This window comes from Gossypium hirsutum, chromosome A05 (assembly GCF_007990345.1).
Source record: "Gossypium hirsutum isolate 1008001.06 chromosome A05, Gossypium_hirsutum_v2.1, whole genome shotgun sequence".
Taxonomy (NCBI): domain Eukaryota; kingdom Viridiplantae; phylum Streptophyta; class Magnoliopsida; order Malvales; family Malvaceae; genus Gossypium; species Gossypium hirsutum.
In genome coordinates this window covers 42,252,113-42,324,201 of record NC_053428.1, presented here as the reverse complement: position 1 = coordinate 42,324,201, position 72,089 = coordinate 42,252,113, and the positions used below count along the sequence as shown (strand labels likewise).

At 33.4% G+C, this 72,089-nt stretch overlaps 1 non-coding gene and 1 pseudogene across 1 annotated transcript; one reads left to right on the top strand and one right to left on the bottom strand.

Annotated features, from left to right (window-relative positions):
- Nucleotides 1-23,288: 23,288 nt before the first annotated feature.
- LOC107955773 (uncharacterized) lies at nt 23,289-70,825 on the bottom strand (annotated as a pseudogene).
- On the top strand, nt 26,761-26,867 carry LOC121229999 (small nucleolar RNA R71). Its single transcript, XR_005927951.1, has one exon. It is a non-coding gene; the product is annotated as a small nucleolar RNA R71 (small nucleolar RNA).
- Nucleotides 70,826-72,089: the final 1,264 nt, after the last annotated feature.

Genomic DNA, 72,089 nt, shown 5'->3' with positions numbered 1-72,089 from the left:
ATATTTCAGTTTAGGCCCGATTTATCTCTGGGGAAATTGAAGCAGTGTTCCAATTTTTAAATTACCATTAAGATGGTATCTATCAATATCGTTCAATTCACATACTTTACGAATTTCATTGTGCAACAATAGCAACCTCACGTATATATATGATAGTAATATTTCATGCATTTAAATGATGCATAAACATGATATCTCAACATTTCATACCATTCAATCAAACATTCTAATATCACATAATATAATTATGCATAAAAATCTCAATTACACATTCATACAGTCAAACTAGTAATTCTGTCAACACAACAATTTTTTAAGGCTCGAAATGCACCTGGTTCGGCCACTCATAGAAGTAAAATTTTGGCTATTAAGTCAAACCAATCAGCAAGATAATTTATAAAATATAACATGAGATTTATCATTATCAAACAAATTTTACAAGTTTAGGACCCACACCTTATTTTTTGCTTTCTCGCAACACCTTAGTGAATCTTCCAATTTTCACCTTAGTAAATCTTCCAATTTTCCTTAATAAACCTTTATACGATCCTAAACCAAAATTCAGTATAAATTCAATCAATTTACCATTTAACCAACTCTAAATTACCCAATTATGGGTTCAAACCAATTTTCAAATTAATAACTATTTTATGAATTCAAATTAGTTCGATTCCTTAACATGAAATTTGGGCTGAATTTTAAAATAGTTTGAGACCTCATTAAACTCTGGAAAAATACCTTTAAAAACATTTAAAATCTCCCAAATTTTAGATCTGGAAATTTTGGTTTTTAAATTGACAAGATTAACCAAGAAAATGAGGAGAAGAAAAATCTTACCCAAGCTAGTTGAGAGAAACGACAATGACACCTTCTTGGCAATGTTTGGGATCGATTTTGGAGTCCAATATTTCAGATTTTTGGCTGATTTATTTGGGGGAAAATTGAAGCAATATAATAAAGGAGATGGTACACAATCTTGATGCAAAAAAAAGAAAAAAAAGAGAAGAAGATGGTAAAAGGGGAGGTGTAGGCAACAGCAACAATGGAGGAAAAAGGGAAACAAAAAAAAATAAAGATGAAGAGAGGGAGAGGGGTTATTGTAACACCCCTAACCTGTATCCATCGCCGAAACAAGGTTATGGAGCATTACCAAAGATTACAGGTCAAATAAATAGACATTTCATATACTATAACATTCATGTTAGAAATTAATCAAAATCAAACATATTGCCCCTTATATGAGCCCTCGAGGCCCAAAATACGTGTTAAAAATAAGTCGGGACACATAGCTGTGTGGCCAGGCCGTATGGGCATTCGAAATAGGGACACATGGCTGTGTCCAGCCCGTGTCCTACCTGTGTAACTCTCTCACTTGGGTCACACGGCCAAGCCACACGGCCGTGTGCTAGGTTGTGTGTGCATACTGAGTTGTGCAATTTAAATGATACCGGGGACACACAGTTGAGATACACACCTGTGTCTCTACCCATGTGGATGAAAATAGGTGATTTTCTAAGACACATTTCTCACCCAAATTGATACTAACGTAGCCTCAACAATTTACACATCAATAAGCCATAAAAAGGCATTCAACACAAGCTAAAATAAAGCATTATACGTGTAATACTAGTATATACAATAAATATACTCATAAGTACGTCTAATGGCAACTTAAAAATAAGTCCACCAATATCCAAACTTACGTATTTAATTTACCTAACTAAGTTACAAAAGTTCATTATAATTCAATTACATACATACATATAACACTCCTACTCATATCACAATATACCTCATTGTCATACCAATATGTAAGTTGGTTTTAGACAAAATATCTATCATAATATTTTCACAAGCCAAGCCTTGACTAATCCATACATTTTCATAAGTAAGTTCGGCGGGATAAGTAAAAATCTTACTGAACTAACTATAATAAATCAAATAATAAAAATCATTCACGATAACTCCCTATCAATCACAACTTTAATTGATGAATACATCCGTTTTCAAGTTGTTACCAAAAAAAAACATGTTTTTCAATTTCAATAAATAAATCACCTTACCAAATCTTTCCCATTCGAAGAACGACTTACGGATAAGAGTACATCGGTAACAGAAACTCATAAGAGTTGCGTCTTCCAAATACAATGTTGGAACGCCGGTGCCTCCAAGGCGCAGCGGAAAAATAAAATAATTAAAAACATTCCGGCGACCCAAACCATGGATCCATGTGTAAGGAATGAATCGGGGTGATAAAAGGTTTCAAAATTACTAAAACTTCAATCTGAGTAGACAGCGACGCCTAGGCAACGGGAATCCTGAACCACTATCGAACCAAGCCGCAACCTTTCTGATGTCGACCTCTACGTAGTCCACCCAGTTGACAATGAACGGTAGAAAAATCTTAGAAACTATTTCTGTGATTTTTATGCTTGACGGCTACTAGACCTTTTAGCATAGTTTCGGGCTTATTTATATATTATCTCTTTAGGGTTTTTTACCCTTGCCATATATAACACCATTTTATTAGGTATATCTTTTTTAATGAATATTAATTCCTTAAAATTAATCTGAACATAATAGTCATCATTAAAATAAATAAAATAATGTTTAACTAGAAATTATAATTACATTAATTATAATAAAGATTTCGGTAAACTATATTTATTTAAACTTATATACGAACCAAATTCATATACTAATGAAATTATGTTCTGATTGTGTGTACAACATCCTTGTACGTATAGTATGTTCAACAATTTGATTGCCCAATTAAATTAATTCTATAATTAATTTAATTCATCTGACAATCAGAATACAATACCAACTACGTTTTACTCCGTTCATTTCAACCATAGAGTGTTACCCTATATGTTCTTGTAACGTTAGCAGTAATATTAGAACGATTCTAATGTTACAAACAATGAGTGGCATCTAGCAATGCATCATTGCTACCTAAGTTACGAGAAGTCATTATTCGACATAACCTTTTGTGATTAACCTTTCATGCATTAATCCTTGAGTCCTATATCTTTGGAATGGACACAAGTCATGGAATAGTCACACTTGCATAGTCCATCCCATGTTTCTTAATACCTTAAGTGAACTATGATACACAAATAAGTATGACATCTCATATCAACTTATTTGAGCATGGCCATGCATTTCTAGTCTCACTCAATCAAGTGGCCTAAGATATTACTCCCATTATGTAGGAGGGACTTATCCTATATTGATCAACCATATCCCTCTACATAGATTGTGGTATATCCAACATTAGTCTTTATAGAACAACCAGTTACGATGTTCGTTTGACTATATCAAAATATACAACTCACGATGTTGGGATAATGATGATCTCAAGTATGAGGATCATATAGATATTAATCACTATGAGTAATGTTGTGACAATTACATAATAATCCAAGAAACATACTCATAACAAGTCAGTCCAATATGTTGTTCTCTAACACACATATTCCTGCATTGATTTTGACACTCCATATCAATGGCAACTCTTTATCATCAATCAACTACATGTTAGTCTTAATGCATTATTGTTGTCCTATCCAAAAATAATACTTGACTAAGGATCTTTTAAGAATAATCATATTATTCTCAGGACATTATTATGAAATAGTTTATTTATGTACACAGAAAAGAAACTAAAATAATAATGGCAACGCCTTATATCAATAAACATGATAAATCAAGTATGTTATTACAACCATCTCGTGATTGATCTTTGGGCATACTCTTACAATCTCCCACTGGCACTAAGACCAATCACTCATATATCTAATACCAAGTGACTTAGTGTGACGATCATGCTTGTGCTGTGTCAGAGGCTTGGTCAAGGGATCAGCAATGTTATCATCTGTAGGTACTCTGCATATCTCTACATCCCCTCGATTGATAATCTCTCGAATAAGATGGTAGCGCCTAAATATATGTTTAGATCGATGGTGAGATCTGGGTTCTTTAGCTTGTGCAATAGCTCCATTGTTATCACATCGAAGTTCTATAGCATCTGATATGCTAGGCACAACCCCTAGTTCAGTAATGAACTTCTTGATCCAAACAGCTTCTTTCGCTGCCTCACTAGCTACAATATACTCGGCCTCTGTTGTAGAATCGGCTACTGTACTTTGCTTTGAACTCTTCCAGCTCACAGCACCACCATTAAGGCAAAACACAAAACCTGATTGCGATCGAGAATCATCCTTGTCGGTCTGGAAGCTGGCATCAGTGTAACCTTTTACACTTAACTCTTCCTCACCTCCATATATTAGGAACGTATCCTTAGTTCTTCTCAAGTACTTAAGGATATTCTTGACTGTGGTCCAGTGACCTTCACCGGGATCCACTTGGTACTTGCTTGTCATACTTAAGGCATATGAGACATCTGGACTGGTACATAACATGGCATACATGATAGATCCAATAGCAGAAGCATATGGAATTTTACTCATGCGTTCTCTCTCTTGTGGAGTTGAAGGACACATCTCCTTCGAGAGTGAGATACCATGTCTCATAGGTAGGAATCCTCTCTTAAATTCTTTCATATTGAACCTTTTCAATACTTTATCTATATATGTACCTTGACTTAGACCTAGTAGTCGTCTTGATCTATCTCTCTAGATCTTGACTCCTAAGATGTAAGTGGCTTCGCCCAAGTCCTTCATAGAAAAACAACTTCCTAACCAAGTCTTAATAGACTATAAGGTAGGTATATCATTGCCCATGATAAGTATGTCATCCACATACAGTACCAAGAATGTGATCGTGCTCCCACTAACTTTCTTGTAAACACATGGCTCATCTTCATTTTTGATAAAACCAAACTCTTTGATTGCATCGTTAAAACAAAGATTCCAACTTCGAGAAGCTTGCTTTAATCCATAAATGGATCTTTGTAACTTACATATCTTTCCAGCATCCTTTGGATTGACAAAACCTTCAGGTTGTGTCATGTACACATCCTCTTCAAGTTTCCCGTTAAGGAAAGCTGTTTTGACATCCATCTGCCAAATTTCATAATCATGAAATGCAGCTATGGCGAGCAAGATCCTGATGGATTTAAACATAGCTACAGGAGAAAAAGTTTCATCATAGTCAACACCATGAAATTGACGAAAACCTTTAGCGACTAATCGCCCCTTGTATGTTTGTACATTACCATCCATGTCCATTTTCTTTTTGAAAACCCACTTGCACCCTATAGGTTTAACCCCTTCGGGTGGGTCAACCAAATTCCATACATGGAATCCATCTCAGATCTCCTGGCCTCGAGCCATTTCTCAGAGTCTGGGCCCACCACCGCTTCTTGATAAGTCCTAGGCTCATCTTGATCTATAAGATGAATGTCACCATGCATTGTAATGAGAAATCCATATCTCTCAGGTGCATAGCGTTCTCTTAAATATCTACACGGTGGTTGTGTTTCTACAGGAGTTACTTGTTCCACAATTTATTGTGGAATTTGCTGTTGTTCATCTCTAGTTCAGTGGTATCTTGTGATTCTCGAATTTCTTCAAGTTCAATCTTTCTCCCACTTCCTTTTCTAGAAATAAATTCTCTCTCTAGGAAGACACCAGTCCGAGCAACAAACACTTTATTCTCAGTGAGATTAAAGAAATAATATCCTTTGGTTTCTTTCGGATACCCCACAAAGATACACCTTTCAGATTTGGGTTCAAGTGTAGTAGACGTCTGATGTTTAACATAAGCTTCGCAACCCTAAATTTTCATAAAAGACATACTGGGATGTTTCCCAGTCCATATCTCATATGGCGTCTTTTGAACTTATTTAGATGGAACACGATTTAGTGTGAAAATAGCTGTTTTAAGTGCATGTCCCCAAAAAGAAGTCGGTAGATCAGCATGACTCATCATGGATCGAACCATGTCTAATAGAGTTCGATTTCTTCTCTCAGAAACTCCATTCCATTGATGAGTACCAAGAGGAGTAAGTTGTGAGACAATCCCACATTCCTTCAAAAGATCATCAAACTCTAGGCTCAAATACTCTCCACCTTGATCAGATCGAAGTGTCTTAATAGTTTTGCCTAGTTGATTTTGTACTTCATTTTTGAATTCCTTGAACTTTTCAAGGGCCTCAGACTTATGGCGCATGAGATAAACATACCCATATCTACTGAAATCATCAGTGAAAGTAATGAAGTAGTGAAATCCACCTCTGGCTTGTGTATTTATTGGTCGACATACATCTGAATGTATTAAGCCCAATAAATCACTAGCTTGTTCACTTTTACCAGTAAAAGGAGATTTATTCATTTTTCCTAATAAGCAAGATTCACATACTTCAAATTGTTCAAAAACAAATGAATCCAAAAGACCATCTTTATGGAGTTTGGATATGCGTTTCTCACTTATGTGGCCCAAACGACAATGCCAAAGATAAGTTTGATTTGAGTCATTTATTTTAGATCTTTTAGTATTTATATTGTAAATGGGATTCATTTTATCTAAAATATAGAGGCCATTAATCAATTGTGCCGAACCATAGAAAACATTATTGATATAAAAGGAACAACAATTATTCTTTTTTTTTTATCTCAAAACCAATTTTGTCTAAACAAGAAATTGAAATAATGCTTTTAGTCAAACTGGGCACAAAATAACAATCCTCTAAAATTAAACCAAGTCCACTAGGCAAAGATAAAGTATATGTTCCCACAGCTAATGCAGCAACTCTTGCTCCATTTCCAACTCGCAGGTACACATCTCCTCTAGCCAAAGTCGTACTCCTTTGTAGTCCCTGTACAGAAGTACAAATATGAGAACCACAACCAGTATCTAATACCCAAGAAGTAGTAATTGATAAATTAATATCAATAACATAAATACCTGAAGCAGACGTTCCACTTGCTTTGGCCTTCTCGATTTCCTCAAGATAGATAGGGCAGTTCCGCTTCCAATTTCCAGTCACACCATAATGAAAACAGTTTCCTTCCTTAGATACCCCACCTTTAGGTTTCAGTGCAGCCTTTCTTTTTCCAAGATTGGGCTTACCTTTTCCCTTAGGCTTTGTCGGGACTTTGGTCTTTCCCTTGCCCTTATTGTTATGGACCATCATTATAGGCTTGGGTCCAACCTTTTTCATGTTTCCTTCAGCAGTTCGTAACATGCTAAGCAATTGTGGCAGAGTCTTGTCAATTTCATTCATATTGAAATTGAGGACAAACTGGCTGTAGCTATCCGGCAACGATTGCAGAATAACATCAGTGGCCAACTCTTGGCCCAATGGAAACCCAAGCTTAGACAGGCTTTCAATATAACCAATCATCTTAAGGACATGAGGTTCTACTGGGCTTCCTTCAGCCAGCTTACATTGGAATAGGGCCTTAGAGATATCGAACCTCTCTTGCCTTGCTTGCCCTTGATATAATTCTTTCAAGTGCTCGATCATATCATAAGCAACCATATCTTCATGTTGCTTTTGAAGCTCAAGATTCATAGTGGCAAGCATAAGACATCCAACGTCTACCATATCATCGAGATGCTTCTTGTAACCATCTTTATCAGCCCTCGAGGCATTAGCAGGTGGTTCATCAGGAAGTGATTTTTCAATGACATATAATTTCCGTTCTTGTTTAAGGACAATCCTCAAGTCACGGAACCAGTCAAGAAACTTCAAACCATTCAATTTGTCCTTCTCAAGGACCGGTCACAATGAGAGTGTATTAGTGTTTGCAGCCATAATATATCTACAATAATAAAATATGCGTGTGAATAAATTTACTATGTTTATATCAATCATTAAAAGGACTTTATTATATGATGTTTCCCACTATTCTATTTCAAAATTAATAACCCTCATATATTAATTTCGGAAAGACTTTCTTGAAAGTATTTCTAGTGGGTCAAGGATCCATATTTCACCTCATCTTAAGTCAGCTTTGGCTTTACTCTCAAGATTATGGTTATTTAGGTAAGCAACACTTGCTAATTACATCATTTGTAACTCCTACAATTTGGTGAACAACTCTTGTTCTAATCATCTTATGATTTATCCAAATTACTTGCCTCTAGGTTTCTAATCCTATTAGAGTAACCTAGTTAGGTCATTAACCAATTTTTAACCAGCGAATATCACTTGTTTATTCTTCGTGTTTAACCAAGATAAATACTAGTACTTCGCTTTGGCAAAACCTACATAGTATTGATCGAGGCCTTAACGAGGGCATAAATTGGAAGGCCATGTTGACTTAATATTTTAATAGAGGGATTTTATTAGAGAGTTACATCTCACCAATTATGGTCTACTTTAGTCCATTTAATCTTTTAATTGATCTCATCAATTAATGGGGTTTATTATTACCAAATTTGCATGCTTTAGACATCCATAGCATCTCATACATGAGTAAGTAAATCAATAAATAAATGCAATAGTTATAGCCCATAAACTATGGTGGTTCAACCCAAGCCAATGGGAGAACCAAAAGGGAACCTAAAGTGTAAGTCGTTTCACAAGCTGTCGATCCACACTAGTCAGCCCATCTTCCTTCTCGTCTAGTCCACAGCAACTTTTACAAATTACAAAATTCAGAAACTCGTTTTACATACGAGGGAGTAAGATGAGAAGAGAAATACAAAAGAATAGTAGTAAGGCACGACACGCAGGCCATATTTATAAAATTACAACCTTTTATCAAATGGGTCATCGGGCTATAACTATGCATTTCAAACATCGTGTATTTCAAAAATAGCATATATCATTCAACGTTTTTGTCAAGTGAAATATTAAAATATCCTTTCAACCTTTTTTATGGCTCATTAAGTTTTATTTATTACAAAACATACTGGAAGATGATGGGGATCTGAGGCGGTCGAAGGGAGCGGGCCGAAGGGGGTACGGGGGCGGAGCCCCCGCGGTAGAACCGCATACCCTAGTCGAATGAAACCTCACGATTTGATAACTTTTATCAACAGAATCGTGTTTTTAGGATTTTAATCCTTGAGGTTTCATATCGGAACAACCCTTTGTTCCACTGGCCAGTAAACTCTTACTGGAAATTGTAAAATCATCGCTACATCATAATAGATTTATTAAGGTTTACAGCAATAACATAAAACCGAATAGGCCATAACACCATGATTAACATCTAATCACTTATTGAAGGGAACAGTTATCAGATTTTGCTTAAACGATTTAAACAGAAAAACATAATAAAATTAAAACATGCATACATACAATTGCATCACCCAAGTATTTAAACCCGAGTCCGTATCACACAAGTGGCTCTGATACCACTGTTGGAACGCCGGTGCCTCCAAGGCGCAGCAGAAAAATAAAATAATTAAAAAATTTCGACGATCCAAACCATGGATCCATGTGTAAGGAGCGAATCGGGGTGATAAAAGGTTTCAAAATTACCAAAACTTCAATCTGAGTAGACAGCGACACCTAGGCAACGGGAATCCTGAACCACTATCGAACCAAGCCGCAACTTTTCCAATGTCGGCCTCTACGTAGTCCACCTAGTTGACAATGAACGATAGAAAAATCTCAGAAACTATTTCAGTGATTTTTATGCTTGACGGCTGCTAGACCCTTTAGCATAGTTTCGGGCTTATTTATATATTATCTCTTTAGGGTTTTTTACCCTTGCCATATATAACACCCTTTTATTTGGTATATCTTTTTTAATGAATATTAATTCATTAAAATTAATCTGAATATAATAGTCATCATTAAAATAAATATAATAATGTTTAACCGAAAATTATAATTACATTAATTATAACAAAAATTTCGGTAAACTACATTTATTTAAACTTATATACGAACCAAATTCATATACTAATGAAATTATGTTCTGATTATGTGTACAACATCCTTGTATGTTTAGTATGTTCAACAATTTGATTTCCCAATTAAATTAATTCTATAATTAATTTAATTCATCTGACAATCAGAATACAATACCAACTATGTTTTACTCTATTCATTACAACCATAGGGTGTGACCCTATGGGTTCTTGTAACGTTAGCAGTAATATTAGAGCGATTCTAATGTTACAAGCAATGAGTGGCATCTAGCAATGCATCATTGCTACCGAAGTTACGAGAAGTCATGATTCGACATAACCTTTTGTGATTAACCATTCATGCATTAATCCTTAAGTCCTATATCTTTGGAATGGACACAAGTCATGGAATAGTCACACTTGCATAGTCCATCCCATGTTTCTTGATACCTTAAGTGAACTATGATACACAAATAAGTATGACATCTCATATCAACTTATTTGAGCATGGCCATGCATTTCTAGTCTCACTCAATCGAGTGGCCTAAGATATTACTCCCATTATGTAGGAGGGACTTATCCTATATTGATCAACCATATCCCTCTACATAGATTGTGGTATATCCAACATTAGTTTTTATAGAACAACCAGTTACGATGTTCATTTGACTATATCAAAACATACAACTTACAATGTTGGGATAATGATGATCTCAAGTATGTGGATCATATAGATATTAATCACTATGAGTAATGTTGTGACAATTATATAATAATCCAAGAAACATACTCATAGCAGGTCAGTCCAATATGTTGTTCTCTAACACACATATTCATGCATTGATTTTGACACTCCATATCAATGACAACTCTTTATCACTAATCAACTACATGTTAGTCTTAATGCATTATTGTTGTCCTAGCCAACAATAATACTTGACTAAGGATCTTTTAAGAATAATCATATTATTCTCAGGACATTATTATAAAATAGTTTATTTATGTACACAGAAAAGAAACTGAAATAATAATGGCAACGCCTTATATCAATAAACATGATAAATCAAGTATGTTATTACAACTATCTCGTGATTGATCTTTGGGCATACTCTTACATACACCACCAGAAGCTTCAAAGTTGAATAGAAGCTGGTAAGAGCTGAACAAAAACTCATAAGAGTTGAACTGAAGCTGGTAAGAGTTGAACAGAAACTCGTAAGAGCTAAACAAAAACTCATAAGAGTTGAACAGAAGTTCGTAAGAGCTAAAGAGAAACTTAGAAGAGTTGAACAAAAGCTCGTAAGAGCTGAACACACAAGAGTTTGAAACAAATGCTGAACCTTGGTTTACTTGGGTAATTTTCCGATATCTTCCTCCAATATTGTCATACGCCAAATCAAGAATGTACTCAAATCCTGCGTTCCATTCAAACCAAATATCCAACTTAATATTATAATTCCAACAATGACTCATTTACAAACAATAGAATAAATGCACAATATCGTTCATCAAATTTGTACAAATATAAAATTTTTACCGTACAAACTTACCTGGGCTGAATTGTAGTAATTGTAGAAGTTCAGGGACTATTATGTTATTTTTCCTTTTTCACGAGTTTCTACGAGATCTTGATCTCAAATATAAAATTACTCATTCATTAGCATATATTTCACTTATAATTCATTTCACAATTAATACCCTTTTATTTTTTAAATTTACACAATTACCCCAAACTTTTACAATTTTTGCAATTTAATCCTTTAATTAGTTAATCTATCAAATTAACTCATTTTCCACAATCAATAATTTATTGAAATATTCTAGGCCATTATACAACCCTTAATAAACCAATAATTTACTATCAAACCCTAATATTTTAACCTTTTCACAATTTAATCTAAAATCAATATTGAACCAAAATCACTTTATAAAATTATCATACAACAAAATCAAAGCTCTAACTCTATGTTATTCATCAAATCTAATATTTATCAATGAGAACTTTAAAAAGTTTTAATAAAATCAAAAACAAAGTTATGGTTTAGTTGGACCTAATTGTAACAATCTCAAAAACATAAAAATTATAAGAATTGGGTAAGAATTGAACTCACATAAAGAAAAAATAGGTAAAACCAGCTTAAAGAGCTCTCCCTATGTCTTTTTGATCCAAAATTGAAGAAGAATTGCATATCTTCAATTTCAATTTATTTGTTTTAATTTCAATAATATTACAAATATTCCATTAACTAGCTTTATTTTATTATTTTTTTCTCCTTATGCCGTCTCATCTTTTAATTTAGGCATAATTATTTCTTAATTCCTCCCTCTTTTATTAATTAAGCCATTTAGTCACTTAATTTTTATAATTAGCAAGTTTTGCAGCTTTTTCAATTTAATCATTTTCAATTAATTAACTATCGAAACGTTAAAAATTTTCAACGAAACTTTAATACTACCTTAATGACACTCAATAAATATTTATTAAAATCTTTACGACTCAGTTTATAGAAACAAGGTCCCGATACCTCACTTTCTAAAACCATTTGACCTAATTAATCATTATAAAACACAAATTACCATTTCGAAAACTTTTTTTTAAAACCATATTTAACTATTAAATATTAAATAATAATATTTACGAACTTAATTCCTGGATTTGGTGGCTAGGAACCACTAATTTCGACACCACTGAAAATTGAGCCTTAGGAAATTTCGTCCTCGAAATTGTTAGCTGAAAATAGATTTGGATATTGGGATCTCATTGATTCTTCTATTTCCCAGGTATCTTTTTTTGAACCATGCCAATGCCACAAGACTTTACTAATGGTACTCGTTTATTCCTCAATTCTTTGACTTCCCGAGCTAAAACTTTCACTGGTTCCTCCGAATACGTCAAATTTGGTTGTAACACAATTGCACTATGAGGAATCACATGTGAAGGATCAGATCTGTATCGTCTCAGCATCGATACATGGAACACATTATGGATTTTCTCAAGTTCAGGAAGCAAAGCTAATCTATAAGCTATAAGGCCAATACTTTCAACAGTTTCACACGGTCCAATAAATCTCGGACTCAACTTTCCCTTCCTGCCAAACAGTAACACTTTCTTCCACGGAGAGACTTTTAAGAATACCCAATCACCAACAACAAATTCTATATCTTTTCTTTTCATATCTGCATTTGATTTCTAAAGATCAGATATAGTTTTCAAACTGTCTCAAATAATCCGAACTTTATCCTTAGTTTCTCGGATCAAATCAACTCCTACCATTTTGGATTCACTCAGCTCAGACAAATATAATAGTGTTTTACATTTTCTCCTATACAGAGCTTCAAATGGTGCCATTTTTATACTAGATTGATAATTGTTATTGTATGCAAATTTAGCTAACGGTATATACTTTTCCCAGCTACCTTCAAATTCAAGTATACAACATCTCAACATATCTTTTAAAATCTGAATCACTCGTTCTGATTACCCATCAGTTTGAGGATAAAATGTTGTGCTGGAATTAAGCTTAGTGCCAAGAGCCTCATGAAGTTTACTTCAAAATCTTGATGTAAACCTCAAATCTCAATCCAAAATAATGGATGTCAGAACTTCGTGTAATCTCACAATCTCATATATATATAATTTCGCTAATCTCTTCAAAGTAAAGTCTGTTCTGACTGGAATAAAATGTGTCAATTTAGTCAATCTGCCAACAATCACCCAAATCAAATCTTTCTTTCTTGAAGTTACAGGTAAGACAGATACAAAATCCACTATGACTCGCTCCCATTTCCATTCAGAAATCATAATATGTTATAGTAAACCTGTTGGTAATTGATGTTCTGCTTTCACGTGCTGACAAATCAAACATTTAGCTACAAACTCAAAAATTTCTCGTTTGAGACCCGACCACTAATACATCGGTTTCAAATCACAATACATCTTCATGTTGCCCGAATGAATAGTGTACGCGCTACTGTGAGCTTTAGAAGGAATATCATTTTTCAAATCTAAATTATTCAAAACACAGATTCTATGACGATAACATAATGTACCACTATCATCAACACTATACTCTGAATCCAAATTATTCTGAACCGTCTACCGTTTCAACATCAACTTCGGATCATCATCTTGCAATTCCCGAATTCATTATAGAAACAGAGGTTTTATTCTTAACTCTACTAATATAGAACCATCTTCATTAAGAGTTAAATGAGTGTTCAACGCTTGAAGTGCAAACAATGATGACTTTCAACTAAGTGTATCCGCAACTACATCAGCCTTTCCAAGATGGTATTCAATAACCAGATCATAATCTTTCAATAATTCTAACAACTACCTTTGTCTCAAATTCAATTCTTTTTGAGTCATCAAATACTTTAAACTTTTGTGATCTATAAATATGTTTTAAACTTTTGTGATCTGTAAATACGTGACATTTCTTGCCGTATAAATAGTGTCTCCAAATCATCAAAGTAAATACAATCGTGGCCAACTCGAGATCATGTGTAGGATAATTCTTTTTATGCGACTTTAATTGCCGAAAAGCATACGCTACTACTTTTCCTAACTGCATCAGTACACAACCCAAACCATTGAAAGATGCATCACTATAAATAGCATACGCTACTCCAGATTCAGGCTAAGTCAAAACTAGGGCTTCCGTCAACATTCTCTTCAGCTGATCAAAACTTTGTTGGCACTTATTGGACCAAAAAAACTCAACATTTTTCTGTAATAATCTGGTCATCGGTGCAACAATAATTGAAAAGTTTCTAACAAAACGTCGACAGTAACCTGCTAAACCCAGAAAACTTCACACTTTTGAAATATTTTTCAGAGTTTTCCAATTTACCATAGTAGAAACTTTACTCGAATGAATCTAATCCTATTAGCTGATACTATGTGACCCAAAAATCCAACCTCTCAAAGCTAAAATTTACATTTACTAAATTTTGCGTACAACTACTTTTCTCTCAAAGTCTATAGTATGATCCTCAAATTTTGTGCATGCTCGAATTCTGTCTTTGAATAGATTAGTATATTCGAATTCTGTCTTTGAATAGATTAGTATATTCGAATTCTGTCTTTGAATAGATTAGTATATTGTCAATAAACACAACAACGAATCTATCCAAATGAGGTTGACAAATCTGATTCATTAAATCTATAAAAGTAGTAGGGGCATTAGTCAAACCAAATACCATTACCAAAAACTCATACTGATCGTAACGAGTTCTGAAAGCAATCTTTAGCACATCACAATCTTTAACCTTCAATTGGTAATACCCAGATCTGAGGTCTATCTTCGAGAATAATGTGGCACATTTTAATTGATCAAACAAATCATCGATACGTGGAAAAAGGTATTTATTTTTAATTGTAACTCTGTTCAACTGTCTATAGTCTATGCAGAATCTCAAAGAACTATCTTTCCTTTTCACAAAAAAACAAGTGCACCCTAGGGAGACATGCTCGGTCTAATAAACCCTCAATCTAATAACTCTTGCAATTGTGCTTTCAATTCTTTTAGTTCAGTTGGTGCCATATGGTACAGTAATATTGATATAGGTGCAGTTTTAGGAATCAAACCAATCACAAACTCAACTTCACGATCAGAAGGTAAACCCAGCAACTTTTCAAGAAATACATCAACGAACTCATTAACAATTGGTAACTGATCTAGTTTTGATTCTGAATCTCTAGTATCAAACATATATGCTAGAAATGCTTCATTACCTTTTCATATCAATCTCTGAGCAGAAAAAGCCAAAATAATTCTAACAATATCTTTCAGATTCTCAAACTCTTAGATTATCAATGTAACAGCCCAGTTTAGACCCTAATTGAAATAGTGGCTTTAGAACCATAAATCTGAGTTAGAAAAACATTTTAATATTATTTTTCGTGTTTACAATATGTGATTAAGCATGTGTGAAAGTTTCGTATGAAAATTCAATCATTTGTGTGCTTAATTTGCAAAAGGGACTGAATCGTAGAAAATGTAAAATTATCCTTCTATTTGAATAATGGCTGAATTGATGTGTCTTTATCATTAAGAGGTCCTTATATAGTAATTTGACCATGACATGCATTAAATGACTTAGATGGACATTAGATAATAGTTTATTAATGTTATAATGCAAGGGTAAAATGCTAAACTAGTTAATAATATAGATTAAATAAAACAAAAGCATAACATTGATTCATTATTGATGGTCGCTAAACTAACTAAAAATTCGACATAGGCAAGCGCACCTATCGAACAATAGTATAGTTATGGTGAGACCGGAAATATCATATCACAAGGACTAAAAGTACTAGTAAGTACTATCTTTTTACTATATAGCCTAAGAATTAAAAGGATGTTTTTAACCTAAAATTAACTATCTAATTAACTAAAAACACGATAGAGATAAAGGTTGGAAAATACTTTTGGAAAATTGATGGAGAATACAATAATACCCAAGGAAGAATCCACCTAGACTTCACTTATTACTTTTGAATTAGACGATTTATTCACTTGATTTAATCCGTAGAAATCTCTAACTTATGTTAATATCTCTTTTGATACTAAAAATAACTGACCTTAGGTTGATTAATCGAAATTTCTTTCTAATTAAAACCCCTATTGTCGCATTAACTCATTCTATGGACTCTCTTATTAGATTTGACTCTAATCCGGTAGATTTTTGTCATCCTATCTCTAGGATTGCATGCAACTCCGCTTAATTATGAAAGATCTATTCTTAAACAGGGACTTTTGCTCCACTAAATAAGCACATCAAAACCTGAGTTAATATCCTGGAATATTAAATCAAGGATTAAAACTCATAACTAAGAATAAGAAAAGTATTTATCATATATTTCAAGTAATAATAAAATTTGTCTTAGGTTTCATCTCCCGTAGGTATTTAGGGAGTTTAGTTCATAATGACAGGGGAAAAGATCTTAAAATTAGGAAAATAACAAAACATAAGAAATCCAAAAACTTCGGTAGAAATTGAATGGAGATATTCAGGCTTGAAGTAATTCCTGCTTCCGAGCTGATTCCAATGGCTGTCTTCGAGTATTTTTTACTTTCTGCTCTCCGTATCCCCTTTGATCCTCTTCTAGGGTGTTTTTATAGACTTTGGAATGCCCTAAATAGCCCAAAATTAGCCTTTTCCAAATAGAATTAGACTTGGGCTCGACAGGGACACGGCCGTGTGCCACGCCCGTGTGAAGGTGCTCAGGCCGTGTGCAATTATGACGTGGTTTAATGTCGACACGGCCATGACAAACTGGCATGTGGCCAGCCCGTGTGTAACACATGGGCATGTGGATTACCCGTGTGGAAGTTCCTAGGCCGTGTGAACCACTGATTTTAGCCTATTTTGTCTGTTTTTTAGCCCGTTTCTTGCACTTTTCACTATCCTATGCTTTCCTGAGTATAAAACATGAAATTAATGAATTAGGAGCATCGAATTCAATAAAACCAAAGATAAATTATTCATAATTATGCCAAGCATGGGATAAAAATATGTATATATTATGGTTTATCAAATATCCCCACACTTAAGCATTTGCTTGTCCTCAAGCAAAATCCTCAACGCACAGTTAAATAAATTCTTCTCAATTTATAATTCTCATCAAGAATGTTTCGAGGTAACCCACAAGTAATCACACATTGAGAATTCAACTAAAAGAACATTAAATTTTCAAATAATCCAAGTTGAGCATTTTAATCATAAGATCATAGGTATCCCCCTTTATCTAGGTAATTACCTTTAATTCTAAGTCGACAAGGGTTTACATCCTCACTAAAGATTCACTCAAATCATTCAAGGTGTTTAAGGTTCAATAATTAAGCACTCAATAGTCAAACATGAAAAGTTATTACCATAGGCTTGCATGAAAATCAAATTCCACCACTTATAAATGAGATGATACACAATCAAAAGGTCTTTAACAGGGTTGTAATGGGGCTTGGGTTAAAGGTGTAGATAAAGGTTGAAAAGAGGGTTCATATCGAGATTAATTTAATAGATTAACAGTCTTAGAGACATAAATTATAAACAACTGCCAGAATTAAAACTATCCAAAACTAATGAGGTGAACTTTTTTCTCAATATAATAACTTTAACTTATCCAAACTTTCTATAACAATATGTAATTATATGAATAAATATTCAATTTTTTTTATGATTAAGAAAAGAAATGAGAAGTACATAATAAGAAATAATTCAGTAACTGAAATGACGAACAAAGCTAGGTAATTAATCAAATCAAATCTCGATAAAAAGGGAGTTAATACAAAGGGAGAAATTCTTAACGAATCAAAAAGGGTTAAGTTGTAGGTTATCATTCACGGGAAAATCAAGAAACAATGTTAATGCTCAAAGGGGTTCATTAAGGGTCAATTATGTGGGTAGACTTTTTGTGGGATAAGTGGGTTAAAACCTAAGTGCCCTTATCATCTCAGTATATCACATCAAAGGTGTGGTCTTGATATGCACAATCGAAGCAAGTTCTAGAATAGCAAATCAATGTTGACACACTCATAACCAATAAAATAAGTGAGCAAGGAAAATATATGCTCTAAAAGGCTCAAAATCTAAAAAAAATTATGGGCATTTGATGTCTATCCTGTAAACTTAGAACTTCAAGATAATACCTCAATTCAGGGAGACAACCTAGCAATTTTAATTCTCAAAAGTCAACTTATCATGCTTAATTTTCTACTGTCTCAAAGTTAGACAATCAATGCACAATTACCTATGTTTTAATCTAAAACATATCAATAAAAATCATAAGTTAATCAAAATTCATTTTAATAGTAATATAAGAAAATTATTTGAGAAAAATATATAATTCAGGGATTTTCTGATAATCATAATATCATAACCCGCCCACACTTAAGATGTACAGTGTCCTCAATGTACAAAGATAGATAATAACAATATAAGCATAATATCAAAAAAGAGGGGAAGAAGCGAAACTACCCTGAATTTGGATGTATTCCCTGGAATAGTGGGAGTGGATTTGTAGACATTGTGAATGAAATGCATGTGGAACTAAGCAGAGGTGAAGGTGTTGGTAGATGTTGGGTTCCACAATCACAGCGCCAAGCGAAAAGGTTATCGTGGTGGTTGTTGTCATGGCGGTTATGGTCGTGGTCGAGCAAGACATGGCACTCGTGGATTATCTAACCACATAGGATTGTTTGTATATTCTTGAGTAGCACCAATCAACTGACCTTTTTGAAACTACAATATCACCAGTAATGTTTTAGGGAGTTATATCGATGGGGTTGTTATGGTTACTCATAATGAAACAGCCAGAACATTAATGGGTTCAAATTATACTAATGAAAGTCTTTTTAGAACATGAAATGTGTAAATAAAAATAAAATTAAAATTAAAAGTAAAAATAAAAATAAAAACAAAAGGGAAAGGGAAAGCAAATGAAAATAAATGGACTCAAAAGTCATCATCTGTAGCTAGATCGTGAGGTGGTGGTGCTAGAGGCGAAATGTGCAAATGCTGGCAAATCTGCTGTAGAGTCGCCTTTATGCTATCGAATCGTAGAGTGCAATATTGCTCAAAGCGATTCAGGTGGTTAGAAATTTCTGTCAATGAAGTAGCTGCATGAACTAGTCTGTGACTCGGCGGTGGCTGAGAAGGTGGGTCCTCATAGAATGAATGGATATTGTCAGGAATATCCTTGGGGTCATCCTCATCGGTGGCTCATGCTAGTTGTTACTGAGGAGGATCGAACCCGTGACAACGCTCTATCATCCTCATGTGGAGCATACTTGAGATGCGCTTTAGGGACATCAGGACGATGAATGTGAGTGATGAGGACTGCGCCGATGTGTTTAGGAGCCCAAAGTGTCGAGCTAGACGAGTCATGTAAGGGCCGATGCTGATAACTCCTTTTCAGTGTGGATCAGTTTGATGGCGAAAAATGAGGGCGATGAAGTATGCGAGATCAAAAACATGCCCTTACCTCATGCTCCATAAGAAGTATGCGTCGTGAGTGTTAACGACGCCAGTGCTCTCTCGTCGCCCTGTTAAGGTGTGGGCTAAAATGGCGTGGAGATATCGTAATGCTGTAGATAGAGCTGATGCCTTAGAGCAGCTGGGGTCATAGATGCATGTAGTAGGCATGAGGGCTGCCCAACATGAGGAAAGTGCATAATGGATGTGACGGTGGAGATGAGGAAAATTGTCAGCCTCTATAAAGTCTTTTGTATAAAGTCCTAAGGCAACTCCGAATTCTAGGACACTCAATTGCCGCACTAGACTGCTAAGATAGAATTGGACTGTGCCAAGGTCGTCGTACTCCGCCATAACCGTCTGCAGTTGAAATCTCAAACAAAGTTCCAAAGTGAAATCTAGGTACGTTGGCTCAATAATGTCGAAGAAGCGATCCCAATGAGTGGTAACGAGGAGGGCCCAAACTGAGTCAGCTAAGAGAACCTGCTCTAATACGGCCCAATTGACGGAACGACCCACACCAAGGGGTCAGGCACGTAGAATTTGAAACAACTCCTCCTGAGGTCCTGATGGAAATTGGAGGAAAGGATGGCGTATCTCAGTGGTTGCGGTTGAGGATATTGGTCCTTTCTATTTTTTAGAAGAGGGAATGACAGTTTTATTGCCTCTTGTGTTTGTCATAATGTTCTACGAAAGTAATCACATAATTTGAATCAACATAATAGCCGACCGAAAAAGAAATAATCATCTAAGTGCAGCTAAATCAGGCAGACGTAGTAAGTAGAATCGTAATACCTAGTAGAAAACTAAATAATTGAGTACTAAATAAATATATATAAAAATAAATGAGCAAGCAAAATACAAATTAAATCAGAAAAACAAATGTCCCTAAAATATATGTAGCAAATTGCGAATGTCCAAAATTAACTTAAGTATAAAATCAAGTAAAACTGTAACTGAGTAAGAACCACAATATCAGTAAAGGAATAGTAATAATAATAATAATATATCAATCGAATAGGAATAAGATAGAATAGTAATAAAGAAATAGGAGTAATAATAGTAATAATAAAAATAATAGTAATAATAAAATGATTAAAATAATGTAAAAGAGTGAGAGGTACAAGAGAAGAAACCGATAGTGGTGGTCGGTGGTAGGACACGGAGGCATGTGGTGGTGCTTGGTAGTCTGAGGGGAAGGAGAAAGCGGAAGAAGAAAGGAGGAAAGAAACGGAGAGGGAGAAGGAGGAAACAAAAAGAGTAAGGGAAAAGAAAAGGGACAGAAAAATGGAAAAGGAGAAGGGGGCTGATTGAAAAAGATGGGGGAGTATTGAAGAGTGAATAGTAGGTTTAAACAGTATTTAGGGTTAGGGTTTTTAATTAAGAAGAAAAAAAGGGGGACATGGTCATGTAGGCCCAGTTTTGGACCACTACGCCGTGGTCCACGTACGTGTGGTGTGCTCCTAGCCCATGTTTTTCGTGAAATTTTAAGTCAGTATCGCACACAGCCTTTTAGACACACCCATGTCCCATGCCGCACGACCGCGTCACACGGCTGTGTGCTCATTTCTTCTCTTCTCCCACGCCCATGTTAGGTCCTACACACCCGTGTCTTGATTTGTACTGATGGTCTGATGATTTAAGTCAGTGTCGCACACGACCTGTGGACACGCCCGTGTGTCTAGGGCTGTGTGGCACGGCCATGAGCTGATTCGTTCACTTCTCCCATGCCTGTGTGTGTTCCAACACGTCCATGTTATGTAATCAGGATTGCCCACGGCTTTTGGGCATGGCCGTGGCATAAGCCCGTGTGCCATTCTGACTTGTTGAAAGTTTCAGTGTTTGTGCAAGTTCCCACACGGTCTCAGGCACGCCCATGTTCACGACCGTGTGACTTACACTGCCACCTCGCACAGCCGTGGTGATTTAACGCATGCTGTGCTTCTGCTAATTTTTGGGGAATTAAAATAACAGTTTCAACACGGCCTGGGACACACCTATGTCCCTTAGCTGTGTGATGCACACGGTCGTATCGCACGATCGTGGCTATTTATCATAGCCCGTGTGTCATCCCATCTTGGGGAAAATGTTTGTCCTATTTTAACATGACCATAGACACGCTCGTGTCTCCAATTCATGGTGAGCACACGGCCTAGGACACGCCCATGTGTCTAGCCGTATGTGCCAAAAATACCTACAGTTAAATTATGAAAAATGAAAGAAAAATAAAGTTATTTAGTGGGGTTAGAAAAATAAAGTTATTTAGTGGGGTTAGTGCTCGGGTTGCCTTCCGAGGAGCACTTCTTTAAGTCTAATCTCGACATCACGTTGTGGGCATATTCAAGTAGGTTCGCAGAGCTGTAGCTCCTCTCTATTATCTTTAAAATCCTCACAGTTATAAAGTTTAAGACGATGCCTGTTTACCTTGAAAGTGCCTTGGGTTAGATGATTTACCTCTACTGTGCCATATGGAAAAATGGTTTGGATTACGAATGGACCTGACCATCATGATTTTAGCTTCCCAGGAAACAATTTGAGCCTTGAGTTGTATAGTAGGACAAGATCTCCAGCTTCAAATTGCTTGTGTTTCCTTAAGCGAGCATCATGGCGGCGCTTCATGGCTTCTTTGTATAATCGTGATTTCTCATATGCATTAGCTTGCCATTCATCTAACTCATTCAGTTACATCAATCTCTTCTCACCTGCGAGTTTAGGATCAAAGTTTAGGAATTTTATAGCCCCAAATGCTTTATGTTCTAGTTCAAATGGTAAATGACAACTTTTCCCATAAACAAGTTTGTAAGGAGATGTTCCTATGGAGGTCTTATAAGCAGTTCTATAGGCCCATAAAGCATCATCTACTTTCACTGCCCAATCCTTTCTATTTGACTCTACAGTCTTTTCTAAGTTACGTTAAGCTCTCGGTTTGCGACTTCGACTTGTCCACTAGTTTGAGGATGGTAGGGGTAGCTATTCTGTGTTAAACTCCATATTTTTTAAAGGTTTTATGAAATTGAACATTACAGAAATGAGTGCCCCTATCACTGATAATTGCTTTAGGTGTTCTGAATTGAGAGAAGAGTTTCTTAAGGAACCTTACCACCACTTTAGCATCATTAGTAGGTAAAGCTTGGGCTTCCACCCATTTGGACATATAATCAATAGCTACTAAGATGTATTTATTCCTGAATGAGCTAGGGAATGGACCCATGAAATCAATACCCCATACATTAAACATTTCACATGAAAGCACGTATGTTTGAGGCATTTTGTCATGTTTAGAGATATTACCTGTTCGTTGGCATTTATCACAAGAAGTAACCTACCTGTTGGCGTCTTTGAATAGTGTGGGCCAATAAAAACCTGATTTGAGCATTTTATGTATGGTTCTAGTCCCGCTATAATATCCTCCAGTCGGTCCTAAGTGGCAATGTTCCAAGATCATAATTACTTCTGACTTCGTGACTTATCTTCTAATTACTTGATATGTACATATATGGAAAAGTAAAGGATCTTCTCAAAAATAGTTTTTCATATTAGTGAAGGATCGTTTCTTTTGCTAATGTGTCAACCCTTTTGGTGTAATTAGCAGCTAAATAATTCGCAATGTCTACAAACCAAGGTTCCTCAGAGTCAGATGTAGCGAAGAGTTGTTCTTCAGGGAATGAGTCATTTATCGAATGTTCATCATGCTCTTTGATATGTGGGTTTTCTAATCTAGATAGATGATCTGCTGCAAGATTTTCTGATCCCTTCTTATCTTGAGTTTCTAAATTGAATTCCTGTAACAATAAAATCCATCTTATTAGTCAAGGTTTTGCATCTGTTTTAGTAAGGAGGTAACGAAGTGCTGAATGATCAGTGTAAATGACAACTTTAGATAATATTAAATATGGTCTAAATTTATCGAATGCAAAAACCACAGCCAGTAATTCTTTCTCAGTCGTAGTATAATTTTCTTATGCCACTATCAATGTCTTGCTAGCATAACAGGCGGTTGAAAATGCTTGTCTTTTCGCTGTCCAAGAACTACACCTACTGCAAAATCACTCGCATCACATATTAGTTCAAAGGGTAAATCTCAATTAGGTGCAACTAAAATTGGTTCATTAATTAATTTATCCTTAAGAGTATTAAATGCTTCTAAACATTCCTGACTGAAATTGAAAGGCACATCTTTTTCTACTAAGTTCGTTAAAGGCTTAGCTATTTTAGAAAAATCTTTAATAAATCTTCTATAAAATCCAGTATGACCTAAAAAGCTTCGAATAGCCTTAACTTAATTAAGGGGAGGTAATTTCTCAATAGTTTCAACTTTTGCTTTGTCAACCTCGATCCCCTTGCTAGAAATTTTGTGGCGTAACACAATCCCTTCACGAACCATGAAGTGACATTTTTCCCAATTCAATACAAGGTTCGTTTCCTCACATCTCATTAGAACTCATTTTAAATTTTTAATGCATAGATGGAAAGAGTTACCAAATACTGAGAAGTCATCCATAAACACCTCCATGATGTCTTCTATGAGTTCATCAAAAATGGCCAACATGCATCGCTGAAAAGTAGCAAGGGCATTACATAATCCAAAAGGCATTTTTTGATAAGCAAACGTACCATATGGACAAGTAAATGTCATTTTCTCTTGGTCCTCAGGAGCTATTGGGATTTGGAAGTAACCTGAGAGTCCATCTAGGAAGCAATAATACATATGCCCAAATAATTTTTCCAACATTTGATCAATGAATGGTAAGGGGGAGTGATCTTTTCTTGTGGCATCGTTCAATTTCCTATAATCAATGCAAACTCTCCATCCCGTGACTGTTCATGTTGGGATCAATTCATTCTTCTCATTAGCCACAACAGTCATGCCTCCTTTCTTAGGGACAACCTGCATAGGACTCACCCAAGAACTGTCAGAAATAGGATAAATAATTCTAGCATCGAGAAGTTTAATTACCTCAGCTTTTATGAATTCTTTCATGTTAGGATTTAGTCGTCTTTGAGCTTGCACGCAAGTTTTATATTCATCTTTCATTAAACTTTTATGTGTGCAGAAAGAAGGACTGACCCCTCTTATGTTAGAAATCTTCCAAGCTATAGCTCTTTTATGCTCCTTCAATACTTGAAGTAATTCGTCCTTTTTAGTTGGTTGTAAATCTGAAGCAATGATCACTGGTAATGTGGAATTATTTCCAAGAAACGCATATTCTAGGTGATTTGGTAATTGTTTTAATTCCAATTTAGGAGGTTCTTCAACAGAGGGTTTTAATTTTAATTTATTGTTTACCTCAATACCCTCATAACTCTTCTGTCTCAATGAAGGCTCATTAGAATTTAGTTAATCTTTTGTCTTACCTATCGTAGAATCATCGTCATTTACCTCCTCTCCTTGGGCAAGACATAGTTCCAATGTGTCCTTATGTACGATTTCCTGTAAAGAATCTTGTGTAGCATGATCAATAGAATCAATAAAATAATAGGAGTCATCTTGTTCTCTAGAAAATCTCATGGCATAATAAATTTTAAAAATAATATCTTCGTCACCTACCCTAAGCACAAGTTTACCGTCACCCACATCAATAACAGCCCTGGTAGTGGCTAAAAATGGGTGACCTAAAATTAAAGGCACCTCAACATCCTCATCCATGTCAAGCACAACAAAATAAACAAGAAATATGAATTTATCTATTTTTACGAGTACTTCCTTGATAATACCCCTAGGATATTTAACAGATCTATCAGCTAGTTGAATACTCATCATAGTAGGTTTTGGTTCCCCAATGCCAAGTTGCTTGAACATTTTGTAAGGCATCAAATTAATGCTAGCGCCTAAATCAGCTAGTGCCTTCTCAACATATAAACTACAAATTAAGCAGGGAATAGTAAAACTTCCTGGATCTTTCAGTTTGGTTGGCAGTTTATTTTGGAGTATGGCCAAGCACTCCTCATTGAGTTCTACTGTAGACAACTCTTCAAACTTCTTTTTATTTGTTAAAAGCTCTTTCAAAAATTTTGCATATGTAGGCATCTGCGAGATAGCTTTAACAAAAGGTAAGTTAATATGAAACTGTTTAAAAAGTTCAAGAAATTTACCAAATTTTGTATCCATGCTATCTTTCTTCAACCTTGCTGGATACGAGATTGGTGGTTTATATTCCCTCAGCACCGATTTTTCATTATTTTTGGGTTTTACCTCCTCATCTTCTTTTCTGTCAGCTTCTTGTGGCAGCTTCTTTTCAGATTCAGCTAATAATTTCCCACTCCTTAGTGTAACTGCTTTCACATGCTCTTTTGGATTGGATTTAATGTTACTAGGTAGACTCCCTAGTGATCTCTCTAAAATCATCTTAGCCAGCTGTCATATTTGATTTTCGAGCCCTTGAATTGATGATTGCTAATTTTTAAGTGCAGTTTCAGTGTTCTGAAAATGGGTTTTCGCAACTGAAATAACTTTGTCATCATCCCCTCAAGGTTCGGCTTTTTCTCTTACTGGTAAGGTTATTGCTGATAACCTAGAGGGGGTGGTAGTCTCTGATTCCCTTGGCCTCCCTATGAGAAATTTGGGTGTTCCTCCAACCTGCATTGTAAGTGTTACGATAAGGATTATTTTGAGGTCGAGGATTATTACCCATATAATTCATTTGCTCGTTCTCCATGTTGGGGCCGTAGGGTGGGTATTCTGAATTGCTCATTCCACCTCCACTTGCATCGCATTGCATTACTGGATGTACCTACATAGAACCAAATAAACCATCAATCGTTTTATTCAAGAGTTCTACCTGATTTGAAAGCATAGTAACCGAGTCAATGTTAAAAACGCTGGCTGCTTTTGTCGGCTTTGTCCTGATGACTTGCCACTAATAATTGTTCAGTGACATCTCTTCTATGAACTCATAAGCCTCTTCAGGTGTCTTATTAATGATGGTTTCACCGGCAACTGCGTCGATCATTTGTCTAGTTGAGGGATTCAAACCGTTGTGGAAAGTTTGAACCTTTAGCCAAAGAGGTAACCCATGGTGAGGGCACCTTCTTAATAAATCTTTGTATCTCTCCCATGCATCATAAAATGTTTCTAAATCCATCTGTACAAAAGAAGAGATATCATTCCTTAACTTTGTCATTTTAGCTGGCGGAAAATATTTAAGCAAAAATTTTTCTGTCATTTGTTCCCAAGTAGTGATTGACCCCTGTGGTTATGAGTTCAACAACTGTTTAGCCTTATTTTGTAATGAAAATGGAAATAACCGAAGGCGAATGGCATCATCAAAAATTCCATTGATCTTAAAGGTGTCGCAGAATTCCAAAAAATTTGCTAAATGAGTGTTTGGATCCTCGTCTTGCAAACCATCAAACTGACCAAACTATTGTATCATCTAAATTGTGTTAGGTTTCAGTTCAAAATTATTTACAGCAACAACAAGTCTAACTATACTTGATTCAATTCTTGTTAAATTGGGCTTAGCATAGTCATACATAGTACGCAAAGCAGGATTCTGATTCACTGGATTTGCGACAACCACAGGAGGCAGCGGATTATTTTGATTTTCAGCCATCTCCTCGATATTAGTGGTGTTATCCTCATGATCTTCCTCTATGTACCGTAAACTTCACCTTATTTCTCTACGGTTTCTACTAGCTGTGCTTTCAATTTTGCTGTAAAAAGTAGAGGTCCTGGCGGGTTTCTTCTAGTCATAAACTATAAAAACTTGCCAGAAATAAATAGAAGAAAATTTAGTAACTAAAATAAAAACAAAATTAAATTGCAATAAAAATAAAAAATGGCTAAAGTAATAAAAATTAAGTGTTCCTAATATCTTAGACCCGGGCAACGGTGCTAAAAACTTGATGGACGCTAAACTAACTAAAAATTCGACTAAGGAAAGCACACCTATCGAATAGTAGTATAGTTATGGTGAGACCGGATATATTGTATCCACAAGGACTAAAAGTACTAGTAATTACTATCTTTTTACCATCTAACCTAAGAATTAAAGGGAAGTTTTAACCTAAAATTAACTATCTAATTAATTCAGAACACGATAAAGATTAAAGTTGGAAAATACTTTTGGAAAATCAATGGAGAACACAATACCCAAGGAAGAATCCACCTAAATTTCACTTATTACTTTTGAATTAGACAATTTATTCACTTGATTTAATCCGTAGAAATCCTTAACTTATGTTAATATCTCTTTCGAGACTAAAAACAACTGACCCTAAGTTGATTAATCGAAATCTCTTTCTAATTAAAACCCCTATTATCGCATTAACTCGTTCTATGGACTCCCTTATTAGTTTTGACTCTAATCCGGTAGATTTAAGTCGTCCTATCTCTAGGATTGCATGCAGCTCCGCTTAATTATGGAAGATCTATTCTTAAACAAGAACTTTTAATCCACTGAATAAGTACATCAAAACCTGAATTAATATCCTGGAATATTAAAGCAAGGATTAAAAATTATAACTAAGAATAAGAAAAGTATTTATCATATAATTCAAGTAATAATAAGATCTGTCTTAGGATTCATCTCCCGTAGGTATTTAGGGAGTTTAGTTCATAATGATAGTGTAACACTCCTAACCCATATCTGTCACTGAAATAAGGTTATGAGGTATTACTTGACTGAACAAAACTTCTATAAGGTCAAAGATACTTACCAGACATAAATTATCAACAATGTAAACATGTCTCATTGATTTTCCATAGGATCTCTTATAAATTTCCAAAATGACTCACTATCAAAACATAACCGAATATCTAATAACAATTTAAATAATATCAAGTTATAACTAAAACATTTCACCATATTAGCTCAATTATAAGGCTTCTCTAAACAAAATGAGCAAGCCATCTTCGCATGGCTATAATGTATACAAGTCGAAATATCATTCTACCTATAGTCTATCCTATACATGCCTTAAACCATGATGATATACAATCTTCTCAACTCACATAATGACTCGATAGTGTGATGATATCTCCGGCCCTTCCAACTCGAGCTAAAGTATAAACCTATAAGAAATGGAAAAGAGAACACGGAGTAAGCTTCAATGCTTAGTAAGTTTTAAGCAATGCAAACAATTAATTTACTTATGGATCGATTATTCAAATTTTCAAGAAATCATTCCTAGATAATTTCCATTTTGGCCAAGTATCCATAAACATAATGCATATGTAGCAAATTCACCTCACTTGAATCTGAACTGAATTAAAACCAAATATTGAAATAAAAAATAAGATCATAAGAACTCGAAAAGCAACTCATTAACAAGTTTTAACTATGTTTGCAACAAAATCACAAATTCACTACAAGCTGTCTTCCTAAGCAACAGTCACTAAATTATTTATAACTGGATCTAAGAAACTCCAAATCAAGTGCCGTTAATTTTCCCTAAAAATAGACTCATATATCTTCCATCCATCAAATTTTAAGAATTTTTGGTTTGACCAATCAATACCAGATTTTTCTTGAAGTTTTCCCCTATTTCACTGTTTGACTATTTTGACCACTCTTCACTACGAATCAAATTTCTCATTATACAGAATTCAAAATATGTTATCGTTTATTTCATTTGAAACTAGACTCATTAATGAGTCTAAGAATATAAATTTTATCTTATAACCATTTTTGTACCATTTATAATGATTTTCTGAAAACAGAACAGGGGACCTTGAAGTCATTTTGACTCTGTTCCATGCCACTTCAAATATCTCATTATTGGCAATTATTTTGCTTACACGGTTTCTTTTATAAGAAACTAGACTCATTAAGGTTTCATGACATAATTTATTCAACCTCTAACTCAACTCCCACAATTTATGGTGATTTTCCGAAATCACGTTACTGCTGCTGTCCCAAGCAGATTTATTACACATTCTTTGCATTCATATTATTTAACATGTATATCACCAAATCAATCTCATGTAACCTTTCACCATAACCAAATACACACATACACATATGAGATTTTCACATATACTTCTCATTTCGCATTCATGATTCAATTCCGATCAATCTAACATATAAAAGTATATAATACAAACCTGACCAACTTAATGCATTGAACATATTCAATGGTAGTTTACTACGAACATTCGAAATCATAATCTTACTCCAATCATCGACATTAAGTCTGCTAGGTTTAAAACCCAAATCCAATCACCACCACAAAGCATGCGGGACTTTAAGCTCGGATATAAGACCAGCACAAAGCCTGCGGGACTTGAGCCCGGATATAACACCAGCACGAATGCCTTCGGGGCTTAGCCCGGATATAACACCAGCACGAATAACTTCGGGACTTAGCCCGGATATAACACCAGCATGAATGCCTTCAGGACTTAGCCCAGATATAACACCAACACGAATGCCTTCGAGACTTAGCCCGGATATAACACCATTATAAAGTCGTCTCATAAATAATTCATATAATATAGCATGTATACCTGTTCACTTTTCTCTATTTAATCATTCAATATTTTGCACACTAAGTGACATTCTCAATATCTCGCACATTAAGTGCCATTCTCAATATTTCGTACACTGAGTACCATATTTGATTGCCCCGCACACTAAGTGCCACATTTTGTCGATATGTCGTCAGACATTAAAATATTCACGTATATACAATTTATACGATATCAAAGCATTATAAACAGAAATTTAACAATGCTTATTGCATACGAACTTACCTGGCTAAATTGTAGAGATACCAAAGTTCAGGGGTATTTTGGTAATTTTCTCATTTTCCTCGATTTTCCACCTGATCTTAATCTAAATTAACAATTTCATTCAATATATTTGTTTAGACAGTAAAACACCTCATTTCATACAATTTGGTCATTTTTGTCATTTTTACAAAATTACCCCTAAAGTTTTACTTTTATTCATTTTAGTCCCTGAGCTCAAAACATGCAAATTAACCATTTTAACCATAATTAAGCTTAGCCAAATGTTCATGGTATCAAAACAGTCCATAATTCACTTAATGGAAAAATTATAGTTTTGCCCCTAATATTTCAACTTCTTTACAATTTAGTCCCTATATCATAAAAATGCAAATTCATGAAATTGAGTAAAATTCTACTATAGAAGAATATCACTAGTGTCTCTTGCAGCCCACACATTTCATTTATTTGACATTTTAACCATAAAGTTTTCACATTTATCAATTTAGCCCTTAATTGTCAATTTCACAAAAATTCACTTAACAAAAAGTGTTTAACTATCAACAAGGACTCATATTCTTCCATTAAACTTAAAAACCCTATTATACTCATCAATGGCAAATATCAAACTATTCAATGGTTTTGCAAAATAGCCCCCTCATTAGATAGATTAAGCAACAACGATCTCGAAAATATAAAAATAATTAAAAACGGGACTAGAAATGCCTAGCATGCATTAGCTGAAAGTTGGAAGCTTCTTCCATGGCTTCTCAAGCTTCATATTCGGCTGGTAAGTAGAGAATGAAAAAGATGACACCTTGATTCTTTTATTTTATTCATTTTATTATTATTTTTAACCAATTTACAATACTTTATTTATTACACCAAATGCCAAGCCATCATATCCCACTATCTCTTTAATGGGCTAATTACCAAAAAAGGACTTTCACTTTTAAGTTCTATATCTATTTAATACCTTTAGCTTATAGAACAAAACTTTTGCACTTTACGCAATTTAGTCCTTTTTGCTTAATTAACTATCGAAACGATAAAATTTTTCAACGAAACTTTAATACCATCTTATTGCCACTACATAAATATTTATAAAAATATTTATGACTCGGTTTATAGAAATAAGGTCCCGATACCTCATTTTCTAAACCCACTTGACCTTAGGGTCATACCACTTGAACTTAATAAATCGCTTATAAAACAAAATCACAATATCAAAAATATTTTTTTTAAAAAATCACAATTAGCTCGTAAATATTAAATATAATATTTACAAACCTACTTGTCAGATTTGGTGGCCCCGAAACCACTGTTCCGATTAACCCTAAAAACGGGCTGTTACAACTCTCCCCCCTTGGGGATTTTCGTCCCCGAAAATCTTACCAGAGAATAAATTAGTGATTTTCTTTCACCAACCTCAACAATTTCTCACCTAGCCTCAGATTTCTCAACTTTTCAATCTCATGAGCTAAGATTATGATCTGCTCTTTGCTATACATCATAACAAGCTGAGTTTCTACTTCTGTAAGAGATACCCTAGATAAAGGATCTTATTTGTATCATCACATTATATATATAAGAAACACATTACGGGTCTTCTCAAGTTTTGATAATAATCTCATTCAATCCGATGAATTGCGAACTCAACTTCTCTTTATAGCTAAATCTAGAATTTCTATTCCCACTATAATACCTTTACAAATACTCAATTTTCTAATTAAAAATTCAAAGCTTTTACGCATCAAGCCCACATATATTTTCTGCACATCTGAAACTATTTTTTGACGGTCGTGAATTACTTTCATTTCCCCTCAGTCTTTCCAAGCACATCGACCCCGAAATCTTTTTATAAAAATTCAATTCAATACAATGAAGTTCAGTGATTGGAACCATACCACCCTCATACAGTGCTATCTTAACATTCATCTCATAACTATTATTATTATACGCAAACTTAACCAACAATAAATGTCTTTCTCGGTTGCTTTCAGGTTCTAGAACACAGTGTTACAAAGTAATTCCATACCCAAAGCTCACAGTAGTTTATTTTAGTAACATGATATAATCCTTGTGTCTCCATTTGAATAATGAAAACTGGCACTCTTTTAGTACTCCCTGTACGAACAGATAATTACCACTGTGCTAGATGTCACAATTGTTGTAAAATCACTGGATTTCTCAATACATGAACTCTATCTCGACACAATGAACATTTGTCGGTTCCAATCTGAAATTCTAAATCAGAAATCAATTTACGTTGTGCCCTTTTTAACTTGTAATTCATTGACACACCTCTTAGCCTCACAAATTTGCTAATTAAACATCAATTTAGTTTCTAGCTCAGCCAATAACTACTCATCATTTGATAAGATTAATCACATGATTATCGACCGTAAAATACATAAAGATTCTCGCTCAGAACCCCAAAGACTATAATCATTTGCCCAGTTTGATAATCAATTGCTGACTCATAATCTTTCAACAGTTCAAACCATCTTTAATTCCTGTGTCGAATAACTCTTTACCTGAGAACTGACGCTTCAATTAACAATTTCTTCAACTGTTTACCACTTTATTGATAAATATCACATCATTCAGACTTTCCAGTCGTGATCTATAAAAACATTTCTCAATAAAATCATTCTGATGGATATAATTCTGTATCATATCTTCTAGAATATGAATCCTGCATTCAGAATATTCATCTATTTATCCGTGAACATTCAAACTTTATTTCCACCCTGTGGATAGATTCAGATACAAGTAACTCGATTAATCCTTCAAGCAATTAATCTAATCAAACTAAACAATTGAATCGATCTCGACTGTCAAGTAATAACTTTTTCATTATTAATCAACGAAGCTTTGAACCATACTAAAGCCACAACCATCAGATAAATTAAAATCATAGTGCCATAATAAGGTTGACATCTCAATCGTATAGATATATAATGTCCCAATTATCAATAATGGATTTTGAACCTAAGAGAAATTGAAATATAATTACAATCATTCAATAGATATTTTTCACAGATAACCATATAGAATCATAAGAAAGCAGAGATACTGTAATTCTCAAATATCACTATACTGATCTTTTTAAGAAAGCACCCATATCAGATGACAGATATCTCAATGATGTCTCAGAGGAAATCCAGAAGTAAAGTGTCACTCATATGCACCAGAATCAACAGTAACAAAAACAATATAATCTTCATGTATACTAAGCAGATCAACAACCAGCAGGAGCAGAATACCAGCATCACACAGATTTAATCATCAATCTTTTCTTTCAATAAAATGAAATAGAATACCAAAGAAAGATATAATAATGCTGATTGTAACCCCAACAGCCCAACAATGCTTTCATATATCAATATATATAGATAACGTTCTCATATGATAAGAATTTCATCTGAAAATATACAGCTTCACATACCTCTGAGGATAATTGAACACATAGAGTACCCAGAAGAGTTCTCATAAACCATTCGACTATAATCGTTGTGCTCAAATATCTTTATAATTCAAATATGATTCTACTGTCTATCTCTGACATCACTAATTTCTCATTATCCCAACACTAGCAGAGGCCAATTCGGAAGAACTTCCAGTTAATATATTCTTTAGATATCATACCTGAATATTTGGTTTCATCTAATTCAACTTTTCTTTTAACAGTGACTTTGCATATTACAAATGGCCTTCAACACGATCCAATATCTTTTCTTTTACTATCTTCACTTGCGGACTCATTCTCTTATCTGATCACAGTACTAATCCTTCAATTACGAGACTCTATCATTCCGCACTTGTAAGCTTATTTAAGCCATATAGTACGGATCTCATTACAATGCTTTACCAATGAGGGGGTGCGGGTTGTAAAGCCAACAATTTTAACTCTTACATAAGCATGCACATCACACATACTATTATGAACGAACAGTTCATTACTAATTCCGCATTCTCAAACATCTAACAATCATTTACTTATGATCACTTGGTACTTAACACATAGCTCATACGCTAAATCAAATCATAAATTCCAAATCAAAATATTCACACAACAATTATATACCCAACATCACAACTCATATACTCATATAATTATAACATTTATCAATAGCAGAATATCATGCATTCTGATTCATACCTTTTATGAGTTTCAACTCATCACCAACACATTTTCAATCAAACATTTGAGTATAACATTCTGTACTATCAGAATTAGCTCGGTTGGAAAGCATATCTGTCTTACAAAACAATTTCGTTAGAGCAGGGAGATGTCACACTATCACGAGTAGTAATATGGCATGTATAGCTAGACTCACATACGCTAGGTTAGTCTGAGAATTGACTAAACCATAGCTCTGATACCACTAAATGTAATACTCCTAACCCGTATCTGTCGCCGGAATAAGGTTATGAGGTATTACTTGACTGAACAAAACTTCTATAAGGTCAAAGATACTTACCAGACATAAATTATCAACAATGTAAACATGTCTCATTGATTTTCCATAGGAGCTCTTATAAATTTCCAAAATGACTCACTATCAAAACATAACCGAATATCTAATAACAATTTAAATACTATCAAGTTATAACTAAAACATTTCACCACATTAGTTCAATTATAAGGCTTCTCTAAACAAAATGAGCAAGCCATCTTCACATGGCTATAATGTATACAAGTCGAAATATCTATCCTATACATGCCTTAAACTATGATGATATACAATCTTCTCAACTCACATAATGACTCGATAGTGTGATGATATCTCCGGCCCTTCCAACTCGAGCTAAAGTATAAACCTATAAGAAATGGAAAAGAGAACACGGAGTAAGCTTCAATGCTTAGTAAGTTTTAAGCAATGCAAATAATTAATTTACTTATAGATCGATTATTCAAATTTTCAAGAAATCATTCCTAGATAATTTCCATTTTGCCCAAGTATCCACGAACATAATGCTTATGTAACAAATTCACCTCACTTGAATCTGAACTGAATTAAAACCAAATATTGAAATAAAAAATAAGATCATAAGAACTCGAAAAGCATCTCATTAACAAGTTTTAACCATGTTTTCAACAAAATCACAAATTCACTACAAGCTGTCTTCCTGAGCAACAGTCACTAAATTATTTATAATTGGAGCTAAGAAACTCCAAATCAAGTTCCGTTAATTTTCCCTGAAAATAGACTCATATATCTTCCAAACATCAAATTTTAAGAATTTTTTGTTTAACCAATCAATACCAGATTTTTCTTGAAGTTTTCCCTTGTTTCACTATTTGACTATTCTGACCACTCTTCACTACGAATCAAATTTCTCATTATACAGAATTCAAAATATGTTATCGTTTATTTCACCTGAAACTAGATTCATTAAGGAGTCTAAGAATATAAATTTTATCTTATAACCATTTTTGTACCATTTATAATGATTTTCTGAAAACAGAATAGGGGACCTCGAAGTCATTTTGACTCTGTTCCATGCCACTTCAAATATCTCATTATTGGAAATTCTTTTTCTTACACGGTTTCTTTCATAAGAAACTAGACTCATTAAGATTTCATGACATAATTTATTCAGCCTCTAACTCAACTCCCTCAATTTATGGTGATTTTCTGAAATCACGTTACTGCTGCTGTCCCAAGCAGATTTATTACACATTCTTTGCATTCATATTATTTAACATGTATATCACCAAATCAATCTCATGTAACCTTTCACCATAACCGAATACACACATACACATATGAGATTTTCACATACACTTCTCATTTCGCATTCATGATTCAATTCCGATCAATCTAACATATAAAAGTATATAATACATACTGACCAACTTAATGCATTGAACATATTCAATGGTAGTTTACTACGAATATTCGAAATCATAATCTTACTCCAATCATCGGCATTAAGTCTACTAGGTTTAAAACCCAAATCCAATCACAACCACAAAGCATGCGAGACTTTAAGCTCGGATATAATACCAGCACAAAGCCTGTGGGACTTTAGCCCGGATATAACACCAACACGAATGCCCTCGGGGATAGCCCGGATATAACACCAGCACGAATGCCTTCGAGACTTCGTCCGGATATAACACCAGCACGAATGCCTTTGGGACTTAGCTCGGATATAACACCAGCATGAATGCCTTCAGGACTTAGCCCGGATATAACACCAACACGAATGCCTTCGGGACTTAGCCCGGATATAACACCATTATAAAGTCGTCTCATAAACAATTCATATAATATAGCATGTATACCTGTTCACTTTGCTCTATTTAATCATTCAATATTTTTTCACACTAAGTGTCATTCTCAATATCTCGCACATTAAGTGCCATTCTCAATATTTCGTACACTGAGTACCATATTTGATTGCCCCGCACACTAAGTGCCACATTTTGTCGATATGTCGTCAGACATTAAAATATTCACGTATATACAATTTATACGATATCAAAGCATTAGAAACATAAATTTAACAATGCTTATTGCATACGAGCTAACCTGGCTAAATTGTAGAGATACTAAAGTTCAGGGGTATTTTGGTAATTTTCTCATTTTCCTCGATTTTCCACCCGATCTTGATCTAAATTAACAATTTCATTCAATATATTAATTTAGACAGTAAAACACCTCCTTTCATACAATTTGTTCATTTTTGTTATTTTTACAAAATTACCCCTAAAGTTTTACTTTTATTTATTTTAGTCCCTGAGCTAAAAACATGTAAATTAACCATTTTAACGATAATTAAGCTTAGCCAAATGTTCATGGTATCTAAACAGTCCATAATTCACTTAATGGAAAAATTATAGTTTTGCCCCTAATATTTCAACTTCTTTACAATTTAGTCCTTATATCATAAAAATGCAAATTCATGAAATTGAGTAAAATTCTACTATAGAAGAATATCACTAGTGTCTCTAGCAGCCCACACATTTCATTTATTTGACATTTTAACCCCAAAGTTTTCACATTTATCAATTTAGCCCTTAATTGTCAATTTCACAAAAATTCACTTAACAAAAAGTGTTTAACTATCAACAAGGACTCATATTCTTCCATTAAACTTCAAAACCCTATTATACTCATCAATGGAAAATATCAAAGTATTTAATGGGTTTGCAAAATAGCCCCCTCATTAGATAGATTAAGCAACAACGATCCCGAAAATATAAAAATAATTAAAAACGGGACTAGAAATGCCTAGCATGCATTAGCTGAAAGTTGGAAGCTTCTTCCATGGCTTCTCAAGCTTCATATTCGGCTGGTAAAAAGAGAATGAAAAAGATGACACCTTGATTCTTTTATTTTATTCATTTTATTATTATTTTTAACCAATTTACAATACTTTATTTATTACACCAAATGCCAAGCCATCATATCCCACTATCTCTTTAATGGGCTAATTACCAAACAAGGACTTTCACTTTTAAGTTCTATATCTATTTAATACCTTTAGCTTATAGAATAGAACTTTTGCACTTTACGCAATTTAGTCCTTTTTGCTTAATTAACTATCGAAATGAGAAAATTTTTCAACGAAACTTTATTACCATCTTATTGCCACTATGTAAATATTTATAAAAATATTTACGACTCGGTTTATAGAAACAAGGTCCCGATACCTCATTTTCTAAACCCACTTGACCTTAGGGTCATACCACCTGAACGTAATAAATCGCTTATAAAAAAATCACAATATAAAAAATATTTTTTTAAAATAACAATTAGCTCATAAATATTAAATATAATATTTACAAACCTACTCGTCAGATTTGGTGGCCCCAAAACTACTGTTCCGATTAACCCTAAAAATGGGCTGTGACAGATAGGGGAAAACATCTCAAAATTAGGAAAATAACAAAACATAAGAAATCCAAAAAACTTCGGTAGAAATTGAATGGAGATCTTCAGTCTTGAAGTAATTCCTACTTCCAAGCTGATTCCAATGGCTGTCTTCGAGTATTTTCTGCTTTCTGCTCTCTGTATCCCCTTTGATCCTCTTTTAGGGTTTTCTTTATAGACTTTGGAATTCCCCAAATAGCCTAAAATTAGCCTTTTCAGAATAGAATTAGACTTGGGCTCGACAGGGACACAACCGTGTGCGACGCTTGTGTGAAGGTGCTCAGGCCGTGTGCAATTCTGACGTGGTTTAATGTCAACACAGCCATGACACACGGGCGTGTGGCCAACCAGTGTGTCACACATGGGTGTGTGGATTACCCGTGTGGGAGTTCCTAGGCTGTGTGAAACACTGATTTTAGCATATTCTATCCTTTTTTTGGCCCGTTTCTTGCTCTTTTCACTATCATATGCTCTTCTAAGTATAAAACATGAAATTAACGGATTAGGAGCATCGAATTGAATAAAACCAAAGATAAATTATCCATAATTATGCCAAGCGTAGGATAAAAATATGTATATATTCTGGTTTATCAATTATTCATCTTGTTTCCCAAAAATATAAGAAAGAAAATAGGGTTTATGTGTTTAGAAGCATTTGGCACTCACATTGGCTAATTGAGGTATGTATTTTTTTTGGTTTTTAATGATTTTTACGTTTTTGAGATTGCTGCTTAGTAATTTATCCAGCCCATGTCTCAATTTAAGTTATGCCATTGATGAAATTGTTAGCTTTGTGATGTTAGTTGATGGAAAATGAAAGATATGTGTTGGGTTAATATGTTTTGTATTGGGATTTTTGATAAATTTGATTATTATGGGCTAAATTGTGAAATTTGTAAATTGAGGGACTAAAATGTGAAATAAATGAAATATGTGAGCTTATATGAGCTAAGGAAAAATTCGGCTAAGCATGTATGTATAGAAATTTTGTGGATTTTGTGATTTTATAAATTAGAGACTAAAGTGTTAAAATGTGAAAATGTAAGGGCTAATTTGTAAAATGCCCTAAATATGTGTAAATGGATTGAATTGAATGATTTAGTGAATAAAAGAGTTAAATTTGAATGTGTTTAGATCAAGAACCAAAGAAAACAAAATTAGATCGAGGCAAAACGAAAGTAGTTGAATAGCCGTTTGTTTCCGTTCATTCTCGTATGAGGTAAGTCTATATACAAATAAATGTGTTTGAATTGATTTATTCATGCTTATATGATATTGAATTGTGATGAATGGTTATAGAAGCTGAAAATATGAAATTGAGAAAGTTTCAATAATCTGACGACGTCCGAAAACCCCGTACAAACCATAGGAATAGTTAGGATAAATCTGTCATGACATAGGATTTTGATATGAGTTATCGTGTAAGACCACGTTTGGGACGTTGGAATCGATTTGAGATTTACATGTAAGACCATGTCTGGGACATTGACATCGTATATGATTACGTGTAAGACCTATCTAGGACACTGGCATCGATATTTGATTACATGTAAAACATCGTCTAGAAAGTTGGCATTGTACGAGCTTTCTGAGAGATCCGAGTTTCCTTATTGATTTCGAGTGGTTCAACGACCATTCTGAGAAACAAATAACTATGTGAATGTGTATCCAATTCAGATACGTTTGAAATGCATATCATGTTTGAGAATGAAAGGTAAGTTTATGTAAATTTGTGGACATATGATATATGTATGAATTATTATGAGAATGGGATGTGTTATATGTAAGTGAATTATGATCAAATGAGCTATATGAGACATATGGATATGTGATTGTATTTTGCTATGAGCTACATGAATGAATTGGTTTAGAATTGTGTATATGATAAGTTTATTTGTATATGACTTACTAAGCTTTTGAAAGCTTACTTTGCATGTTTTTCAATTGTTTTATAGATTATCGAAGCTACCGGAAGCTCAAGAATCGTCGAGGATCATCACCACACTATTGAACTCTATTTTGGTACTTTTTGAAAATGTAAATAATGAAGTATGGAATGTATAGGCTAGAAGTATTTGAATATGATTTGTGAAGTGTATATCATGCCATGTGATATGGCTAGATTAAAGTTGCTATTTGGTTTGGTTTTTGGTATATAAGTTGTGTTAAGAAATGGTGTGTTTTTATGTGCATAAATAGCCTAGTGAGAAATGGTTAATTTGGTAAGTTAGTTATGTGAATTAGTTATAGAAATGGTATGTTTTGATGTGAGAATGGATGTGAAAATTTGGGATAATGACATGTATGAATGAGTGATTTTTAGTATATGAATTTGGTATGCTTTGATACGAAATTGAGCATGAAATTGATTAATGATATTAAAGCATGAATGACGCTTGATTTGGTAATCGTTTGGTTGCTTATTGGGTTATGAAATGTGGTCTTAAAAGCTTGTGAATAGGGTGGCAAATTGGCTTTGCTAATGGCCTATTTTTTTCAACATGGGCAGAGACAAAGGGCATGTGTCTCAGTTGTGTGTGACACACGGTCATGTTACACGGCCGTGTGTCCCCTGGGGTAGTCGTACAATTTTAAGTTAGTCTCAAGCACGGCCTAGACATACGGGCGTGTTTGGTGGCCGTGTAAGGCACACAACCTTAGCACATGGGCGTGTGTGGCCATTTCGAAGGGTACACGAGCTATACATAAGGGCGTATGGTTAGCCGTGTGACCCAAGTCAGTTTCAACCATGGCCAAGGCACAGGGGCATGTCACTGGCCATGTGAGGCAAGTCAGTATGTATGCCCTGTTTTGCCACGGCCTAGACACACGGGCGTGTCTAATACCATGTGAGGTACACGGCCTGTTCACACGGGCGTGTGACCTTTATAACTTAGAAAATTTGTTTAGTTTTGAAAAATTTTGTATGAGATCAGTTTAGTCCCGACCCCTTCCTAAAGCATTTTTAAGGTCTCGTTGACCTAATAAAGGGACTATGCGATGATGTTTGACTATGATGTTATGATGTGTATATGATATTTGTGAATTGATCATAAAATCTTCCGATATGTCTGGTAATACCTCATAACCCTAGTCCGACGACAGATACGGGTTAGAGGTGTTACACTCAAACTCAACTGAAATCATCTCTCCTTTCTGAAATTTCAAATCGATCCGTTTGTGTCTACAATTTACCACAACATCATGCAAAGATAACTAATCCATACCCAGGATAACATCAAATTCTCAAAAGGGTAACAACATCAAATCAGCAGGGAATTCACAGCCATTAACTTTCAGTGGACAATTATGACAGACTAAATTAACTATCACACTTTGACCTAATGGATTTGTAACTTGAATATCATAATCAGAAGATTCAACAAGCAACTTATTTTCTATTACTAATGCAGTGCAAATATGAAAATGAGTTGACCAGGGTCAATCAATACATACACAGTAACATCAAAGAGATAGAATGTACAAGCGATCACATCTGGAGCAGGAGCTTTCTTTCTAGATCGAATGGCATAGGTACAAGCAAGTGCTTTAGCCTCTGACCGAACAACAGTGTCCTTCATTCCCGAACTAGTAGTGCCAGTAGCACTATTCTAGGCCGAACGTCTACTTTTCTAAGAGGCAGACATTTGATTTTCTTTCTGATCTTCATCCTCTTTTGGAAATTTAGGACAATTACGAATAAAATGACCAGTTGATTCTCATCTATAACAGGCTCCTATTTTACCTTTGCACTCACCAAGGAGATATTTTCCGCAATATATACATTTAGGCTTCGGAGTATTTTGTACACTACTCACACTATCAGTCGTTCTAGTAGACACACTGAAATCATGTTGAATCATCTTATTTTTATTCGAACATTCAAGCACTGAGGTAGCTCGGCTAAAATAATCTTTAATCTTTAATTCTTAATTCTGCCTATCTCGTTGTATCTTACAGTTGTACACTTCTTTCATTTTCTGTGCACGATCAGACAGGACAACGAATTCTCGTATTTCATTACCTCCGATCATCCTTCAAATTTCATTATTGAGACCATCTTCAAACCGGATACACATTTCTTCTTCAGCAGGCACAATTTCTTGACCATATTTACTGAGATATACAAATTCTCTCTCATATTCAGGTACTGATCTATTTTCTTGACGTAACTCAAGAAATTCTCTCTTTTTCTTGTCCAAATACCTTTTTCCAAAATATTTATTTTTAAACTCGGTATGGAAAAATTCCCAGGAAATTTTCTCCATTGGAACCACAGCTACTATTTTCGACTACTAGCTATATGCTTCAACACCACACTTTCTAAGTTTCTTAATCAAAATTCGTTTATTAGATTCAATCACTACTGGAGGTGGAAGTGCAATCGGAGGTACAACAGGTAGTACAGTAAGGGGTGGAAGTTGTTAGGTTAGATTTATTTCTTGCATAACTTTTTCTGACGTTTTATTCTTCTTCTTCTTCTTCTTCTTCTTTTCTCTCCTCTGTCGATTCTTTCCCCTAGTTGCTACTGAAATTTCCATTATTTTTTCCCCTTCTATTTCTTTTTTTTCAACTAATTCGATTGTTCATCGTTGGTTGTGCCTGTTCGGTAAGTAATGGTTTTGTCTATTGTTAATCATTCTTGGTTAATCTCTAAAAGGGGATTCTTTTATGGTGTTTAAGAGTTAATCAAGTGGCTAGTGGTTTTGAATTGACTCTGTGATTGTGCGAAGTCGTGGTTACTTAAGCAAGGTAAGGGTTTTGTTAGGTTTTTAGTCAAGTTCTTTCCAAAATTGGTTGATTAAAAACGAATTAAGTGATTAATCTGGAGATATGTTGGTCTATTTTTAAGCTCTAGAGGCTTAGGAGTGCTTACGCATCAGAAACAATACCAGGTGTGTACCCGAAACCCAAAAAATGGGATGCAGTGAAAAGCTAAAATTGCTTACTATCGAGAAATAAGAGAAATAAGAGAAAATGATGCAAAAAAATTTGTACAGAAAGGAAATAAGGGTATTATAAGCTTGGAAATCAACATTTTGCACTAAAATAGTTTTAGACACTAGTAGTAGTCTAACTTTAAAAAATTATCAAAAATAGTGGAAATTGAGTTAGAGGTTGAATAAAATATGAAATTCAATTTTATTGAGTCTTAGGTTGCCATTAGTTTCCAAGTTTGAATCTTGTTTTGTACAAAAGTGGAATTATTTTTGCTCCTCGCGCATGAGTACCATGACATCATGCACCTTGCGTACTTATTATCTTATCTACAATTTCAAAGTTTTATGGGTTAGCTTAGGTTTAATGAAAAATCCTAAATCTAGAGTTTTATCAGAGTTTAGAGAGTGTTTAATTTGCTACCGTCTCTAGAGGTAAACAATTTTACTAAAGTAACTAATGTAAAAGTATCTAAAGCGTATCTAAAGTTCAAAGTTTCTTACTTGAATCGGCGCTAGAGTCTTGGTTTCACTTTACAAAAATTAAAATATCAATTTTAATAAAAAACCTGAATAATTCAAAAATGTTTTTGAACATTTTGAATCTAAATTTCACAACTCAAGTTTTAAACATTTATTTTTTGATTATGTGTCAGGCTCTAGTTGGCTCAAACAATTATTTTAAATGGCAATTCACGGAAAGAACGATAATGTTAACATAATGAAAGTTCAAATAGCACTTCTGACAAAAAAAGAAAAGTTTTAAGTACATAAATTGAAAAGGCGTTATTGTTTGGGGACCATTGTTTAGTTTAAGGCTTTTTTTTTGTAATTTCGTTCATGTTTTCTATCAAATTTCTCTCATTTTCTTGCTTAATTGACACCAGTCATTGAAGTTAATTGAAACAGTTGAAAACATGAAACGAAGTTTCAAAGGTAAAACTCTGAATTAAACTCAAACTGCTTTCACTGTCTCCAAATTGACATTTAGGGAATACTGACCACTATACTACAACGACTTTGATGATCAAGTTTTAAAATTAATTTTACCCTTTGGAACATGCCAAATTTGGCCGCAAAAGAAGCAAAGAAGAGATCGTAGATTAATCCGTCGTTTTAGTTTATTTAGAGTTCAACCTCTAACATTTGTATATTATCTCCTTTGTTTGTTCTTCATGATCTATACAAAATAGGAAGAAAAGTGATCTAATAATAATAATAATAATAATAATAATAATACTAAAAGCTCAATCAAGCTTGGGCTTGGCTCGAATTTTCTTGAATCAAATTTGAATTTTTTTTAATAATCTGTGAGCATAAGTGCCTCATTTACACCCCTATCGAACGCATGCCAAATCCAACACTCATCTAATTTCGAGAATTAATTAAGAATTTCTCCAAGTAAGAAGTAAGGATAGAGCAAATGATGAAGATATAAAACATAATTTATGGCTCAAAATACATAATATATATATGCATATATATATATATATTTTACATTAATAGTAACATAAATGTTAACTAAGACGCACAACAAATCTTTAGTCTAACATATACATTATAAATATAAATATGGATAAAGTGATTAATAGTATCAGACCAGTAGATATCTATTCCGCCCCAGTCGTTCTCAGGCACTCCAAGAGCCTTCCAAACTGCTTTCGAGGCATCAACAATGTTGTTAGGGCAATCACATCCCATAGTAGAATCACATTCATCCACAACTTTAGCCCTCACAGATTTTCCATTGCCATGGATGTTGATATAATTCAAACACCTCTTTCTGTTGTTATACCATCCTGTAGAAAGTGCCACCACAAGGTAATCATCGGAGTGGTACTGGTTGTCACATTCAGATGGTGCACCACCGTCTCCATCTCGTTCAAAGCTGTTAAGCGTCAGTGTTGCTTTCGTTTGGATTGATACAGGGGGTGAACATTTGTATGTTGTGTACCACTTGCCATCCTTGCAACAATCACAATCATTTTCCTGGTTGCATTGCCCTGGTGGAGGGGTTTTCCCTTTGATCTTGCCACTAGGGCTACACGTCTGAGCTTCAACACTAAGAAAAAGAAGAAGAATGCAAATGAGAGAAAAGACAGTCGAACAAATTACTTGCTTCTTCATTTTTATCTTCTTTTAAGTCACTTCTATTTGATGTTTTAGTGCAGAAAATCCAAGTGGGAAAAGCAATATATAGAGATCTTAGCAATGAGCAATTTAAAACATCAGTCTTTCACTACGAAAGCCATGACAAAATTGTGAAGTGCCAAAAAATTATGGTGGACCGCTAAACTTGATGACTTGTGATACAGCTGATAATATGGTATTTTATCATTTACTCAAGTTTTGTAATGTATTTATCATTCAGAAGCATCTTTGTGGAAGGTTCCTGCAGGTTGGGTTCACTTATTTATTTTTTATATATTATGGCGGCAATTTGTTGATAAAGATGAAATGGGTTGGTTTGGAGACAAGAGGCTTTATATTAGTTATACTTGTCAATAAAACATTTTATTGGCTGATGCCTAAATTGGAGGGATTTGAAGATGGTTACATTGTGCTTTTTCACTTTTCATATATTTTTGGCATACAAAATTATATTCTATACATATTTCAACACGTACTTCTTTGAAATCTCTAAAAAAATATATTCAGTGTTTGAAATTTATTAAATAAATATATCTAAATTAGAATATTAGTTTTTCTATTAATAAATATTATTTGTTTTCTACTAATTCAATTAAGATTCTCCATTTCTCCCTATAAATAGATAACACTGATAGTGCTCTAAACACAATAATTTATATAAGTTTTCAATATTATTAGTCTGTCAAAAAATAATGAGAATTTATTTTCTATGTATAAAGTAAAATTAAGGAAAAAATTTAAAATAGGTTAAAAAACCTTAAACTTCCAATTATTTGATTTATAATTATTTTTGTTGTTTCAACATTAATATAGGCTAGCATACATGCATAAAATGGAAGGAATAAAAGTGGACTTTGAATATTAAATATATTTATATTTTTCTATTACCTTTTAGATTGACATTAAAATGTATATATGTTTTATGGAATGTATTTATTAGATGTTTATTTACTAAATATGGAATTTTGTCCTAAATTTGGTTGTGGAAAAGATATAAGGTAAAATATTTGATACAATGTGCCTAAAGTTTTTAGAGTCTGTGGGTAAGATTAGGAGTTGGCAAATGCCCTACAAGAATATAATAAAATATTTTAAAAAAAGAAACAAATAACAATTTTTTAAGGTTGCTTGTAGAATAAAAAAATTTATTCTGCCAAAGTACCAAATACAAACCTAAAATATAAACCTGAAAAATTTAAAATTTTTAAGTTAAGCTATCTATCTAAATATGAATTTTTTTCTGAAATTTAAAAGATGATGATAAATAAACAAAGTCCAAAAAATGAATTAAGCTGAAATTAAAAATAGTGGTAGTGGTGGTGTGATTATTTCCATACCAATGAGATTAAAATCAATGATACAATATGTATTTGAATACAAACAGAGCAATGGTGATGAAATTTTATATAAAAATCACCATTAAAGACATTAATTTAAAAATGAATTGTTCTCTTATACTTATACATATTTATAATATCTAAAAGTTCAACATATTTTACTTTACAAATTTATTTAAGACATAATGTCAAATTTATATTATATTATATAATTTATTTCACAGAAGAATTAAATTTATAGTATTATAAAATACTATACTATAAACATTAAAACATGTTGCTTTTAAATTAAAAAAATTAAAACGTTAATTTAAAATAATTTATTTTGTAAAAGAGTTATCAAGGCACTCGAATTTTGCTCTTTTGATAATTAAAGTTGCTCAAGCTCAAACTTGATAATGTGATAGTAGTATTCCTTAGAGCATTTGATGTAAAGCAATTTGTTCCATATGATTGATTACTTATTCATGGAACTCTTTTGTATTATGCTTATGTTAATCCATATGGTTGATTTGGATATATCTAAAACAATATTATAGAGTCTTTTGTATACAAACGGCAGTGTAATGCCCTACAAAATTTCGATATTAAAACGGCACAATCTTGAGATGAATAAAGAACTTAGAAATAAGGTAAACTATGCACATGGTCACGTTAAAATATGATTTATATTATTTTGGCCATATAGTATAGGTGTCTTGTTTTAGGTATTGTAGCGGATGACTCCTAGAAGATAAAGCCATAGATGTAACTGGCTTGACTATTAGTACATCAGATAAGACCCAAGTAGAACATATCCTAGATCCGTTTATAGATTTATTAACTTGTGACGTTCATAGTGTGACTTACCTTGATCCTGAGTGAATGATGAACTATGTATGTGTGACTTGTATACTTTAATATAAATGAAATTGTGAGTTCGAATAGATAAAGAACCAAAAGTTTGTACGTTGGGTATACAACTTCTGCAATATGTAGCATCATTCATAATAGTGAAATTCATAGTCAAATTAAAGGGTAAATGATATTCTCTCATCAACATTACATGATAGATGAAAGTAAACGTGGTCATGAGTCATTTTTCTTTGTGATAAATTAAATAATTATTATTTTATAGTAATTGAATTTTCTTGAAAGAAGATGTAATAGTTACTATGAGATAAAATAGGATCATATTAAGATAACAAATTTATCCCATAGAGATTAAGGATATTCTATTAGGGTAACACATTTATAACAAAGTCATTGGACGAGCACTAGTTAAGTAGATTTTGTAATGGTATATAATAAGGGAGAGATCAATCACGACACTTTAGTGGAATGATTTCGTGACTAAATAATGTTAAAATTAATAACAAAAAATGGGAACTTGATTATAAATTATTTGAGCCTTTTTTATATATGTCTGATCGGTCCCTCTTCTATCTCAAGATAATTAGAAATGAATTGCATGTATAACCAATAAAAGTAAAATAAATGAAAACGATGAAGTAAGAGAAATAGATTGCACGTATCACTATCTACAATGAATGTGTTTTCTCGCTAAACACAGAAATTGACTTGACAATTAATTTAAGGTTCTTCGAATTATTATTTAATTAATTATAATTAAATAATTGAAGTTTGAAGATTGAATTAAATTAATTAGTCATTATAAATTTGTTGTTTAAGGAAATTAAATATATTTCCTCATAGATTCTATTACGGTAAAGTCGTTATGACTTTAACGAAATTAAAATTGGGTTTAGAAAAATATTTAATTGTGAAATTAATTTAGTTAATTTAATTAATTGATTATATAAAATTTATTTTGATTAAATATTGGGTTGGATAGAATTATAAGTATTGCATCAAAAGTTTAGAAAACACATATAATTGGACCCAATATATGACAGGCCCAATCTAGCCCTCCCATAACATGTGTGGGGCGGCAACACTAGTAAAAAACCAAGGGTTTACCACCGGCCCCCTACTCTAGTTAGAGTAGGTTTTTATTTTCTATGAAAATAATATTATTTAGTCAAGACATATTCAACCGGAACTCTTGTACCTTTCTCTACAAATGGAGAGCACTAGTTAAACAATTTACACATGTATGAACGTAACTTGGTGAATGAGGCGAATATGTATAAAATGAAACTATTTGAATGATTTGTAATTAAATGCGAAAGAAATGTTGAAATCACATAACTGATTATACAAATCAAATGAAATCGAGCCGTAGGGGCCAAAATGGATTCAAATGAATCAATAGGCTCTAGAAACTAGTGAATTATGTATCACAAATAATATGTTATATGTGAAAAATATTTATTTTTGAATGCTTAATGTTGAAATCGGGTTGGGATGAAATAACATTTGGTTATATGCATATTCAAGTACAAATACTGATGATGTTAAGTATGGTAACCAAAAATGTAAATTATTAGTATGTTATTTGCATATAGATATGCATGTATAGTATTGAAATGTTTTGCTAATGCTTATGTTGTATGCCTTGAATAATAAATGTACCACTGAGCCTATAGCTCATGTACGATTTGTTTTTCTTGTACGTAGGTTTAGGAATTTCTCAAAGTCTCAGGAATTAAAGACAGCATCTAGAGGACCATTTCTGACTCAAAAAAGTTTGTAAAGTTCCCTTTTGGTTGTAAATGGCATGTACCTAAAGTTTAAATCGAATTTGTATCGAAAATGGTCAAACTTAGAACTTATTTGTTTAATTTATTCCGAAGTATCAGTTTGGTATATTTTGTCTCATATGATATTGTAAATGTATTGTTTGGCCGTGATTGAGATTATACAAGTTAATACAGGTTTCTTGAACTTGTTTCAAAATGGTCCTTTTGGAAATAGTGAATCACATCATGACAACAAACATTTAATGTCACGATGAGAAATAAGGAAAAATACAGGTGGCGATGTCGTTGCTCAAGGTCACAATGAGCAGCAAATGGTTGTAATTAATTTACTCCCCATATCCTGACTATTTCCATGCACATCAGATATAAAACAAAAAACTCTCTTAGTAAAAAAATCCAATGATTTCCATGGTGTAACAACCCAATTTTCAGTGGTACTGGAAAATGTAGTTTCAGAATCCTATTTTCATAAATCGAGATTTATGATGAGAATATAAAAATATATTAGGAAATATTTCAGTAATTTTGTGTAATTATAGCTAATTAAGGCTAATAACTAATTTGTAAAAGTCTAATCACTATAGAGTTTTAATTGGCCAATGGCTTAGAGACTTATATAGCAATTAATCAAAGGCTTAAAATGGTAAATAAACCATTTTCCTATGGTTGTTAGTGAATGGTGATGATATCTTCCACTAAGTTTGCTTAATGAATTGATTAGTTCAATTAAACCATGATTAAGTTACTAAACTTAGTTAATTAAGTCCTAATCTTCTTATGTAAGCTAAACTAATGAGAAAAAGAATAACATTCTTCATCTTCAACCTCCTTTTTCACCATCCAAAAAGAAGAAAAACCTAGGAGAACTTCTATGGCATTCGACCTTAAATTCTAAGTTAAATTTAAGTTATTTTCTTGTATTTATTTATGAAATTGAGGTCATTGGAGCTTGATTTAGCTAGGCATGTACCAATTTATAAAATTGTTAAAGTTTTTAAAAGTTTCCATTGTTGATTTCTTAAAAAATTAGGCTTGAAATTGATAGATTTTAAGCTTAGAATATGAAAAGGCTAGATTGTAAAGTTAATTTACCTTATTGTTAACTTTGTCACATTAAGGACCAAATTCAATAAATATAAAACTTGTTATGAAACTATTTTAAAAATAGAAATTTTAAGCTCCCTGGTGAGAATATTTGAAATTGAATTTTAATTTGAGGCTAGGAATTGAAAGTTATAACTATCCTAAGTTTAAGGACTAAATTGAATAAAATGTAAAATTTTAGGATTATCAAAAAATTAATTCCTTCAGTGTCACTCTCTGACAATTTTTCTTAAGTCTAATTCTATTTCTTCCTTCCTAAGCTGGAAGCTAAGGCTTTTAATTTAATCAGTAGTCATTCCATCTCCTGGTAAGTATTACAACTTTGAATCTTAATGTATGATATAGCGAATATGAGATAATTTAAAATGACTACATAGATAGAATGATAAATAATAAGTAAATGAATAAATATTGTAATAGTAATAACATAATTATAACAATATTGTTGACATTAATAATCATACCATGGTGATAATAAATAAATGATGTAGATATGGAAATAATAGGAATATTAATTCATAACAAAATAAATAAAGTAATTTGAAAATAAAAAAATAAAAATGAAAGAGAAATATAAGTAACATCGAATTTAAATATATAAAAATAATAAATAAATAAGTAAAGAGGAAAAATAAATAATATTAAATTTAAGTATTTTAAAATATAAAACAATAAATGAATAAATAAAATAAGTAATATTAGATTTAAGTATACGAAAAATATACTAGAAAAATAAAAGATAATGATGGCAATATACACAAAATGTGAGGAATATAAACAACAATTTCATATATATGAGAAAGAATAGAGAAATAATAAATAAACAAGTAAGTAGATAAGTGTAAAAGAAAACAATTTAATAAAGATTAAAAAAAGATAAAGGATTAAATCAGAATTTAAATGAAATTAATGGTATGAAATAAAAAAATGATTAAAATGAAACGCGTGTAAAATAATAGGGACTATATAGAAAAATATTCCTGAACAAAAGACTAAGGTGTAACGCACTAAAAAAGTATAGGGGTGAAAGGGAAAGTCTCCCAAACTTCCTTATGCGCACTGTTTGAAGGGACAAAGATAAAAAAAAGTAAAATTAAACGGGGTAAATTTAAAAAAGACAAAAAATGAAATAAGACTGTATTAAAACAAGTATAAAAAGTGGAAGGACTAAATGTGAAAATAGACCCTTTGAAAACACACGTGGATTTTATAAAAGGGCGGGTCAGATTTCGGGTTTGGCCCTAAAACGACGTCGCTTTGGGGCCTTTTGAACTAGCTCAAAACGGTGTTGTTTAGCACCCCTATTTAAACCAAAAAAAAGTCATTCCTTCCTTCAAAAAAAAACTGAAAACCCTCTCTCTTTTCTCTCAAAGCCTCCCTTTAGGCTGGCGCAACTCTGGAGAACCCCTATAGACTAGCCATCGGTCACCGATGACGGCGCCGACGTCTACGGTGGCCAAAAAACACCGAAAAGTCCCTCCCTTTTTCTTTTTTGGTGTAAAAATTCGATTTGGAGTAAAAAAAAACTAAACTAAAGTCTAAACCCCATAAAGAAAAAAAACTTTTTAGTTTCCAACTCCCTTTCCATCGTGGCCTTAGCCGAATCCTTAGGGATCCGATGGCCTTTTGGACCGGAAGGGGTAATGACTATGGTGGAAGACCAATCGGTAGGTATATACTTTGTTTATTTTTTACTTATTATTTATTTATTTTGAAAATAAAATAAAAAATGCTACCTTTTTTGAAACTTGATACTTTTTTTTGTAGTTCTCCGTGTTTAAAATTGCAATCTGGATTTGGCTTTTATAGCCGTTTATACATATTACTTTTCTTTTTCTGTCTCTGTCTTACTACTGTTTATGTGTTTTTGTTTTTCATTTTTGCAGGTCCGGCGCTCTGTCAATGGAGGGGAGCAGGTGGTCTTTTCCTTCTTTGGTGAAACTGCGGTAGCAAAGGTGTCAAGCTTCGGGATGAGGTGCCTTGAAGTGGCACGAGGGCAGCGGCGCCAAAAACCCTTAGGTTTCTAGCTTTCTGAAAATTTTTAAGTTGTTTTGGGCCTATCAGGCCTTGTAATTTTGGGTTTCTCTTATTTTTGGGCTTGTAAAATTTAGACTGTTAATTGTTTTATTTTTATTTGATTTGGTTTGGGCCCGGGCAAAAGTGGGCCATTACAAACTTCATAGAAAAAGAAATGAGGTCCCTCAATACACCCAGTTAAAATTTGTGCCTAATATCTAGTGGCATTGTGAGGTCAGGCGCTGAAGTTGAGGGCACATTGCAATCATCTAACCAACTGATAGGGTTAATTACCTGACAATAATTGGGGCTTAGATTTTATAAACAATATTGGAATACATTTCTAATTGTAACCTTTTCCACCAGTTCAAGTGTACATCCTATTTTCAGCGATGTATATAGCTTCAAGGAAACTTAAGTATCGACTAGCTGACCGTGAGCACAAACAGACTCTTGAGGAAGGGACCAGCGTATGGGAAAGCCAAATCCATTTTCAATCCTGCAGATGAATCTATGAAGTAGGCTACCAAATTCCACCAGGACAAGGCTGATTGTTGTCCAGGGCAATACCATACTCATTTAATATCGCATAAAAGAATAGGTGAAGCGGTAGAAGAAAAATCAACCTCCAATAAAATTGAGACTTTAAGGTCTGAAGGAGAAATGATTTCTGGGGTTGAAGTTCAGTTAACGTGGCCTCAACCCCTCCCTCTAGTGGTTGTTCTTACCATTTTCGTGTAAAAGAAAAGGAAAAGAATATTGAGATCGAAGGAAGTAGAAAGATTAATTAGAAAAGATGTTAGGGTTCCCATTATTTTAGCGAAGGTGTTTGAAGGATATTTGAGTACTTGTTTTATAGAGAAACAAATGTGTATAAGAAGTTTATTTTTTGGTAACTGTTTAGGTTCTCTAATACAATTGGACATATATCAAATAGGTAAGTTATGTAATGTTTGAATTTATGGGAGTAACCACCAAATTTTGAATTCGCCAATTAAGTAGAATTATGACACTCTTCTTAGCAAAGAATACCTAAAGTGTATGTCTTTGATAAGAAGATGCTATGAGTAAGGAGGATAGTTTGCCAATTAATCGTATACGTCTAGCACGAACGGTTAGTTTTCAATTGTATAGTGGATTTCTTCCAAGTTAGAAAACTTTCGAGGTGAAATTTTGTTAAGGGAAGGAGAGTTGTCATATCCTAAGTCTAGCGGATCCAAGGTTAATGCGTGTAGTAGTGAAATAATATCTTTGGTGAAGTATAATTCGCCCAACTATTTCTTTTAGCGCATATGTGTGGGCGTATAGTAAGCGCCATGCAAGTAAGTAAAGATACTTTTTCAAACTATTCTGCTATTTAAAGAAAAAGGTTTTGTTACACGAAAAGATAATTATGGTATGAGTTATCACCAAATGTATAGTACGTCCTGTTTGTCTTAGTCCTGTGTTGGTTGGGTTGTAAAGTGACCTGGTTAGAAACCAACTGGATAGACTGGTCTGATATCTATTATGCAGGGTTCTCGATTATGTTTCTCTTAGAAACTGTAAACCATTAAGGAGGAAAAATTATGAAATTTGTGACTCTTGTTCAGTTCCATTAAGAAGAAATGGGTCATATATGTGTGTGTGTTAGAAGGGTTTATAAGGGAGTTTTTCTTCTTTCTTCAATGTTACTCTCTAACTCTTTTTCTTAAGTCTAATTGTATCCCTTCCTCTTTAAGTTGGAAGCTAAGGCTCTTAGTTTAATCAAAAGTCATTCCATCTCCGGGTAAGTATTACAACTCTACATGTTAATTCTGAAAGAGCAAGTCTATAAGAGGTAAATGAATAGTAAGTTGTAAGCACAAGGCTCTACATGAGGGTTGTTCTTATTGAGATTATAATAATTTGTGTGTAAATGAGTTTTATTTTGTAATTCTATGTTCTTTAAGCAATTGTTACTGCTAGTTTGAGATGGATGTCCGAGTCTAGAGTTTCGATTTATAGTGGGTGAGTATCAGGTGAGTCTCTAACTTGACTCTTGCATGGGTACTGTTCAAATAGAAGTATATCTAAATGTCAATGGTATCTCTATTAATTAGTAAGTGTAAGAAGCATAGTAAGAATGATATACATGTTATGGGAAAATGTATGAAGTTCTATTGGAACAGAATGTGGATGGGTAAGTATGCAGGTATAGTTTGATATAGAAAAGGTACGAATCACTCAGATGTGTGAAAAAATTCGAGTAAGAGAATGTTGAGTAAATGTCCCTCTGTGATACCTCTAGGAAGGTAATTATATTGCTAACCAGACTGGAAAATTACGATATGAAAACAAGTGTAAGACGATGAGGTTAAGACCCATTGCATCTTATGATATAAAAACACTCGTTGCGTAGCCTCTAGTAAGATGAAGACTAGAATGACAAATCATAATACATGAAAGTGTGTAAGTCTATGTGGTTGTGACCCATGGCAAGATATGATAGTATGAATGTTCATGATGTGATTTCATTCACATCATGTTACGAAGCCATTCGAAGATGTTGAGATTGGCCTAAACACAAGGGACCCAAGTACAAAATGAAACATCTCTCGGGTTTGATTGATTATTAGGCCAACTATTTAAAGGACTTTACCTTATTTTAGTAAGTTGCATTTTAATCAAATCCACAGATTTTATCTTGCATTATATTTACTGTGTTACATGATTTATTTATATTTATGCATGATTTTGAATCCTAAGCCCATATTATATGTGTGTTGTTTGTTGTTTCTTTCTGTTGTTGTTAGTATTGTATGTTGCATGTTTATATATGTGCATGACAACATGTTAGGGTCAATTCCTGTAATAGTCATATATATGTGTTTGACTAATACGTGTGTGATGAGAAATAAGTGGTGTCTTGTGTTTATGTTATTTGTGTGTGAAAGTCAATATTAAGTGTCTAACATGGCGTCTTTAGTCTTATGCGAATTTCGTGTGGTGAAATTGTGCTCAATTGTTGCCTATTTAAAATTTATATAGGTGTCTATTCGTATGGGCCAAGATTGACCATTCATTTCCAAATTCAAGCACAATGAGTGATCTAGAATATTTAAGAAGCAAACCATTAATGCCGGTACATGTTCTCAAGCTTACCTTAATGGAGAAAGATACATGGCCTTAATGAAGATACATTCAAGTGCTTTAGGTCATGGTTTCCACTATCCCTTGAACCATTTGAGATGATCCTTCATTTAAGCCATTTTTTAACATTCCAAGTCTCTAGAAATCCCACTAGTTCATGGTGTAGCATTTGATAAAGTGTAAATCAATTTGGTAGATCACGATACATGAAACTTATGTATAAGTCCATGAGGGAGAAACCCATGGCACCATCTGTGTAAGCCATCAAGATAGTAAACATGTGAATTCTTTATGTTGCCCTTGTGGCATATTCTGTTTGGCCATTGTGGCGTACCTTGCTAAGTTTATAAGGTACAATGTAATTATCCGCTCATATGGTAAGTTTTGGATAAATTTTGTTGGTTTTGTAATAGATACCGCTATGAAAGGTTATGATACATCCAAAGCTAATTTGGTTGATTTAGATTAATAATATAATTGAATAAGCTTTTAGGGAAGTTCTTGAAAGGAAGGGTAACAACCTGTTTTCCAGTGGTGTCAAAAATAGTGGTTTCAAGCCACAAATCTGACAAGTGAGCCCGTAAATATTAGTATTTAACATTTACGAGTCAATTATAATATTAAAATAAATTTTGAATTGGCATATTATATTATTTGAATGAATAATTAAGTTTAAGTGGTAAGACTTTAAAGTCAAGTTGTTTTAGAAAATTAGGTATCGGGATCTCGTTTCTATAACCAATCCGTAAATATTTTATTAAATATTCATGGAGTGTTATTAAGGTTGTATTAAAGTTTCATTAAGAAATTTTGATGTTTAAGTGATTAATTAATTAGAAAGGACTAAATTGTAAAGATGTAAAATTTAATAGCTATAGTGTTATTTGTATCTAATGGATATAAAAGAATGAATTAAGGGCCTTAAGTAGTAATTCAACCAATTTAAAGGTTAGTGGATGAACATGGCTTTGCATTTGGTGAAATTTGGTTTAGTTTTCAAGGGTAAAATGATAATTAGTCAATTAAACTAAAATTAAGTAAAGGAAAAGGATATTATCTTTTTCATTTGGTGAAGGCATGACTGAAAACCATTATTCTAGGGAGGAAGCATTCAACCAAACTAATCTTGATGCATGGTAAGTATTTTGCATCCATTTTTAATGATTTTTATGTTTTTGAGGTCGTATTAGCTTAATATAGCTAGCTCAGGGGTCAATTTGTAAAATTGTTAAATGTTCAGAATTTTACCATGGATGAAATTGAGATGTTCTTGAAAGTTTATGGTAGAATCTTAAGCTTGGTTGCTAGATAGGACTATTTTGTAAAGTAGTTCTTGGTAATTTTAATGTTTAAGGACTAAAATGTAAAAATAGCAAAAAAGTACAAGGACTTGATGTTAAAATAACAGAAAATATGGGTTGTAGTGAAGTGTTATACTATTCGGTGAAGTTTGATTTTAGTTAAATTGGTTAAATTGGTTAAATTGCAAGTTTTGGGTTTAAGGACTAAATTGCATAAGGGGTAAAATATTGAGATAAATTTGTAGAATGATTGTGGAAGGACTTAATTGTATTAGACATGCTATTTAAGTGCTAGAATTGTATTAATTAAATGAAAAAAATTATTATTTAGATCCAGAAATGAATCAAACGGATCTAAGTAGAGGAAAAGTTAATGTGTCGGATTAGTCGTCGGCCTCGTTTTACAACTGTAATTTTTGAGGTAAGTTCGTAGGTATAGAATTGTTCATATATATACATAATGTTATTACTGCTTCATATATATACATAATGTTATTGCTGCTTTATGAATGTGTATATATATTTTATGTTTAATATGTGAGTTGGAAATCAATATATTATATTTGAATATAAGGTGAGAAAGGATTTATTTGAAAACTATTGAATAATTATGAAATATGATATATGTGATTTTGGAATGATTATGAATTGTCACAGCATGTTTATGGAGATATTGGAAATGCCTCTGATTCATGAAAGTTATAATTTTGTTTAAATGCCCATTTAGACATGGTAAACGATAAGGATACGATTAGCATGCCAATATGGTTAGAATGCATGCTTGTACAGGATTTGCACTTTGGTGCCTTTGTTTGCACTTCGGTGCCCCTGTATACACTTTGGTGTTGCTATTCACACTACGGTGCCCCTGTTTGCACATTTGTGCCCCTGTCTGTACTTCGGTGCTCTTGTTATACATCTATGATTCCTCTGGTGTGTAGTTACCTAAGTATTCGAGTCAAGTTACTAGTTCATCGGGCTAAATGTGAATGGGAATTACAAAATTGTTTAAATGATAATGTATAGTCAAAACATTAGTAAATGTTAAATGTTCAATGAATTACTTGATCATATGTGAGTATCATTATATTGATGATTATTCGGCTAAAGATAGATGTTTATACACATATATGTATAAGTTTGGATTGAATTATTATAGTACAGGAAGTATACAATGAACCATTTTTAGTACTAATCCTATAAGTGCTTTGTAAATGAATAACATGTATGATTAATTTATTTATTTAGCTTTCACCTTGTTTAGTGAAAGTAAGTGATTTTGGGATAATATGCTTATAAGAAAGTCTGAAACAAAAGATGAATTACAGAATGATTATATATTAAAGGTGTAAGTGTTATGGTAAGAAGAAACGTTTAAGTAAAATGGTTATATGAAATGTTTATAAGGAAAAATATATACATGTATATGCAAGGCTACACCAATTATCCATGAGAGGTGTAGTGAATAGAAAACGAAAGTTAGCTTAAAATATAATAAAAATTATGCTTAGTTGTTTATTCTATTATGTCAGCAGTTAAGTTGTCCTTATACGAACTTACTAAGCATTATTGCTTACTTTGGTTGATTTCTTTTCCTGTAGATCATCGGAAGGTTCAATTTTGGTTGGAAGCTTATTGGAGACCTATCACACTATTTAGTAGTTAATTCGATGGTTTTTGAGCATTTTGGCTGAGGGTTATAATGGCATGTATAGGTAGACTTATAATGATGTTTAGTTGACAGATTGTTTAATGATTTGGTTTGTACAAGTCACTTAATTGGTTTGGTACTTTTGATGCCTTAATAGTATGCGTTAATGTGATTAAGTTAAGATGCATGTTTGAATGACTAAAATGATATGTGATGAATTGGTTTCAATATGGTCAAGATATGGTATGTTTTTAGATGGTATTGAACTAGATGTGTATGGTTGAAATATGGTAAAGTATACATGTTTATGTAAGTTTGAATATTTACAATTGAGGTGCCTTAAATGACATATTGGTTGATTGGTTTAGGACCATCGAATTGATCATTATATGTAAGTTTTGGTAAGGTTTGATGTCTTGATTATGTGCACAAAATGCCTTTAGGTGTATTTACAGTTTAGAGTTGGAAATGGTTTGATTTTTGGGCAATTTCATGTCCACACGGCCTAAGACATGGGAGTGTGACTCATCCGTGTGTGACACACGACCTGGCAACACGGCCATGTGTCCCCTATAGGTTTTATTGCATCCAAGCCAAGCAGTTACACGGCCTAGCACATGGGCTGTGGAGCTAATTCAAGAGTTACATGGCCTGGAACACGGGCATGTGACACGACCTAGAACACGAGCGTGTAACACGGCCGTGTGACCCTATTTCGATTGTTACATAGCCTGAGACACGGGCGTGTGTCTTAGCCATGTGAGGGACACAGCCTGGCCACACGATCGTGTGATCCCTATAGTAAAAAAATTTCAACTTTTCCTATACTTTCTAAATGTTTTCAATTTGGTCCCAAATTGTTTCTAAGGTGTTTCTAAGGTCCCGAGGGCTCGATTTAGGGATGACATGTATGTCAATGTTTGTTTTATAATATGTTTCTAATGATGTATGAAATGAATATTTAAATATTCTATTTCTACAGTAATGCTCCGTAACCCTAATCTGATGGCAGATACAGGTTAGGGGTGTTACAAGAAATTTGTATTTATATGTTCTTAAATGGGTATCTGCCATGGTAATTTCTTAGTTGTGAATACAGGCATATTAGTAGTCATGAAAGACATAAAAAACTATCTATTTAAGTTCTTTTACGTTATATATAGTGTTAAAATTTGATTATTTGGTATCCTCCATATGAGAATAGTATTATGTCTTACTCAGGAATCTTATGGAATTTGAGTTGTTTGGCACCTTGGGTAGCTTTGTGTTTTGTAACCAAGACATGGGTAATTATTCTAAATGATTTGGATAATTCATTATCAATATAGGCATGTGTTAAGTTTGAATTAGAAAATGATTTAATTTGGTAAATTGATGGCATCCAACTCATCATGGGAAGTCGACAAGGTGTAATAATCCACTAGTAAATAGTATCTGTGAACAACCGTTTTGGAAGAAGTGTATGAGTGAAGTGATGGTTTGGATGAAGTGGGCTCTGACGGTACATTTTTTCGAAAAGTGCTTTTGTGATTTCAAGAGAAAGAAGAGATTTATGAAATGTCTAGAAGGATCTTAAATTAGTCAAGTAGTTAAGAGAGAACTGGTATGCTAATAGTATGGTAGTTAGCCTGTAAGAGAAAGCCTGTAATTGTGAAAGAATTCATCGAAACAGAAGTAGTGGTTGAGAAGGGTAGCTGGCACAGTGATATTCTTCAAATATTATAAAATTATCCGCTAAGGTAATATCTATTAACTCTTACTAAGTTGTTTTGAACTTACAAGTGTTATGTTTATGTTTCAGGTAATGATGGGATGAGATTAACCCAAGAGGGACGATACGAGGAATATGCCAAGGAAGCAGCGGACTGAGTTATTATGCATATAGTGGAAAGGTGGCGTATTGTAGGACATTTTCAAAGAGGCAGTCTTTAGTAAACATTTGTATTGTAAAGGATTTAGTGAAATGTATGATGTAATATTTTTTTCCTAAATACTTTCCTTTGTTTTCCTAAAATTGAGTCTTTAAATAAAATAGAAAGAAATATGTTTTAAGTAAGGGGCATTTGTCATCAGTTTTGAAATTTTGTTAAGTAGTATGCGAAGTAGCACCCAAGATCCGGATCTGATGAAATTGGTCAAGTTTAAGGCATTCCACATTTGCTACAGACTCTCAGATTATATGTTTCGTAGGTCTAAACGAGTGACCTCAACATAATGTTAGCTTGTGTGAGAAATTATGTTATAACGTCAGCTTGTGTGAGCAAATTATTCTCATGTATCTAGGTCTGTTTTACTATAGCTCTATCAGGTGAAATTTAATTCAATGGAAATGGAAACTTGAAATGGTTTAAAAATAGATGGTATATGCATTCATCTTGATATGTGTTGCATGAAATTCTTCTTAATGTTCATCATATGTAAATTTGACTAACGTATGTATATTTGACTTATCTATTTGGTTGTATATGTGGATATGTATTTGATAGTATGCCCTTAGGCATTTGATGTAATAAAGTTTGTTTCACATAACTAATTATTTATTCATGTAACTCTTTTGTGTTATGCTCTTGTTAATTCATGTGCTTGATTTGGATGTATATAAAATAATATAATAGAGCCCTTAGTATACAATCTACAGTGTAATGCCCTCCAAAATTTCAATGTTAAAACGACACAATCTCGAGATGAATAGTGAACACAAAAATAGGGTAAACTATGTACATTAAATTAAGTAAATTAGATTAAGTAAAAAAGCTTGAATTCGATAGGTTTCAACTCGACTTGATTCGTTACGAATGATATTCTTTTGGAAAATTAGGTTTAGGGTTGTGAAAATAAAATAAAACAAAATAAAAATACACAGATTTTTACGTGGAAACCCTTTCGGGAAAAAACCACGGGTAGAGGAGAACAAAATTCACTATGTCAATTTCGAATTATTACAAGAGGAGTAGACTATGTCTATTTATAGGTTTGTGAAGCCATATTCTAGTAAGACTGAAACACCTTATTCTAATCAATATCAAATAGATAGAATTTAATAAGGTTTAAAAAACCTTATTCTAAAATAAAATAAAAGAAGTGTAATTCTATATGGATTCTTCTTTTATTTTATTTTACCACTGTATTTTATTTAAATAAGGATTCGGGTCACTTAATTCTAACAGTCTCCACCTTGACACAAATTCTCAATGAACAAGTTCTTTATCGTGAACTCTCAACGAACAAGTTCTCCACCTCTTCCATAAAACCCCTTAAGGGTTTAACGTCAACAACGAACACCAAGCAAGTCTAATCTTGGTTATAGGAAGTGACTTAGTCATCATATCTGCAGGATTTTCATGAGTACTAATTTTGCTCACAACAATATCACCACGAGCAATAATATCACGAACAAAATGATACCTAACATCAATGTGTTTTGTTCTCTCATGAAACATTTGATCTTTTGTAAGAAAGATGGCATTCTGACTGTCACAAAATACTGTGCTAATTTGAAAGTCTTTATTGAGTTCACTAAAAAGTCCCTTCAACGAAATAGCTTCTTTACAAGCCTCAGTAATCGCCATGTACTCAGCTTCAGTGGTAGAAAAAGCCATTGTAGTTTGCAAAGTGACTTTCCAACTGATTGCACAACCTTCGATTGTAAAGACATAATCTGTGAGAGATTTTCTTCTATCAAGGTCTCCAGCAAAATCAGCATCAACATATCCAATGACTCCATCTCTAGTTCTTCCAAACTATAAGCAAACATCAGTAGTATCTCGTAAGAATCTTAAAATCCATTGAACTATTTTCCAGTGTTCTTTATCGGGATTCGCCATGTATCTGCTAACTGCATTGACTGCATATGATAAATCTGGACGTGAACAAGCCATAGCATACATGAGAGATCCCACTGCACTAAAGTATGGAACATGTGACATGTACTCAATCTCATCATTTGCTTGTGGAGACAAAGCTGATGAAAGTCTAAAATGGGCTGCTAAAGGAGTACTAACAGGCTTAGCACTTTGTCTGACTTAGGTACAATTTACTTGCTTTTCTATCTCTGAGAATCTCCATACCAAGTATCTTCTTTGCTGGTCCGAAATCTTTCATCTCAAATTCTTCACTTAGTTGGGCTTTGACCTTTCTTATCTCTCCTTTATCTTTTGCTACTATCAACATGTCATCAACATAAAGAAGTCGATACACAAAAGACCCATCACTGTTTTTCTTAAAGTAATCACAACTGTCAAAACTACTTTTTTTGAAATCATGAGAAGTCATAAAGGAAACAAACCTCTTGTACCACTGTCTTGGTGACTGTTTCAAACCATAAAGGGACTTTTTCAGCAAGCAAACATAGTCCTCTTTTTCTAAGACTGTAAAACCCTCTAGTTATTGCATGTAAATATCCTCCTCAAGTTCTCCATGCAAAAATGCAGTTTTTACATCTAACTGCTCAAGCTCCAAATCATGCATGGCCATAATACCAAGCAAAGCTCGAATTGAATTATGCTTAACAACTAGGGAGAACACATCTATGAAGTCCACTCCTGGAATTTGACTGTAAACCTTTGCAACAAGCCTTGTTTTATATCTGGGTTCTTCAACTCCTAGAGTCCCTTCTTTCTTTTTAAACACCCATTTACAACGAACAACCTTTTTACCTTTAGGAAGTTTCACAATATCCCATGTTCTGTTTTTGTGGAGTGATTCCATCTCCTCTTGTATAGCAAACATCCACTTTTCTGAGTCTTCACAGCTAACCGCCTGAGAATAATTAGATAGCTCTTGATTCGGATCTATATCTTCAACCACATTTAAAGCATAAACAACTAGATCAGCCTCAGCATACTTCTTTGGAGGTTTAATTTCTCTTATAGTTCTGTTTTTGATGATAGAGCATTGTGATGAAGAAGTAACTCTATCTTCAATTTTTATACTGGCTTGAAGAGTCGACTCTGTATTAATCTGATGCTCCACCTGCTTTTGATTTTCTTTATTGGAAGATTCTTTAAGAGATAAGTTAGGTAGCATAGCAGTTTCATCAAAAACATCTCTGCTAATCACAACTTTTCTATTTTCAGGACACCATAACTTATACTCTTTTGCACCAGTTTTATAACCAAGAAAAACACATTTAATTGATCTCAGTTCCAATTTTCCATTATCAACATGAGCATATGCAGGACACCCAAAGATCTTTAAATCAGAATAATTAGCAGGACTACCACACCATAACTCTTGTGGAGTCTTTTTCTCAATGGCAATGGATGGGGATCGGCTGATCAAAAAACATGCAGTAGAGGCTGCTTCGGCCCAAAATGACTTTAGTAAGTTGGCATTTGACAACATACATCAAACCTTCTCCATGATCGTTCTGTTCATTCGTTCCGCAATGTCGTTTTTCTGTGGAGTATGACGAACTGTCAAGTGTCTCACAATCCCTTCTGACTTGCACAATCTATTAAACTCATCAAAATAGAACTTTAAGCCATTGTCTGTGCGAAGGTATTTTATTTATTTTCCCATCTACTTTTCAGTCATAATTTTCCAAGACTTAAATGCAGAAAACACATTGTTTTTTTGCTTCAAGAAGAACGCCTAAACTTTTTTGGAAAAATCATCAATAAAGGTTAGCATATAATTAGCTCCACCTCTCGAAGGCACTCTAGATGGCCCCCACAGATCATAATGAATATACTCCAATGTTCCTTTCGTGTTATGGATTCCTCTGGTGAATCGAACTCTCTTTTGCTTCCCCAAAACACAATGCTCACAGAAATTCAGTTTGCAAATTCCTTGCCCATCAAGAAGTTCTCTTTTGCTCAATTTTGCCATGCCATTCTCAATCATATGCCCTAGGCGCATATGCCAAAGTTCAGGAATATCATCATCCAACAAGCTAGAGAAAGCGACAGTTGCATCACTAGTAACAGTAGAACCCTGCAAAACATATAACTTCGCAGTCTTTCTCTGCCCTTTCATCATAACAAGGGAACCTTTGGAAATATTTAAAACCCCACTTTCAGTTGTGTATCTGTACCCTTTTGAATCAAGGGTACTCAACGAAATTAAATCTCTTTTCAATTCTAGAACATGTCGTACGTCACTGAGTGTTCTGACAACTCCATCAAACATCTTAACTTTAATTGTTCCAACACCTGTGATTTTACACAAAACATTATTTCCCATCAAAACAACTCCTTCAGACACTATTTCGTAAGTTGTAAACCAATCCCAATTGGGACTCATGTGGAAGGTGCAGCCTGAATCAAGTATTCACTCCTAGCTTACTTTAGAACTGTTGACTGAAGCGACTAGAAATTCACCATTACTGTAGTCTTCTATAACATCAGCTTCACCAGAATTTTCTGTTTATTTTCCCTTTTGATTCGCAGCCTCCCTTTTAATCTTGTTCTGTAGCTTATAGTACTCAGATTTAGTGTGCCCTTTCTTCTTGCAGAAGTTACAAGTTTTACCTCTGTTTGAAGACTTTTATCTACCCTTAGATTTACCATGAGGATTCCGTTCCTGTGTCCTTCCACGATCATCATCAGCATTTCGATCTTGTCTCCCACGAACAATGAGACCCTCTCCCTGAGAGTCGGGTTTAACCACAAGATACTTCATCTTATCATACGAGGTCAAAGAATCATAAACCTCATCAACTGTGAGAGACTCACAGCTATATAAAATCGTGTCTCTAAAGTTTGAATAAGACGGAGGCAACGAACAAAGTAGAATCAACCATAGATCTTCCTTATCATACTGAACCTCCATGGCCTCCAAGTTTAAGAGAATTTCTTTAAACACTGTTAAGTGTTCGTGTGCAGATGCACCTTCCTTCAAATGATGAGTATAAAGACGCTGCTTCATAAGCAGCTTGCTTGTTAGAGTTTTTGACATACATATTTGTTCTAGCCTCTTCCAAAATGCAGCAGGGGTCTTCTTTTTCATCATATCTTGCAAAATTTCATTGGACAAATGCAGATGTAATTGTGTTAACACCTTTCGATCCTTACGCTTCTTCTCTTCATTTGTTAATGTTGAAGGCATCTTATCTATCCCTAGCAGTGGCATCCTCTAGATCCATCTACGCAAGAACTACTTTCATCTTAATCTGCCACAACGCAAATCTGGTGTTGCGATCCAATAGCGGAATTTCATACTTCAAAGACACCATTACCGTGATTGAGATGAACAACCCGGATGCTCTGATACCCATTTATGAAAATAAAATAAAATAAAATAAAAAATACACAAATTTTTACGTGGAAGCCCTTTCGGGAAAAAACCACGGGCAGAGGAGAAGAAAATTCACTATGTCGAATTTGAATTATTACAAGAGGAATAGACTATGTCTATTTATAGGCTTGTGAAGCCATATTCTAGTAAGACTGAAACACCCTATTCTAATCAATATCAAATAGATAGAATTTAATAAGGTTTAAAAAACTTTATTCTAAAATAAAATAGAAGAAGTGTAATTCTATATGGAATCTTCTTTTATTTTATTTTACCACTATATTTTATTTAAATAATGATTTGGGTCACTTAATTCTAACAAGGGTGAGTCAGGTTGGAGGAAAAAAAATAGTCGAATCAAATCAATGTCATGTTTGAGGTAAATCCACCTATCTCAAGATATTTTAAAAAATGCCTTTGATATATATATATAGTTTTTTTAAACAAATAAATAAATAAATAAATAAATTTTTAAGTCTAAACTAAAAAAGAAATCTTAATTTCTTTAAAATAAAAAATAAAATAATTAAATTAAATTTAGGCTGGATTGGGTTGGATCGGGTTGGGATTGAGTTTCCTATTAAATTTCAAGTTTGGATTCTAGGTGAATTTTTTCTCTTAAGATTATAAATATTAGAAATGCATTATTAATAAAAAAAATTGAAGTCATTTTTTTTTCAAATTAACTCAAGTAACTTTTCCTGTTTAACTATAATTTAGTGAGTTGAAACTTGACCATTTGATTACAAACAATAATTATGGACTATGTTGATACATATGATGATCCTATAAGGATCCTCAAAATTCATGAAAAAAACAAAAAGAAATATTGAATATATAAGAGTAAAACACTAGGTCTATACTCATACAATAAAAAGCGGAACCTCTACTTGACATTTGTTGTTTGAAACTCCAATCTTGCTCAATCAAATACTATTTTAGAAGCTTTAGCTCTATTTAAGCTCTATTAAAGTAAGCTCGTTCACCTGATTTACATATTTTAGCTTCAATTCAAACTCATTACATATACAAAATTTTTATACTTCACTAAAAAAATTTTGAAATTTGAGTTTCAAGTGTATTAAAGGTAAAGTATTAATCTAAAATTAAAAAAACTATTATCAATTAAAAATTTAATTAAGCTCTCGAGCTGTTCCAAACGAGTGTTAAGGTACTCAAACTTAGCTCGCTTGATAACTCAAGCTACTCAATCTTGAGTTTGGTTTAACAATATATACATTTTTTAAATGTACCTGAGAGGTAGTTTGGATGAAATCTATTCCTATATTATTAAATGGATTAATTTAGTCTATGTTCTGTTAAAAAGAATAATACAAGGCCAAATTGAGAAAGAGTTAACATTTATTGTTTGAAAGATATCGTTCACTATTTAACAAAGTTGTTATTTTTAAAGTTTTTATGGTTTTGTAAAAGAAATCTTTTTTTTTTTAGAAAAGAAAAAAAATTTCAAGACATTTCTTATACCTCGATTGTTAATTTTGGTGCAATTTGATATTATTTGATTCTTTTTAATTCTATAGGGACTGAACTAACTCAGTTAATAATAGAGGGGCTAAGTTGATCCAAAAACTATAATACAGAGACCTCTTACGTACCTTAACCCTAAAGAAACCTAGTTCATTTGATAATTCAAGCTGCTCAAGTTTGAGCTTAGTTCGACAATGCCTTAATCAAAGTTGAATTTTCTTTTCGAGTTTAAATCAAGCAACTTTCGAGCACACACACATCATTTACACCTCTATCAAACAAACCAATTAATCCAACACTCATCCAAGTTCGAGTACTAAGAATTTCTCCAAATAAGAAGTAAGAATAGAGCTAACAATGAAGATTTATAACATAATTTACGACTCAAAATACATAATATAAGATATATATATAACTTTTACATTAATAGTAACATAAACTTTAACTAAGATGCATAAGAAATCTTTAGTGTAATACAAACATTATAAATATTTATATGGATAAAGTGATTAATTAGTATGACTCCAATAAACATCCATCCCACCTCAATTGCTTATTCCAAGAGCCTTCCTAATTGCTTGAGCTCAGCCAATTGACATTGCACAAATTCTATCTCCTAGACCTCTTCCTACAATAATAAATATTCATCCTATTCTTATTTGTGCAAAGGCTGGTATTCATAAGCGCTAAGCATGGTTTGTAAACCTTTCACTAGATGAGCCCTGAGACTTTCCTGAAGCTGCTAGTCAACCTTAAAGGAAGAATTTAGTAGAAGTTGAATTGTCTGTAATAATAAAACAAGATACATGAAGCTTGTTTAAATTTCCAAGGGGTCGCAAGTTAGTGGGATGTAAATGCATGTTCAAAGTCAAAAGACATGTAGGTGGAAGTTCAGCAAGTTATAAAGCTAGACTGGTCGCAAAAGGGTACTCCTAGATTGTTGGACATAGCTTCAAGGAAACTGATAATCCAAAAATTAAAGACAATATAGTGAGGATCATTCTTACACTTTGCATTAACCAACAAATGAAAGTTGAGACAAATAGATATTCCCAATGCATTTCTGAATAAGGACTTCATAGAAGTGGTATACATGTTAGTTACAAGTTCCTGATTCTGAGCATTGTACTGTTGGAGGATATATTAAAAACACTAATGGTAAGAAAGTGTATCTACTAGTGTATGTGGAAGCCATAGTCAATAGAGGGGATGATCAATGGAAAATTGATGTATTGGTGAAATCACTTGATGAAAAATTCTTATTAAAGGATCTAGGAGACTTGGTTTTTTATCTAGGGTTGGAAGCATAGGCTGTTGATGCAAAGTGTTGTTGAATAATAGGGTTTATTGCTTATTAGACACCAGTGATTGAAGTTTAACATAAACAAACTTAATTGAAAGAGTTCAAAAATGAAATCAAATTTTAAAAATAAAACTCTGAATTAAGCGTGAGTGCCGCAGCTTTAACAATCTTGCTTTTTACTATCCCAAAAGGCTCCAAATAAGCATTTAGGGAAGTAGATTATCTGATCGCATCACTAACAAAAGCTAGAAAGATCGAAAAGCAAAGAGACATGATCGCAGTTACAGGGGATCGAACCCGGGTCATCCACGTGACAGGAGGGAATACTTACCACTATACTATAACGACTTAGTTGCTGTAAGTGTTAAATTTGTCTCTATTGTTTGTAACATTCCAAATTTGGCCGCAAAGGCACAAAAAAAGCAAAGGGAGGACAATATTTAGAGTAGTTTTAGTTGTTCAACGAAGAGCTTTGACTGGTAACAACTAGATACGTAGATTGATTGGTGATTTTAGTTTATTTAGAGTTCAACCTCCACATTTGTAAATTCTCTCCTTAGTTGATTCTTCCCCGTCTTTATGAAATAGGAAGAAAAAAACTTTCTTTGTTGATGGTCATAGTAGCTTTCAAAATTTGATTCGGTTGCTTTATTGAATTATCATCGAGACTGCTTGTCGACACACATAGTGTCTTCTGAAAGTAGGTTGATCCATCAACAACTGGGACTATAATCCCTTCACCCAAAACCCTGTACTTGGTGAAACAAAAACTCCACTTATTGTTTTTCTTTAAGATCTTACGTACAACATACATGTGTGAACCGAAATACTAAGATATAATCTTCCAAAAACTTTTCAAATATATGAAAGTCTTGAAGAAGAAAAGCATATCTATGTCCAGCCCTAGTGACTAAATCTGAGTAAGGTAAATTTTTTGATAAATTAAGATGAAAAGATTGATGAATATTACCCGCAAGTCATGACCTATGAAAACATGGAAGAGAAAAGTTAAAAAGACAATGAAATTTATACCCATATGCCATTTGATTTATGGATATATGCTCCCTGATTGTTGAGATTCATCAAGCTCGAGCTCTACCCAAAATTCATTGCTTGAAATATGGCTCCAATTTGGTCGAATACTTTCTAGAAGCTCCAACTCGGCTCGTGGTAAAATCAAACCATTTAAGCTTGGTTAGATAAAGCATTTACATATTTGAGCTTGAGTTTGAACCTGTATCGTATACAACATAGTAATCTAATATTAAAAATATTGAAAATGTATTATGAATAAAAAGCTTGATCAACCTCGCAAGCTACTCAAATCAAGTAGTAAGGTACTCAAACATGGCTCACTTGGTAACTCAAGCTGCTCACGCTTGAATCAATTTTGAATTTCTTTCGAATAACTTGCAAGCACAAGTGCCCTGTTTATACCCCTGTCGAACTCATACCACATCCAACACTCATTTGATTTCGAGAATTAACTAAGAATTTCTCCACGTAAGAAGTAAGGATAGAGCAAATAATGAAGATTTAAAACATAATTTACGGCTCAAAATACATAGTATATATAAATTTTACATTAATAGTAACATAAATGTTAACTAAGGCGTACAAGAAATCTTTAGTCTAGTACATACATTATAAATATATATATGGATAAAGTGATTAATCAGTATCAGAACAATAGATATCCATCCCGCCCCAGTCGCTCTCAGGCACTCCAAGCGCCTTCCAAACTACTTTTGAGGCATCAACAATGTTGTTAGGGCAAGGGGGCTGATAATTATGGCCCGAATCGCATCCCATAGTAGAATCACATTCATCCACAACTTTAGCCCTCACAGATTTTCCACTTCCATGGATGTTGATATAATTCAAACACCTCTTCCTGTTGTTATACCACCCTGTAGAAAGTGCCACCACAAGGTTATCATCGGAGTGGTACTGGTTGTCACATTCAGATGGTGCACCACCGTCTCCATCTCGCTCAAAGCTGTTAAGTGTCAATGTTACTTTCATTTGGCTTGATACAGGGGGTGAATATTTGTATGTCGTGTACCACTTGCCATCCTTGCAACAATCAGAATCATTTTCCTAGTTGCATGGCCCTGGTGGAGGGGTTTTCCCTTTGATCTTGCCACTAGGGCTACACGTCTGTGCTTCAACACTAAGAAAAAGAAGAAGAATGCAAAGGAGAGGAAAGACAGTCGAACAAATTACTTGCTTCATCATTTTTATCTTCTTTAAGTCACTTCTATTTTGATGTTTAAGTGCAGAAAACTTCAAGTGGGAAAAGTAATATATCGAGATCTTAGCAATGAATAATTTAAAATATTGGTCTTTCATTATGAAAATTTATGATGGACTGAAGACTTACCATTAAGCTGATAAAATTGTATTTTATCATTTACCCAAATTTTGTAATATATTTATCATTCAGTAGCATCTATGTGGGAGGTTCCTGCAGGTTTAGTTCACTTATAGTTTATTTTTCTTAAATATCATATGGCAGCTATTTGTTGATGAAGAACGAAGGGGCTTTAGATTATACTTGTCAACAAATCATTTTACTGGCTGATGCCTAAATTGGATGGATTTGAATATGGTTACATTTAGCTTTACATTTTCCATAAAATTTTTGCAATGAAAATTATTTTCTATACATACATTACACATATACTTCTTTAAAATATCTTTAAATATATACACATATAAAAATCATATTCCTAATATCCAATCCCAATAGTAGTGTTAGAATTTCTATACACATATATGTGAGTTTGGATTGAATTATTATAGTATAGGAAGCATACGATGAACCATTTTTAGCACTAATCCTATAAGTGCTTCGTAAATGAATAGCAGGTATGATTAATTTATTTATTTAGCTTTCATCTTGTTTATGAAAGTAAATGATTTCGGGATGATATACTTATAGAAAAGTTTGAAACGACAGATGAATTACTGAATGATTATATGTTAAAGGTGTAAGTGTGTTATGGTAAGAAGAAACGTTTAAGTAAAATGGTTATATGAAATGCTTATAAGGAAAAATATATACATATATATATGCAAGGCTACACCAATTATACATGAGAGGTGCAGTGAATAGAAAATGAAAGTTAGCTTAAAATATAATAAAAATTATGCTTAGTTGTTTATTCTATTATGTTAGCAGTTAAGTTGTCTTTTTACGAACTTACTAAGCATTATTGCTTATGTTAGTTGTTTTCTTTTCTTGTAGATCATCGGAAGGTTCGATTTTGTTTTGGAAGCTCTATGAGATCTATCACACTATCCAGCATAAATTTTGGTAGTTTTTGATGTTTTGATCAAGGTTATAATGGCATGTATAGATGGACTTGTGTTTAATGTTAGTTGAATGTTGGTTGATGATTTTGGCATGTGTAAGTTGTCTTTGGCATCATGAGATGTTGATTGGTTTCTATCATTTTAGTACTTATTAAGCATAAAAGGTATGGCTCAAATGGCAAGT